Source organism: Hirundo rustica, chromosome W (genome assembly GCF_015227805.2).
Source record: "Hirundo rustica isolate bHirRus1 chromosome W, bHirRus1.pri.v3, whole genome shotgun sequence".
Classification (NCBI taxonomy): domain Eukaryota; kingdom Metazoa; phylum Chordata; class Aves; order Passeriformes; family Hirundinidae; genus Hirundo; species Hirundo rustica.
Window position 1 is genome coordinate 21,669,214 of NC_053487.1, and position 72,089 is coordinate 21,741,302.

General features: G+C 46.8%; 1 long non-coding RNA gene across 1 annotated transcript; it reads left to right on the forward strand.

The window, feature by feature from the left end:
• The first annotated feature begins 25,103 nt into the window (after positions 1-25,103).
• LOC131378749 (uncharacterized) lies at positions 25,104-40,602 on the forward strand. The gene is made up of 2 exons (XR_009208595.1): positions 25,104-25,421; positions 40,374-40,602. It is a non-coding gene; the product is annotated as an uncharacterized LOC131378749 (long non-coding RNA).
• Positions 40,603-72,089: the final 31,487 nt, after the last annotated feature.

Here is a 72,089-nt window from a genome sequence, read left to right on the forward strand (position 1 = left end):
GACGAAGACGCAGGACGCGTAAGTATTGTGTGGAATTACATGTGGGGAGCCGTTCGGTCGGGGTCAGGTAGCCTGGAGTGTGCTGTGTGAGAGGGGAGCCGGCACCCGGACACCCCAAGTGAGTGTGGACCCTCAGTAGTGCGGTTCCCATTGCCCGCGAGGGCGTGGGCCACGAACAAGGGGAAGCAATTGGTTGCGCAAGTGTGATAGAAGGCACTCCAGAAGATGGGACAGGGGAAGAGCAAGCCCCCTCCACCCATGAAACTCCCACCTGTGCCTAAAGACAGTCCATTAGGATTCATGCTAGCTGAATGGAAGCAGTATCCTGGGACTAGAGATAAGGATAAGGCCAAAATGATACACTATTGTATAGAAGTATGGGGTGGGAAAGAAATATCTAGAAATGTTTTTTGGCCTGTATTTGGATCATCGGAAGATTGGGTTAGGCAGAAACTCAACTTATGGGTAAACACTAAGACCCCCTTTAGTCAGGAGGAGAGTGACTATGCAAGTATATGGGTTGAGACCCTGGGAGTGTTCTTATTCAACCTAAAAGAAAAACCTGACCCTTGTGAAGATAAGAAAATAGGGAAATGAGAGGAAGAAGTTCCCTTAGTTCCACCACCGTATGTACCACCACAAGCCCCTCCACTCCCAGATAATGAAAATGCACAGGAACAAGCTGAGACCCCACCTAGAGGTCCGATGACTAGACAAAGGGCGAGACAACAGAATTTATACCCTTTAAGGGAAATGCCCATGGGGGGACCTCAGGCTGGGATAGGGTTTATCTCTGTCCCACTAAGCTCAGGGGATGTACGGGACTTCAAAAAGGAAATGGGGAACTTGTTAGAAGATCCACTAGGAGTATCAGAAAGAGTGGACCAATTCCTAGGTCCCAACATTTATACTTGGGACGAATTGCAATCCATATTGGGCATCCTTTTCACATCTGAAGAGAAAAACATGATTAGACGTGCAGGAATGCGCATTTGGGATGCCCAGCATGCACAAGGGCCACAAGCAGACCTTAAATGGCCATTACAAAATCCCAACTGGAATCATCAGAACCCAGAACACCGGGGACACATGCAGGATTTAAGAACAATAATCATCCAGGGCATCCGTGAGGCAGTTCCAAGAGGGCAGAATATTAACAAAGCATTTAATGAAAGGCAAAAAAAGGAGGAAACCCCAACTGAGTGGCTAGAAAGATTAAGGAAGAATTTGCAATTATATTTGGGGATAGACCCTGAAGCCCCAGTGGGGCAAGCCCTGCTCAAAACACAGTTTGTTGCAAAATCATGGGAGGATATTAGGAAGAAATTAGAAAAGTTGGACAATTGGCAGGAGAGGGGATTGGACGAGTTATTGAGGGAAGCTCAGAAGGTATATGTGCGGAGAGAGGAAGAAAGCCACAAAAGACAAGTAAGAATGATGGTCGCTGCAGTACGGGAAAGCAGAAGACAAGAAACACCCCGAAGGGACAGGTTAGACAGGCCTTCTCATCAGAAGTGGGAAGAAGTGTCGCCGAAGAATAGAGAGACACGAGCTTGTTTTTATTGTGGAGGAAAAGGACATCTGAGAAAAGATTGCAGAAAGAGAATGAAGGATGAGAGAATGTTTAAGGAAGACTAGGGAGGTCAGGGGCTCTATTTGCTGGGGACCAGGACACACCAGGAGCCCTTGATAAAAATAAAAATAGGTCCCCAGCGCCAGGAATTTGAGTTCCTGGTAGACACAAGGGCTGAAAGATCAACCATTCAAAAACTGCCCCTTGGGTGCACCTTTGCCCGAGAAACTGCCCTGGTAGTTGGGGCAAAGGGGGAGCCTTTTGAAGTAAAATCAGTAAAGGATGTAGTAATTGAAACAGACAAAAAGATTAAATTGGGTAACTTCTTAATAGTGCCAGAGGCAGAATATAATCTATTAGGAAGAGACTTAATAATAGAATTGGGGATTAATTTAGAAATAGTAGATAAGGAGTTAAAGATTAAGCTATGCCCCCTTAGAGTGGAGGATGAGCAGAGAATAAACCCTGAAGTATGGTATACACCTGAAAGTGTGGGACAAATGGATATACCACCTTTTACAGTTACCCTTAAAAATCCAGATATCCCCGTTAGGATAAGGCAATATCCCATATCCTTAGAGGGACAAATGGGACTTAAACCTGAAATTGATAGACTGGTTAGCAAAGGACTACTGGAATCTTGCATGTCACCATTCAACACACCAATACTCCCCGTCAAGAAGCCAGATGGCACTTATAGGCTAGTCCATGACTTAAGGGAAATTAACAAAAGGACTGTAGCTCGCTTCCCAGTAGTAGCTAATCCATATACCTTATTAAGTAACTTGGGGCCTAATAATTGTTGGTATAGTGTAATAGACTTAAAAGATGCCTTTTGGGCCTGCCCCCTTGCAGAAAGTAGCCGGGATTATTTTGCCTTTGAATGGGAAGATCCAGAGACCCATAGGAGACAGCAATTGAGGTGGACTGTGTTACCTCAAGGGTTTATGGAATCCCCTAACTTATTTGGACAAGCACTAGAACAAATCCTCCAAGATTACAAGACCAGGCCAGGAGTGACTTTAGTACAGTATGTAGATGATTTACTACTAGCAGGGGAAAGAAAAGACGACGTTCGAAAAGAGAGCATAAAGCTACTAAACTTTTTGGGACTTAAAGGCTTAAAGGTATCAAAAGCCAAGTTGCAATTTGTGGAAGAAGAAGTTAAATATTTAGGCCACTACCTTAGTAAGGGTGAAAAAAGAATTGACCCCAAGAGAGTGAAAGGTATATTAGCCTTGCCACCCCCAAAGAACAAGAGGCAAATTAGGCAGCTTTTGGGACTAGTAGGATATTGCAGACAATGGATTGAAAACTATAGTAGCAAGGTTAAATTCTTATATCAAAAACTTAGTCAAGAAGGTTTAATGAAATGGACCCGGGAAGATGAGGAAAGTTTAAAAGGAATACAACAGGACTTAATCCAAGCCCCCGTACTCAGTCTACCTGACTTAAAAAGACCCTTTTATTTATTCATAAACACAGATAATGGAACAGCCTACGGGGTATTGACTCAGGATTGGGCAGGGAAGAAGAAACCTGTGGGGTACCTATCCAAACTGTTAGATCCAGTTAGTAAAGGATGGCCTACTTGCTTACAAGCAGTTGTAGCCTGTGCGCTCCTGATGGAAGAAGCACACAAAATAACATTTAACAGCGAATTAAAGGTGTTATCTCCTCATAATATTAGGGGAATTTTACAACAAAAAAGCAGATAAGTGGATTACAGACTCCAGACTTTTAAAATATGAAGGCATCCTCCTAGACTCCCCTAAACTGACCCTAGAAGTGATGGGCTTGCAAAATCCGGCCCAGTTTTTATATGGGGAGCCGGATGAAAAGGAATTAGCTCATAACTGCATGACAACTATTGAGGAGCAAACTAAAATAAGACCAGACTTAGAGGAGGAAGAATTAGAAACAGGGGAAAGTCTATTTGTAAATGGATCATCACGGGTTATAGAAGGAAAAAGAGTGTCAGGCTATGCAATTATAGGGGGACTGGAACTAGAGGTTATAGAATCAGGCCCCCTGAATAAAACTTGGTCTGCACAAGCCTGTGAATTGTATGCTGTATTAAGAGCGTTAGAAAGATTAAAAGATACAGAAGGGACAATTTATACAGACTCTAAATATGCATTTGGGGTAGTGCACACCTTTGGGAAAATATGGGAAAAAAGGGGATTAATGAACTCCCAGGGAAAGGATTTAATACATCAGGAATTAATCAAAAGGGTATTAATAGCATTGAGAAAACCTAAGAAAATTGCGGTGGTACATTTGAGAGGACATCAGAGAGGAATAGATTTTAGAAGTAGAGGAAACAATGCAGCAGATCAGGAGGCCAAGAAAGTTGCTCTAATGATAATACGACAAAAAGAAAAAGGGGGGCCCGGGACAGAGTCATTGGATGAGGAGAAAGCAGAATACAGATTTACTAAAACAGAAGAGCAGAGGTTATCTCAAATGGGAATATGTAAAGACCAGGATGGAAAATGGAAACTCTCTGATGGATGAGAAGTATTGCCAAAAGCAATAGCGCTGGAAATTTTGCATAGAATACACGAGAAAACTCACTGGGGAACCCAAGCTATAGTAGATCAGTTTGGAATTAAATATATGTGTATTGGAATTCATAACCTGGCCAAACAAGTAGTAGCGGGATGCACAACGTGTTTGCAAGTGAACAAGGCCAACTTTAGAAAACAACCTCTGGGAGGACGACCATTAGCCCAAAGGCCATTTGCAAACATACAAGTAGATTTTACAGAATTACCCAAGGTCGGGAGAGTGAAGTATTTATTAGTTATAATAGATCACTTAACTCATTATGTGGAGGCATTTCCCACCACCAGAGCTACCACGCAAGCTGTGGTAAAAGTGCTGCTAGAAAATATAATCCCCAGGTATGGGGCACCTGAAACAATAGACTCCGACAGAGGCCCCCATTTTGTGTCCAAAATCCTTAATGAAACAATGGAGTCCCTGGGAATTAAGTGGGAACACCATACTCCATGGCACCCTCAGAGTTCAGGACGGGTGGAAAGGATGAATGGGGAAATTAAAAAACAGTTAACTAAATTAGTGATTGAAACCAATCATGGACAAAATGCTTACCGCTTGCGTTGCTGAATATAAGAAATCAGCCAAGAACAGACATAGGTCTATTATGTCCGGTTGCGTCCCCGCTCCGGGTGGGAGCTGACCCCCAGCTAGCTCGGGTCAACACGGACACAAAGTTTCCAGTTCGTTTTGGCTTCTCGGCTCAGCAGCTGGACCCAAAGGTGACAGTCAACAGCAGCAGAAGAGAAAAGGCTGGCTCTCAGCTTAGCAGGTTAAAGGATGTTTATTAGCAGAGATCTCCAAGCTCCGAGGCGAGCGGCTCGGAGCTTCCAGGCTGAGAACCCCGTGGCTGAGAGAGTTTGCTCCTCCCTCCCACCCCCTATAAGCGGGGGAGGGTCCCAGGGAGGATACAAAAAAGACCACAAATCAGGGGTTTCAGGGGGTAACAAGGTGTGCCCACCCCCAAACTTCAGACCACTAAAATCCAGAGCCAAAGGAATTTCCCCCAGGCTACCTATCACATGAAGCCCTCTCACGGAGATTTCACAATCCGGGAGGGACCCCGGGAGTGATTGACAAGCTGCCCCAGAGAGGGGGGTTGGGGCAGAAGGGATGTTACATGTCATGTGAGGTATGGGATGATTGACACAAAATACCTTATTATACAGACAACACAAAAGGGATACAGAATTGGGGATACAGTGAAACGAACCATAACATAAACTTCTTACAAAAATCTAATAAAACAGTTCTGCACCACCACATCTCCCCCTTTTTTGTTTTAATGATAGGACGAGGGCTGGAACGGAGGAGGATGATATTCGAAGTCCGGGTAACTCTCGGTGAGCCACTCTGGCTGAGTGGGCCACTCCATCTGAGGTTCATCCTCTGGGTGTCTTCTGCCTTCTGGGTCTTCCTCCAGTTCCACGTCTTCCTCCCATCCAGGCACGGATGATACAGCAACATGGTTCACAGAGGGGGCATGTGTGGTGCTAGAAATTAATCTACTTAACATTTTTTGATGATACCAAATCCAATTAAAATTAACAGAATAACAAACAAAAATAACAAAACTGATTTCAAAATTGAACCCACCCAGCCCAAAATTCCCCAGTCCCCAAACAAGGAGCAGGTGAAACTTCCTCAGCACAGGGGATTGGCGCTGGACAGGTTCCATCGGGACTAGAAGAACTAAAACAAACAATCAGCATTCGAGCAGGGGTCATTCAGGAAAGTGAAACCATCCGGGGAAAAATCTTCCCTCCTTTTCCTCCTAAAAGCTGCTTGAGTAACTTGTGGCAGTTTCTTTTTCTCCCCCGAGACCTTTGGGACATAGGGCCTCACCCATTTTGATGGTAACCATCTCGGCCCCGTGGGGGTGGACACGCAAGCGTACCCACGGCCCCACGTGACTAAATCATGAGGTCCCTCTGTCCTTCCAGTCTCAGGGTCCCGGACCATGACTGGCGGCCTCTCTTTGATGTTTAGTTGAGGGTTTGCCCCGAAATGACGAACAATGGGAGGGTTTAAAAACTCAAATGTGCTGTTTAAAAAATTCAAAGTGAATAGAGCCCTGGCCAATCGGGTCTGTGGTGTTTCTGTTTTCAACACCGGTTGTTGTTGGTTAAGGACCCTTTTGATTTCTCTGTGGGTCCTCTCCACTACAGCTTGGCCTGTTGGGGAATGAGGGATGCCGGTTTTATGACCCACTCCCCATTGTTGCAGGAAGCTGCAGAATTCCTTGGAACGGTACGCTGGGCCATTATCAGTTTTTAATTCTTTTGGGATGCCCATGAAGGAGAAAGCCTGGATGAGGTGTTTAATCGCATCCAAGGTCTTCTCCCCTGCATGGGCAGAAGCAAAAACTGCACCGGAAAAAGTGTCCACAGACACGTGCACATATTTAGATCGGCCGAATTGGGGGATATGTGTCACGTCAGTCTGCCACAGCTCACAGCTGTTCAGACCTCTGGGGTTTACCCCTGCACTCAAGGTGGGGAGTGCATGCTGATTACATGAGGGACACGTAGCCACAATGGCCTTGGCCTGTTCCCGGGTGATGTGAAACCGGCGAACAAGGCCAGGCGCGTTCTGATGGTGAAGCTGATGGCTGAGCTTTGCCTGCTCAAAAATGCTTGGCAATGGGGCCATCGCTGCAGGAGCAGCAAGAGCATCAGCCCTTCTGTTTCCCTCAGCTATGAACCCCGGCAAATCGGTGTGTGATCTAGTATGCATCACAAAAAATGGCTGCTCCCTGTGGGAGACAAGCTTGACAAGCTTAGAAAGCAGCTCAAACAGTGCGGTGTTAGACACTTCCTGCAGTATGGCCTGATCTGCCCTCGATACCACCCCCGCTACATAAGCGGAGTCCGTTACTAAATTGAAGGGTTCGGGGAACCTTTCGAAAGCCCTGACAACAGCGGCCAACTCAGCAACCTGAGGTGATCCCTCCACCTCGGCAACATCTGCCTCCCACTGCTGAGTCTGAGGGTCCTTCCAAGTCATAACTGACTTGTGGGACTTTCCGGACGCGTCCGTGAAAACTGTCAGGGCCTCTAAAGGCTTCCTGCTCCGAACATCTTTCAAATTCAGTGTGAATTTGGCATCCTGATTAAAAATTTTGTGGGCTGGCCGATGAATTGAGATTTGCCCAGTGAAGGAATCTAGAGCAAACTGCAGTGCTTCATTTTCCTGAAGCAGGTGTTCTAACATTGCCTTTGTAATCTGGCCCGATCTTAATCCAATTGGAATGTGAATGCATTCAAAATCACACCCTGCCAATTCCCTGATCCGAACTCTGGCTTTTCGGATCAGTTCAGCCACCAGTTCTTGTGGACGTGTCATTCTCTTGGACCTTTGATGGCTGAGAAAGACCCATTCTATGATTAGAAGTGGGTCCTCTCTGCCCTGGTCCTTTTTGATGTTATTTCTCCATTGGAAAATGACTCCATGGAGGTGTGGCAATTTCCCCATTATTATAAATTTGAAAGGCAGGTCTGGATCACACCTGTGAGCCTGCCGAGTGGACATGAGATGCTGTACCCTTTCCAGCGCCTCATTTGCTTCCGGGGTTAGTTCCCTGGGAGAACTCAGCTCCTCTCCCCCTTTCAATAAATTGAAAAGAGGGGCTAGGTCCTCAGTTGTGAGGCCCAGCCAGGGTCTCACCCAATTCAATGCCCCACACAGCTGATGGACATCTGCAAGGGTCTGAATTTTGGCCTTGATTTCCAATTTTTGCGGCACAATGGTCCGCTTGCCAATTTCCAGGCCCAGGTACCTCCAAGGTGGCATCCTTTGAACCTTGTCTTCTTGCAGCTCGAACCCTGCAACAACCAATGCATTAATTGTCAGGTCAAGTGCGTGGGACAAGACATCATCGGTGGGAGCACACACAAGCACATCATCCATATAATGATGGATGATTGCTTTCTCTGCGGCTACGCGGACCGCGGACAGCAAGGAAGCCACATACCACTGGCAGATGATAGGTGACACCTTCATCCCTTGGGGAAGAACCCTCCAATGGTAGCGTTTCCTCGGGGCCTCTCGGTTAACAGTGGGAACCGAGAATGCAAAACGTGGTGCATCGTCAGGGTGTAGGAGAATATGGAAGAAACAATCTTTTATATCTATAACAGCCAATTTCCAATTTTGTGGGAGCATGGTCGGGGTAGGCATCCCAGGTTGAAGAGAGCCCATGTCTTCTATCACATTATTAATTTGTCTGAGATCTTGGAGGAGTCTCCACTTGTCCTTCCCCGGCTTCCGGATAACAAAAACCGGCGAATTCCAAGGGCTGGTGGTCTCTACAATGTGACCCTTAGCTAACTGCTCCTCCACGAGCTCTTCGAGCGCCTTCAATTTCTGTTTTGAAAGCGGCCACTGTTCAACCCACACTGGTGCATCTGTTTTCCAATTCAGCTTGTGGGTAGGGCGCTCCTCAGCGACCGCCACCCAAAAATCCTGTGGGGGGTCTGGGATGTCAATCGTGACTCCCCACTGGGCCATCAGGTCTCTCCCCAACAAGGGTTCCCTATAATCCAAAACAAAAGGGCGTAAACTGGCCAACTGCCCTTTTGGCCCCTTAATTTGCACCACACTCTTTGATTGTCTGGCCAATTGCATTCCCCCTATTCCTTGCACGTGTCCTGCCATGTTTTCCAAGGCCCAACGTGACGGCCAGTGCTTAGCTGGGATTACAGTCACGTCCATGTCCGTGTGGAGCAGGCCTGTGATGTTAATGGCCTCATCACCCACCTGTAACTCACATCCCACCTGGGGTTTCACTTCTGTGATGTTGTGCACGGGACAAGCTGTTGGTATGTTGTCTTCTTCCAGGTGTTCCCAGGTGGGTATGATCTGGGCAACTGTCTGCCCTTTAGGTAGGAATGTTGGTGGGTGAGTGCAGCGTAGCCAGAGAACGAACTTTCCAGGATTGTTATCAAATGTTCCTGGAAGAATTTCGATCTCTTTTGGGGTGTGTTTGCAGTCTCCCACAACGATGAGCTTACCTTTGACCCTTGGCCAGGTACCCTGCTCACTGTTGTCAACTGACACAAAATTCCAGTTGTCGTCTTTCAGGTGCAAACCCTCCGTGAGCTGCAACCTGTAGGGGGTATATTTAGAATTGGTTGTCAAAATTGGTTGTGCCATGTCATGGTCTGTGTAAGTCATTTCCAGTGTGTTATGTTTGCTGCCACCCTGAATGGGGCATTGCAGCTTCTCCTTCTTTTTCCCTTGGCTCCCTTTCCCCTCCCCTCCTGCCCGGTCCACCCCATTTTTTTCCTCACGCAGGGCGGACCTGCGCTCTTTCACCAGTTTTTTTGTGAGGGTTTAAACCCTCTCCCTTTTTCCCCTTCCCCTCCCCCTTTTTTGTTTTTGAGGTCCTCTACTTCTTTCTTGAGGGGGCATTTGGAAACCCAATGCCCCAAATTCCCGCACAAAAAACACTTCTGGGAGCTTTGCGCAGAATGCTTCTTCCCGGTGTTCGGTGTTTTTCGGGAATCTTCAGTTTCCATGGCTGCAACTTGATGAGGTTTGGGCCGTGGACCTGTAGAGAAGCTCATAAAAGCCAGCTTTACCTGACATACCTGAAGCATGTCTGGTAAGGTTGGTTTGGGGTGTAGGGGTAAACTTAAAATTGCAGCACGACATAAATCATTTGCATTTGAAAACGCAATCTCCGATAAAATGTGTTCCCGAGCCATTTCATTTTTGACCTGAGCTTCAATAGCTCGGGACAGCATTTCCACAAAATCTGTGAAAGACTCACTTTGGTCCTGCCTGATTTTCGAATAAGAAATCGCAGGACCTTGTGTTTGCATGCTGAAGAATGCAGTCAGGGCTGTCTCTCTCACTACGTGGAGGCACTGGACAGGAATGACCACTTGGTCAGTGGCTTCTGCCCACTGCCCCTCCCCAGCCAGGTGGTCGAGAGTGAGAGGGATTCCCTGAGCATCAACTCTGGTGTTAACATGGTTGAGGAGCCCTGGTAAGGCCTCCTGGAGCAGCCTTTTCCAAGCTGTGACCCATAGGATGTACTCTGTTGGGTTTAGCAAGCAAGAAAACAGGTACTTTAAATCAGCAGGCACCACTTCCTCTGCAGAGAGATCTGCTTTGAGAAGCCCTCTGAAATATGGTCCATCACGGCCATATATCCTGTGAGCTTTGCAGATCTCTTTGATGGTGGCTCGGGGAAATGGGTGATACTCTGCCCTGTTGTTACCACCGCGTGCATTGCGGAAGGTAACAGGGGCAAGGGTGGGAATGGAGCAGGAGCTGGCAGCTGTCTCTGCTCCCTGCTCGGGCACTTCCGGGTTTGAGGGCGCTGGGACGCCTGTGCCCTGAGGCACTTGGTTGCCTGGCAACCGAGTCCCTGCAAGGGCCGCGGCTTGCCCGGGGGGTGACATCATCGAGGAGTGGGGGGGCGGGGGGGGATGCCGGGGGAGCGGGATCGAGCCCCGGCGGCCCGGGACCGGGACCGGGCTGCTCCGGGGCGGGCGGCGGCGCGGCGGCTGCGGGGGGGAAGGGGTGCCGCAGCGCGCACGCGCAGCCACAGGGGGTTGGGGGGTGCAGCGCGGCCGTGGCACGCGGGGCGGGGGCGGGGCCCCGCGGGTCGGGGCCGGCACCACGTGGGGTGGGGGTGGGGCCGCGCGGCGCGGGGCTGGGGTGGGCGGGGTCACGTGGCAGGCACCCGACGTCACAGGGGTAAGGCGGGGCGGGGAAGGGGGCGGGGCTGCGCGCTGCGGGCACCACGTCACCGGGGTAGGGAGGGGTGGGCGGCGCTGAGGGGGCGGGGGAGTCCCCCGCCATGCGGTCTCCGCCATCTTGGGAACCCCGAGAGGACCACGCGGACCTGGACCCGATTAAAAGTGGGGAAGGAGGGTTATCCCGTGCAGCATGGCCAGTGCTGCCCGAGACCTCCCTCCTGGCTCCACCGGGCCAGCACCGGCGTGGAGGCTGGGGTGCCCCGGAGGCAGAGCGGGCGGGCGGGACCCCTGCCGCTCCATCGAGAACGCTTTCCCGGGGACATGGGGACTGGGGAAAAGAGGTGGGGGGAGGAGGGGGAGAACACGTTTCTCCGTTGGGCTCTTTCGGCATTCCCTTTTGAAATTGAATTGCCGAATTTAACTTCATTGCTACAGTAAAATACTTTGTAGCCTTTTTGTCCCCAGTTTGAATCAACCTAATTAATTCCTTTTCTACAGTGCCACAGAAATGTGGGCTGCAGACTTTGTCCGGAGAGACTTGGGGAAAATGCACATGAACCCAGCGAACAAAACTTCTTAACTCGCCTTTTGAGATTTTCAATTTGGCCTCGTTAACTACTGACGCATAATTATAATACAACCTTTTCTGAGCAGTCGTGAGCTTTCCACCCATGTTTTCGATACTAAGTTGCTTTTGAACCCAAACCCAGATGAAAAGCACTCCCCCCCCCCCGCGGACCCCGTTCGCTCAAAATCACAGGAGGTTTAACCCTTTAGCTGCGCAGCTATTTTTGGAGGATTTTTTCCTCCCCAATAGATCCCCCTCCCTCGGGGGAACCCTAAAACCAGTAAGTATGTCCCTTTGTGGGTATACTTACCTGTTCCTGTGCCTGGGGGGTGCGTGGGTCTGGTTGTTCTGCTGCAAGAAGGACTCCGGTCGGGGCTCGAAGCTCCCCTTCTTTCCCCTGGAACTTGCCTTGTTTAAAAGTCAATTTCACAGGGGTGCGTGACGCCCAGAGACTGTTCTTCGGGCTAAATCAGCCCCAGTCCGTTCGCAGGGTCCGCCTCGTCTCCGGGGGGGTCCTGCGTGGGCGCTGGACGCTCTGTCACCGTGGAGCCGTGCTCCACGTGGTCCAAGCTGCTTCTGCCGGCGTGGTGTGCTCCACGTTGGCGTGCCAATTATGTCCGGTTGCGTCCCCGCTCCGGGTGGGAGCTGACCCCCAGCTAGCTCGGGTCAACACGGACACAAAGTTTCCAGTTCGTTTTGGCTTCTCGGCTCAGCAGCTGGACCCAAAGGTGACAGTCAACAGCAGCAGAAGAGAAAAGGCTGGCTCTCAGCTTAGCAGGTTAAAGGATGTTTATTAGCAGAGATCTCCAAGCTCCGAGGCGAGCGGCTCGGAGCTTCCAGGCTGAGAACCCCGTGGCTGAGAGAGTTTGCTCCTCCCTCCCACCCCCTATAAGCGGGGGAGGGTCCCAGGGAGGATACAAAAAAGACCACAAATCAGGGGTTTCAGGGGGTAACAAGGTGTGCCCACCCCCAAGCTTCAGACCACTAAAATCCAGAGCCAAAGGAATTTCCCCCAGGCTACCTATCACATGAAGCCCTCTCACGGAGATTTCACAATCCGGGAGGGACCCCGGGAGTGATTGACAAGCTGCCCCAGAGAGGGGGGTTGGGGCAGAAGGGATGTTACATGTCATGTGAGGTATGGGATGATTGACACAAAATACCTTATTATACAGACAACACAAAAGGGATACAGAATTGGGGATACAGTGAAACGAACCATAACATAAACTTCTTACAAAAATCTAATAAAACAGTTCTGCACCACCACAGTCTATCTCCTTTCGAAATGTTGTACGGGATGCCTTATCGTGTAGAGAAGCCTTTAACCCATCCCAGTGTAAGAGACCAGGACATCAATCAATACATCACTGCCTTAATGGCATATCGAGAAGAAATGTGGAAGAAGGGTCTTATAGTACAACGACCCCCATTAGACATTGCACTGCATCAAATAAAACCAGGAGACTGGGTATTAATCAAAACATGGAAAGACACTACCCTAGCGCCCCGATGGGAAGGACCTTACCTTGTATTACTCACAACAGAAACAGCAATAAGAACAGCTGAGAAGGGATGGACTCACGCTAGCAGGATCAAGGGCCCTGTAAGAGAACCAACTACCAAGTGGAAAGTTGTAAGCTCACCAGAAAGCCTGAAATTAAGACTGAAGAGATAAGTAAAAGACTGAATGAACGGATTTACAATTGAATATTTACCCAATCCATATTTAGTAATGATGATGTTAGAATAAGATGCAAGAAAGCAAACTGTAACTGTTACCCATTTGTATGTTATAACTGTAAAGTGTGTGGAGAAGGGTGGTGGACTCACTGCTATAGGGGAAGACCCCTAAAGGGGTTTGCACCCCTTGCTGGAAATTACAAAGAAATATTACTGATTGGCTACTAAACCTAAAAGTATCTCTTGGAGAATTAACTGTAGAATCCAGCGAATGGTGGGAGATATTTGCCAAAGGAGCAAATCCAGACTTGTATTGTCTAAACGTGCCCAGCCGATTCGTAGCAGAAATAGTTGAAGGGCGTTGCCAAAAGGAGCTACAGGAGCTCAGGTGCAACTCTCCACAAGTTAAAAGAGCGAACTGGTATTCTTATGTTGTCCGAAGTCGTAGAGCAGGGCAATCACTACCTCCTGAAGAATTCCCCTGCTGCCGAGAAGATGGTACCCCTCGTGGCTCGACGCACCCGAGTCGACGAGCAAGGCAGAGGGAGAAAAAGTGGTGGAGGAAAGAGCCTCGCTTATGGGACAACAAGGCGATGTTCGCTGAACTGCCAAAAGAATGGGACTGATAGTATTACTGAGTTATGGCATTGTCACCACCAGAGGAAGCTTTCAGAAAAGAAAGAATACAAAATAGCCAGTGAAACCAAGCACCCGAATCTGCACACCATAATATGGATGCTATCATTATTAGTATGTTGTACTACCGCAGAGCACGATAACCCCCATCAACCCTTTAAGTGGTCCTTGATCCGATGGGAAGACCATAAAGTATTGTCCTCCATGATTACCCCAGGGAATCCCTCTTTTCAGTGTGAATTGAAAGATCTTTTTCCAGTTTGGCCACCTGTATTCCTTGGGGCCTTTTATTTTTGTCCTGCCACAAATCCAGGAAAACCATATTGTAACTATCCTGGGCATTATTATTGTGCATACTGGGGATGCGAAACAGTATCCTTTGGATTCCCCCCCGGAGGAGGAAAAGATCAATTCATATCCGTAAAATGGTATCCCTATGGATGTAAAGAACCCCAAATATGGCAAGATGGAGGGCTAGGACGGCGGGGGAATTGTAAAGGAATTTGGATAAATGTTACTAAAGGAGACGATCAAGCGTGGGTAACAGGAAAACTGTGGGGGGCACGATTATGGGAACCTGGTACAGACATAGGGGGACACTTTTTAATCAAAAAGGAACCAGCACCACAAGACTCAGAACTTATTGGGCCAAATTCTGTGCTGCAGGAAGAACAGGAATTAGAACAACAATATAAAGGTCAAAGAGACGAGATAAAGAATAGTAACGTAGCCCCTACTGTTAAAGGAGTTGTAAAAACAGGACTAGAGTATAGTGCATTGTGGAAAATAATGCAAGCTAGTTACCAATTATTAAATATAACACATCCGAATTTGACCCGAGAATGCTGGCTATGTTATAGCATTAGGCCTCCCTTTTATGAAGGTATAGGTAGTACACAAAAAGTACGACGTATCAATGGAACCAATCCAGCACAATGCCTTTGGAAACAGAATAAAACTGAAACACAAGGGGTAACCTTATCCCAAGTAACGGGTAAAGGGAGGTGTATAGGAAAAATACCACCAGAAAAAGAATACTTATGTGGAGTAATTATGACACAAAGAGAAGAGGATAAACCTGCAGGATGGCTCCTCCCTGCAGCAAATACAAAGTGGATATGCAACAATATAGGCGTCACCCCCTGTTTATCATTAAAGGTTTTTAATTATGCTTGAGATTACTGTATCCAAGTAACCATTGTCCCCAGAATAATTTACCACTCAACTGATTATATTTACCAGCAACATACTACTGCAGAGCATCATCTAATAAAAAGGGAACCCTTTACGGCCCTGACCATTGCAACCCTGCTGACTATAGGAGGAGTAGGAGCAGGGACAGGGCTAGCCTCCTTGATAAATCAGCAAAAAGAAATGAAGACATTGCGAATGTCAGTAGATGAGGATTTAGGAAGAATCGAGCAAGCCATTGATGGGTTAGTAAAGTCAGTAAGATCTTTATCTGAAGTAGTGTTACAAAATCGCAGGGGTCTAGATCTTTTGTTCTTGCAACAAGGTGGCCTGTGTGTAGCCCTAAAAGAAGAATGTTGCGCATATGCTGACCACACGGGAGTAGTAATAGATACCATGACAGAATTAAGAAACCGACTAGAGCAAAGGAAGCGAGAAAGAGAGGCAAACCAAAACTGGTATGAATCTTGGTTTGATTATTCCCCTTGGCTGACTACCCTGCTATCCACAATTGTGGGACCACTGATTTTATTGATACTTGGATTAACCTTTGGACCATGTATTTTTAATAAATTGATAACAATTGTGAAGGGACGCTTAGAAGCAGCACATTTAATGCTTATTAGAGCAAAATATGAATCACTACCTAAAGACTCAGAAGATGAGAAATTAGAATGGGCCAGACAGGAATTAAAAAAATTCAATGAACAAATTTAGGCTGAAAGAAAAAGGGGGGATTGTAACGGGTTAATGCTTTGTTCATTGAACTTGCAAACACAGGATGACTCATGACTTTTAAGAGAACCTTTGAACTTGCAAACACAGGATGACTCATGAATTTTTAGACACATGTGCTATTGCTTAACAAGGCTTTTGAGCTCCAGGAGAAGGAACTGTAACTGTTTTCGGAAGATAGAAGACGGCCTCCTAGCAACAAGATAACACATATTGCGAAACCGACACGATAACAGGAGAAAGAACTGTATAAAACAGGACTGGAAGACCGTAACCACGCGGCAGTGGGCGGAGTGCAGACTCCCCTGTCGCCCAGCGCTGCATTTGCTTATGCCCCGCTTGCTGTAATTAATAAAATTCTAATTGGGACTAAATCTTGAGTCATGCAATTTATAACAATTCTCAGCTCCCGGGAGCCTTTTCCTCCCCCTAAATTAAGTGATCCACACCTTTTGTCCGGGTTAAGCTATTTAGTCTCCTAGCAACTTATGGCGGGGGGGGGGGGTGGGTAAATTCCACAGGAAAACTTAACCCCTAACACACCTCTATTCATGTTTCAGCTTGGGAAAACAACTGTGCTTCTCATTAGGAACCAATGTGCCATTGCTCCTGCTTTTATTCAGTGTAATCAGGTCTGATGGGGTGGCAGGGCTGAGAGATTGAGAATGGACTGGTGGACAGGGATTTTGGCTCAGACTTCAAAACAGTAGTAGAATGTCTCTTCAAGTACCATGAAGCTTCAGACCCTGCTCTGCCTGCCTCCTGCATGCTAGGCTGATTTCTCAGGACTTCACAAAACAAACCAGTACACTTACATTCTGGCTCTTTGTTCCAAAACTCAATCTCAAGACTCAATTTAACAAGTGCTATCTTAATCTCTCCTCTTTCCCTGTAATCTGGAGGGATTTTTTAATTTTTTGTTTTAGCAAATACAAGAGATTCATTACTGCAAGGATTTAATTTGCCTTGTTCATTGTGTGTAGGTGGCAAGGGGGTGGGTCAACTCTCCACATCTTGTTTTTGTTGCTTTGCTTTTTTCCTTGAGAAAGAAGTGTCAGTTTAAAAGTCTCCACTTGAGTGGTCAGAGCTGTGGCTGTTCCCAGTTTGTTTCATAGCTGATAGCTGGGTGCTACATTCCTAGCAATAACATTTTTCCTAATCAATTTGCCCTTATTTACATTTGTAAGCACTGCTGGCTGTGTACCCAGACCTGCTTTTCCACACAAAGGGGTTTTTTTTCCTAGCTTCAACAACTGAAAAGGATCCCACAGAATTTGCATGTCAGACTTGCTCTGTGGGTAAAAGCCTCTGAAGGTGTCTCCTAGGGTAGAGTGCAGTATGAAATCCTCTATACCTGATCCTTCCAATGGTTGGACAGCCAGAACTGACAAACAAAAATCTCATGGATTTGGTCTGTCGTGGTTTGAGTGCTTGTTGAAATCATCTACTCTTTTTCCTACTATTGTGAGATAGGATTAGGAGAAAAGCAAAGCAGGCTCAAACTTAAAGGGTATAAAGACTAAAAGAAAATGAGACTCAAAATGAAATCTTCAAAACACTTCTCCCTCCCCACAAACTGTTCACTTTGTCACTAACAACATAAAGAGACAAAACCTGTGACTTTCAGTCAGTTTACTACCCATAAAATAGTCTTTCATCGGTTCATTTGGAGACAGAAGTCTCTTTTAGTCTGTCATGAAATTTCCCTACTGACAACATAGAATAGTTTTCTTGTGGGTTTTAATTCTCACAAAAAACAGCTGCCCGGGAACTTGCTTTTGTGAAGTCCCTTCCATTGGCAGCTTCCCATCAGCTGCATATGGGTCATGGATGTAACTGGGATGTTATTTTAAAGATAAACAGCTCCAATAGCAAAGGATTTTCTTCATCTCATGGAACAGAGATGAGTTTCTCTTTTCTATTCTTCCCTGGGGCAGAGGGCTTCTTATCTCATCTCTCTCTCTCTGTTCAAACTTCTCATGGGATCACAGCTTTTCATAAGATCAATATTCACTTAGTCCATCAAAAATACCTTTGCTTCAGTCCATCTCCCCAATCCCTTTTTTCCATTATTTAAAGGGATATTCTAATGTATTACAGTTCATTACCATGGCTCATAAAAGACTTTCAACCCAAAAAACTAAGGCATCTTCTCCATCTTCTCTTAATTAGGATTTTTACTCTCTCTCTCTTCACTGACTTTAGTCCCATGCTGTGTTTCTCCACGTTTTACTCTGTCCCTTTCCTCTCACTCAGAGGATTAGTGCTCTGCAAGTTCCATCTGTGCCAAGAAAGAATTAACATCTCACCCGGGCCTGCAGATGGTCATGTGATCTCTGCCGGGTGGAGGCCTCTAGGATTTCAAAGCCACACCAGGAATGGGGGGGCTCAGGAACAGCAGCCAGGATCTCTTGCATGGCTGGGCTTTCCCCCCTGCCTTTCTCTGTCCAGCTGCTGCTGCTGGAAGGGGGGGGGGGTCTCAGCCTGGGGAAATGGCAGTCAGGAATCTCAGTGGCCAGGACAAGCTGATGGACACTTCCCCCACCCCTTGCTGGCACTGGAGTGGGCCCAGCCCAGCTCGGGCCTGGAGCTGTTATCAGCTGTTAGTAGCTGGGTCCTCATCTTCCCCCCCGCAGCTGCTGGGACCCCGGGGCCCAGCTTGGCCCTGCCAGGGCTGCAGCAGTGGCAGAGCCCAGCTAGGTAGGGCCAGGCCTGAGGGGGGTGTGGGGGTGCCATGGCGGAGCGGGGCCAGCCTGCTGTTCCTGTTACCTCTCTCCAATCCCAGAAGGAAGAGAAATTTTCCCAGGATTCTTCTGATTTTTAACTTGTGTAGCCCAGAGGTATATCCCTATATTTAATTGGTTAATCCTGTTGTCAATTTCAAAGCCAGTCACTAATTGGTTTTTGCTATCCGTGCTAAACCAGCATATGGTCATATACAAATAGCTTCATTTTGTAAGGTTCTGTCTTCATTAGGTCACCTTTGTTCTCAAAAGTACTGCATTATAACTGCTAATACTGCAAAGCTTCATACTTTCTCCAATTAGATAAGGGATCAAATTCAACAGAGCTTAATAATGGATAACACTGATTTTATTTTAATACATTTTTCCAGCTTGCCCATGGCCTGTGGCCATGCCACCAAGAAGATTGCACTGCATAAGCATCTGATTACCTTAATAAAGAACCAACACTGAAAAGAAGTGCATACCCTTCTGCTGAGTGTAGCAGAACAGGGAATAAAAACAACTTGCAGGAAAATAAGCCGGTTTTGTGTATCCTTTCAATTTTTTGCATCTCACACATTTTCATCATTCAAGGGCACAGATCTTCTTCAGCCACATACCTGCCTTACATTGGCTTTGACATGAAATAATGTCACAAAGTAGCACCTGCCCTGCATTTTGCAGAGCAGAGCACCTACTTGAATCTGCCACCTAAACCTCTCTATTTCTCTGAATAAATGCCCCATTGTCCTGGGGTGACTGTATGGCCCAGTATCCTCATTGTCTGTCTTTTTGGTCCAGTTTTGTGCCTTTAGGAGCGAAGGAGGGGAGAGGCAGTGGAATGCTTTTTTGTAGCGCAGTTTGTGTGTGCAGAAGCTTCACTTCCTCCCCAGGATTCCTTTCTCTGTGTGCTGTCTGCAGCACAGATAGGAGGACAACAGCTTTCCTTTGCTTTTTTAATCTAGTTTCTCATTTGTGAGATGAGTCAAGAAAGTTTTTCCTGAGACAGTGGCTTTTTTCTGGAACTGTTCAGCTTTTCTCTGGTCCAGAACACCAAGACTGTGACAGCCATAGCTGGACTATAGCTGCACAAATAATTTGGCCATGACAGACACTTACTCGACCAGCCTAGCTTGTTAGGGAATTGAAGTAAACAAGTACCCAGGTATGAAGGTAATAGGCTGAATTCAAGCACATGGGGACTCCAGCCAATCCCATTGAACCAAGGATGCACCCACATCATTGGCCAGTGAGCTGGGCAGAGTTGAGAGCCTTAGCCAATCAGGTGTTTAAGAGTGGGTAATTCAAAGCCCCTTGTCCTAGGGTAACTTTATGATGCTTGTATCCCCAATCGTCTGTTCTGTTTGTGCTGTATATTGAGTCCTGTGCCTTTAAGACTAGTTCTAAGACCAAGGAGAAGCGCAGAGTTTGTTCTGAGAAAACTGCCTGACTCCTCCACATTCTTCGGCAGACGGGGTGTTCGGCGGAGGCTTGGAGAGACTGCAGGACAGAGATTTCTTTTGCTTTTAGTTAGTTTCAGCTAGCTAGGGCAGAGAAGTTCCCTGGACTGTTTTTTTCCCTTTTTCTTGGAACTGTTTAAACCTGCTCTGGACTGAAAACCCAGGGGAGCACTGGGGGCTGCACCTGCGGCCCACCGGGGCCTGGACCTCAGCATTTTCCAGCAGCGCTGGAGGGACTGGGACTGAGGAGAGACTGAGAGAGAGCCGAGCTACACCCATGGCAAGAACTTTCTCAATTTGCCATCTTACTTCAGAAGGAGAGGCTTTATTGTTTCATATTATTCATTCTTTATACTTGTATGCACTTCATTTGTTTAGTAAAATAGTTTTTTCCACTTTTCTCCAAGGAGGTTTTTTTTTTTTACCGGACTGGTTGGAGGGAGGGGCCACTGGGGTTTGCTTCCCAGAGGGATCCTATACAGGGGTTTTCTCCCAAATTTTTCCCCAAACAAGGACATACTTCTAACTGGCACCCACTGTGGGGCTCAAGAGAGTGGAAAAAACTTGTATTGATTATTATTAACTGCATTTTTTGGTTGTCCTTTGGGTGGAGATTAAACAGTCAGTGGCCATGTTGCTTCTTGAATTCCTAATGTCTCTTAGAATGGAGTCTTTTCTGCATTTCTGTTCCCTAGGCTTTTTTGAGGTCTTAATACCTTTCTGGTCCCTAGGTTTGTTTTCTTACCCAGAAATAGCTCCAATATTGTCCCTAACATACAGTGTAATCCCAAAACCCTAGCAGATCTCCACTCCTTGTGTAGGTCTTTAAATTGGGTAAGACCTTAGCTAGGCCTCACAAATGAAAATTTAGACTGTCTCTTCAATTTATTGAAGGGGGAGAGGGAGCTGGTTTCTCCCAGGGAACTGACCCCAGAAGCAAAGACAGCAATCAAAAAGGTACAGAAGGCCTTATCAGCGAGGCAGGCTCATCGATGTGAGCCAAACATACCTTTCCAATTCATTGTTCTAGGAAAACTGCCACATTTGCATGGTTTGATTTTTCAATGGATCGAAGGGCAGAGAGATTCACTCTTGATCATAGAGTGTGTCTTCCTCTCACACCAAAGATCCAAGACCATCACTGAGCCACAAGAGTTGATAGCTCAACTGATTCGGAAGGCAAGAGTGAGATTGTGTGAACTGGCTGGTTGTGACTTTACATGTATTCACCTTCCAGTCAAACTTTCTAAGGAGGGAAGGAACTCTCCCAAGAGATTGACCAAAGAGATGTTTGAGCATTTGCTCCAGAGCAATGCCAGTCTCCAATTATCTCTGGACAGCTACAGAGGACAAATATCAGTCCATGCCCTGTCTCACAAGTTGCTCAATGAGGAATTCCACCTCATTCCTCGAGAGAAGAGGAGTCAGAGACCACTCAAGGCTCTCACAGTGTTCACGGACGCATCCGGGGCTTCCCACAAGTCAGTGATGACTTAGAGAAATCCTCAGACTCAGCGTTAGGAAGCTGATGTAGAGTTTGTGGAGGGATCCCCCCAAGTAGCTGAACTAGCTGCAGTAGTAAGAGCCTTTAAGAAGTTCTCAGAACCAATTAATTTGGTAACAGACTCTGCTTACGTGGCGAGGGTAGTGTCCAGAGCGGAGCAGGCTGTGCTCAAAGAAATTGACAATGAGCATCTCTTCAGATTGCTTTCAAAGCTAATTTATTTAATTTCTCATCGAGAACATCCGTTCTATGTGATGCATGTAAGATCACACACTGATTTGCCAGGTGAAATTGCAGAGGGGAATCGTCAGGCAGATTCCCTTGCTGCACCTGTTAAAAATGCACGTCTCCCTAATATCTTCCAATAGGCAAAGCTGAGTCACCAACAATACCATCAAAATGTGCCAAGCCTGATCCATCAGTTCCAGCTAACACGGAGCCAGGCTGGAGCCATTGTGGCCACCTGTCCCAGCTGCCAGGTCCAGGCGATGCCATCGATAGGTATGGGAGTTAACCCCCGGGGCCTTGGCAGTTGTAAAGTATGGCAGACAGACATCACGCACATTCCTAGTTTTAGACACCTCAAATATGTTCATGTAAGCATTGACACATATTCAGGGGCAGTGTATGCCTCTGCCCATGCAGGGGAAAAGACTGAACATGCCAAGAAACACCTAGTGCAAGCTTTTTCAGTGTTAGGGATTCCAAAAGAAATCAAAACTGATAACAGCCCAGCGTACACGTCCAAGGGGTTCCTAGAGTTTGTCCAGCAGTGGGGAGTGGAACATAAAACTGGCATCCCTCACTCCCCCACAGGTCAAGCTGTGGTTGAGCGAGCACATCAGATGCTCAAACAGGTCCTGGCTAGACAGAGTAGTACGACTGTGTAGATGTCTCCACATGAGAAACTCCGCAAAGCCATGTTTACCATCAATTTTCTGAACTGTTCATTTGAAAACATGAGTCCACCAGTGGTACGCCATTTTAACAGTGGCAATCAGTTCAAATTGTCTCAGTGTCCACTGGTCATGATTAGGGATCCAGAAACTTGAGAAACCAAAGATCCCTATGAGCTCGTGACCTAGGGTCGTGGCTATGCCTGCGTGGCCACTCCCTCAGGCCCTTGGTGGATTCCCCAGAAGTGAGTGAAACCTTTTGTCCCTAAAAATCCAGCTCCAGCAGAAGGGGGCAAGAGGCAAGTAGCTGTTGCATCCAAAAGAAGACGCCGCCGGATAGAAGAAAAAGACTCTTCCTAGATGTGGACTCCTTTCGGCAGAAACAGAAACTTTTAACATGTTTTAAAAATGTTTGTTTTTCTTTTTAGAGAAAGCCTACCTCACACTCAACCCTGTGATGAACCCCATACAAGTTGTCATCTTATTGTTGCTGAACAGTCTGACAGCTGCATAGATCATCCCTCAGCTGCATCAAAATGTCTGGGTGACCCTAGCACAAACACTTCCGCAAGAAAACATATGTTTGTCCACTGCATCAACAGAAAATCCTATGTCCACCTGTCTGGTAGGAATTCCATTATGGGCAAGAATTCTGTCTCACCTTTTAGGAGGGCCATGTACCATAGGGCGGTTGTCTGTATTGACACCCAACCAAACTTTGATTGGTGAATAGACTCACAAAAAACAAATCAGCAAACAAAATTCAAAAGAAAAGTGCTGACCAATTAGATCCAAATTGTAATTCAGAAATTTTTCATTGGGCCAAGTCAAAAAGAGTCGCTGTGTCCCTGTTCCTTCTGTGGGTTGCAGCAGCCAAAGCTCTAGGTGAATTGGGCCATCTAGAGTGCTGGGTAGTCAAACAGGCAAATTTAACGTCCACCGCCATCAGCTCTCTCCTAGAAGATGAGGAAATTACCAGACAGACCACTCTCCAGAACCATGCTGCTATAGATTATCTCTTGTTACTTCATGGACATGAATGCCAGGAATTTCAAAGACTGTGTTGCCTAAACGTGACCTCGAAGGCTCCAAACATCCATGCTGCCCTTCGAAGCATGAACAGCGTGATCGGACAAGTGAAGCAAAAATCTGAAGACTAGATCAAAAAAGTAGCGACTTACAGGGTGGTGGACTTCTATAGTTAAAACAATTTTGTTATATCTTGTTATTCTTTTCCTTGTAACAATAGCGTTCGGGATCCTACGCTGTTTAATTTTCAAAGTTATCAATAGTCTCATATCTTCTACCTCAGAAGATGAGAAATTAGAATAGGCCAGACAGGAATTAAAAAGATTCAATGAACAAATTTAAGCTAAAAGAAAAAAGGGGGATTGTAACGAGTTAATGCTTTGTTCATTGAACTTGCAAACACAGGATGACTCATGACTTTTAAGAGAAACTTTAAACTTGCAAACACAGGATGACTCATGACTTTTAAAACTTGCAAACACAGGATGACTCAGGACTTTTTAGACACATGTGCTATTGCTTAACAAGGCTTTTGAGTTCCAAGAGAAGGAACTGTAACTGTTTTCAGAAGACAGAAGACAGTCTCCTAACAACAAGATAAACCGACCGATAACAGAAGAAAAGACCTGTATAAAACAGAACTGAAAAACCGTAACCGCGCGGCAGTTGGCGGGGTGCAGACCCCCTGTCGCCCAGCACTGTATTTGCTTATGTCCCGCTTGCTGTAATAAATAAAATTCTAATTGGGACTAAATCTTGAGTCGTGCAATTTATAACACCGTGGTCCAGCTACAGCTGCTGAGTTTCTGCTGCCTCTTGTGATGTGCGGAGAGAAGACTCTATAACTCACAGAGTGGTTATGAGAGTAGGTATGAATTTATTCAGCGCTGAGGTGCATGGGGATAACTCCTCAAAGACATGCACACCTGGGAGCTTTGTTTCTCCCTTTTTATCTCTACAAACTAGGGTTATATGATACGCCTAATACATATTTATTTCCTAACCCCGCCTGTCCCCGCTTCGTATTGAAATTAGTTCCACACCTATTTGAGGCTGCGCACTGCTCCTTATTGATCACTCCGGTGGTCGTCGGGTGTTGGAGTCCAGGGCATTCCTTTGGTTGCCCTGGAGGGTCAGGGACCTGGTCAGGGGGGTCTGGGACCCCAGCCCAGAGCTCAGAGAGACACTGGCTTTGATTTCAGTCCATGGGAAAAACTTCCTACACTGAGAGAAGGTTTACAGGCCACAAGAATGTGAGAAATAGTAGTTTAGCTTATCACAGAATGAGAAAATAGTAGTTTTAGGTTCCTAGCATTGAAGTGAATGGGGACAAGATGGAGAATCTGGGGCGTTGTCTCCTTCTTCTTCTCCTTCTCCTTCCCTCACTCCATTGCTGCATTGACGTGGCACAAAGTAGTTAGTGAGGATTGGGTCAAAGTAAAGATGACCTTTTTAGTAATAGTGATAGACATTGGTAAGAAATAGTAAACAAGAAATACGTAGTAATTAGTATAAAAGATAAGGACAGCCCAGCTCGGGGGGAGACGTGAGGAATCCATGCAGCTGCGAACATCTTGTCGGACTCCGAGAAAATTGTAAGATAAGAAACAATAAACGAAGTATGCAACCTTGAAAAATCTAAACCTGAGAACTCCGTCTCTTCCTTCGGCTCGGCTCGGAGCTGTGCAGGGGAGCAAGGACCCTGAAACCACCTGAATGTTGGGGTAAGCCCCCGACAACTGGCGTCCCTGAGTGTGCAGAAACATCTGCCGTCCCCGAGTGTGCAGAAACATCTGGCATCCCTGACTGGGCAGAGACATCAGTCGTCCCTGACTGAGTGAGAAGAAACACCTGCTGACCCAGGTCGGACGACATCTGACTTTCCTGACTGGCACTCCTGAAAAGGAACACTGAAAAGGGTCGCAGCAACCTCTGCAGAAACATCAAAAAGCTCCCAGAACATCAAACAGCCAAGCCAACAACTCCGGAGAAGAAACACCTGTCTGGCCAGAACACCAGCTCACTCCAGTTCGTTCCAGACGACGGCTTTCCACTGGGCCCAGGAACCCGTCACCCTGATATCTGCTGGACGGAGATCGGGACACCTCTGAAACGAATCGGACCACAGCTGGGGAAAGTTTCACTTTGGTAAGACCTGTGAAATTCAGAACACACCGCGCGATGGGGGGAACTAGTTCCCAAGAGAGAACAATAATATTAGAAAATCTAAAAGAATTGATATCAAAATATAATGCAGCGCTGAAAGATAACGAGCTCAAAGCCCTGATGTTATGGGTCAAATGTAATTATTCACAATGTGAGACCCAGTCTCTTTTTGAGCCAGGTTTTTGGCAAGAAGTAAACAGAAATCTTTATGATAAGGCCACACGAAAGCAGAAAATACCTGCAAAGCTTGTATCAGCGGGAAGAATTATGTTAGAAGTTATAACAGAATATAGTAGACAGAGCTGCAGGGTTGGACAGCAGCCAGGCAAACAGAGGGAGTTCAGTGCACAGCCAGGACAGAGAGCTATGCTAACTCCGAGGTCGGTACCTCCCCCAAGGGAATGGGAAGGGGGAGGGGAAAGAACACAGGTATTTCAAGGTCCAACAAAAACCTCGTCAGAAACCCCAAAATTAGTGCCAGGAAAGCCCAAACTTTTAATACATCCAAGGGAACAGGAGGAATTTGACATGCTTTTCTTTGAAGCAGTCCCAGAACAAACCCCTCATTTGTATAGAGAGGGGGAGGGGAGAAGAAGTCCACCAAGGAGCCCATTTACTCCTCCGGGGTCACCGCGGCCATGCTCTCCTCATTCGCCGTTGCTCCTTTCCCTTCCCGTGGAAAAACCGGGTGCGGGTGAAGAGGACAGGGGGGGTAAAGAGGCGGGTCAGGTGCCGTTGGAGCAGCGGGGGGGGGTGAGGCTGCGCGGGGGACGGAGGCTGCGCGAGGGACCGAATCTGACCTATCACGTCGAAATGCGGCGGGACGCGACGGGGCGCGATCGCAGGGTGCGTCGGGAGATATAGACGCGAGTCGCGAGGAAAAGGAGTCCGCGGGCAGAGATTCTGGAGCTGGGGGGATGAGAACAGAGCAGGCAGCTCGGCGCGTGCTGATGACGCAAGCTACGGGAAGCGAAACAGCTCAAAATATCGCGTCGCGGAGAGCCGAGAGGGACGCGCCGAGAGCGGAAGTGTCGAGCCGAGAACTACAAACCCCAGAAGGCTCAGCGGCCGGTCCAGGCGCATGCGCGGCAGGGGCAGGTAGAAGCCCAGGGCGCGTTTCTATTCGGGGGCAGGCTGATTCTGATGACGAAGATGACGGGGCGGACCTTGAGCGCCAGACAGGACGGGGCATCCCGTCGGATTCCGCGGGACCAGGACTGGCAGGGGCGGAATGGGCGGTGATGGGGCGTGGCCGAGGCGGGGAGAGTCTCGAAGGTACCACCCCCAGGCAGCAGGGGCTGCGGAGCCCGACTCCGCCCATGAGCAGCTATGACCTTGAGACGCCGGGGTACGGTGATTCAGGGACAGCTGCCGAGGTGTTACGGACGGGCGCGCGTCCGAACATTTCTCAGATTTTACAGGCTTTTCCAGAACTTAAAAGATACTTGAGAACTCCGAGCCCACAGAGGACAGCTTCCAGCGTGCCGTCATCACCGAGAGGCGGGGCAGAGAGGCAGCGAGCACGGAGATCATCAGTTGCATCCACCAAAGGATCGGTATGGGAGGATACGCCCACATTGCATTGTTTTTTTCCAATTTCATACAAAAAATCAACTTCTTCAGAACAGCAATTCAGGCGGAAGCCGAGAGAACCTTTGCCAATGGTGAGGGATGATGATGTTATTGATGAGGACCACGAGATGTCAATCACAGATGAAGATATAATCAGAATCACGGCATCAGAAGGGATTCCTGCCAGGAGAGTAAAGGCACTTGAGTTTACACGACAAGCTTCGTAATTTTTGTTATCTGAGGACTTTATGAACAAATTTTTTCGAAGGTTCACTGAAACAGCATTTCACCATGACCCCACGTCTTCTTTCTCTCAGATTTTTCTTCCAGGGAAGGAAGTTTCAGAAAAATTTGAGGATGCTCAGCAAGCTCTGATTCCTGTTCAGCGAGTGAAAGAGAAAAAGAAAGAAAAAGAAAAAGAAAAAGAAAAAGAGAAAGAAAAAGAAAAAGAAACAGAAAAAGAGAAAGAAAAAGAAACAGAAAAAGAAACAAAACCCGAGGAAGTGAAGCCTCCAAAACAAGTGGGTCCTGAGAAAGATGAAGCAGCAGAGAAAGCAAAAACAAAGGAAACAATTTCAGAGGCAGGCACCGCACAGGCTTCTGCCAAGCCAGAATTTTGTCCAACAGACTGGACAGACATAAAGAAATTTGCATTGAAAGGGGATACACTTTCAATGGATCCAAAAGGCATAGCTATGCCAGTGACATATGATGCACATGATGCAAACCCAAAATGGGAGAGATTGGATCGTGAAGTCATCAGGGATCTGATGAAAGCCGTTCGTGATAATGGATTGGGGTCTCCATACTTCAAACAACTTTTGAAAGGGACATTTAATATTTATGATTTAACACCATTTGACCTCCGATCTCTTGCAACCATGATCCTAAGCGACTCACAATTCATTCTCTGGGAAGCAAAATGGAGAAAAATTTTAAATGATTACAGAATCAAATACCAAGGTGGGGCAAATGCAGGCTTCACAGTGGCACAATTGGCCGGTGATCCACCACTTGACAGTGCAGCTCGTCAAGCCAGCTTTCTTCCTCGAGATGTTCTGACACACATCAAAGATGCAGCCAGAAAGGCAATGGTGCAGATTCCACCAGCAGGAGTCACAGAAAGTCTTTTTACAGATGTAAAGCAAGGTCCTTCAGAACCCTTCGCTTCATTCATCGATCGTCTCACACAAGCAGTGGACAGGCAAGTCATTGATGAGGGAGTGAAGTCACATTTGATCCGGTGTCTTCCATTTGCAAATGCCAATCCAGAATGCAAGCGAGTCATCAGTGCAATGCCAGGCCAACCCACCATGGCAGAAATTCTAGAGGCATGCACCAAGGTGGGGACACCACAGCACGTTGCAACAATTTTAGGAGATCATGTGGAAAAAGCTGTCAAAGAAGCATTTGCAAATTTTCAACAGACAGTGTTACAAGTGTGGCAAACCAGGGCATTTCAAGAAGGACTGCCCACAAATTACAAACAATGCAGACTCATCAGATCATTGTTCGGCATGCGGGAGAAGGAAGCGTCGTCCTGCAAGAAACAATGCAAGTGGAGGAATTCAGTCGGGAAACTCCAGAAGGAGCGCGGATTGTCAACGCGCGACGACACAAGTGATGGCGATGACTCAAGAGCAAGCTCCGCAAGGGGGACAGTCATCGGGGAACAGCATTCTGACGCCCTCAGCAGGACAATTTGTAGGATCCCCAGTGATCCAGAGTTATTACCACCCGGGGCGCAATGCGATTTGGCAACTTCCAAAGTGATATGTTTTTTGGATGACAATTATGCAGTGATACCCACTGGTGTCACTGGATCCTCGTGGAAGAGGCAGGACTTTCTAATTACAGGTAAGGACAGAAGCAGTGTTTTGGGACTTGTTATTTACCCTTCTGTCATTTCAGCAGATCGCAATGATGAGTTGACAGTTTTAGCGAAGCCTCATCATCCACCATTGATCATTCCCCCGAACACCTCAATTGCCAGGGCAATTGCATTGCCACCCCATGCTGCAGAACAAGTCTTGCCAGTGCTCCGGGAACAAGATCCTCCTTCAGGTGAGCACATGGAGGTTCATGCCTCCTGGGTGAAACACATAGGCCGAGACAGACCAATTCTCGTCTGTGAATTGACCCAGGGTGACAAAACAATCGCAGTCAAAGGGATGCTCGACACGGGGGACGTCACGGTAATTTCGTATCTTTTTTAGCCCAAGAGTTGGAATTTAATTGCTCCCTTGAGTCCTCTTTCAGGCATAGGGGGGAACACCTTGTGTCTGCAGAGTGAAGATGCGATTGTTGTCTCGGGGCCAGGAGCATCAACAGGGAGGAGCCTCTGCAGAGATACCATTGAGTTGTTCTTCCTCAAGGTCTCAAGAGCTCTCCGACCATCTGCCAATGGTTTGTTGCACGGGCACTGTGTCCAGATCGAGAGAAACATCCAGGAGCAAAAATCATTCATTACATGGATGATCTGCTCATTGCTGCACCGACACAACAGGAATTGCAGAGGGCTCGTGACTGTGTGATCACAGAGGTGCAAAATGCAGGTTTGGAAATTTCCACTTCAAAAATCCAGGAAATTGCACCTTGGAAATACCTAGGATGGAAAATCACTGAACAAACAGTGAAACCACAGAAAATTGAAATTAGAACAGAAGTTAACAACTTACAGGATTTGCAACAACTTTTGGGAGAGATCAACTGGATGAGATCCATCTTGGGGATCACAAATGATGAACTTGCACCGTTGTTCAATCTTTTGAAAGGGGACAGTAACATCAAATCCCACAGGAGCCTCACTCCTGAGGCTCGGGAAGCCCTTGAGAAAATTGCTGGAGCCCTCCAGCAGAGACAGGCACATCGTTTTGTAACATCTTTACCTTTCTTTCTTGCAGTGTTGGGGGAAAAAATACAGTTATATGGGTTGATTTTTCAGTGGGATTCATCACAAAAAGACCCATTGTTGGTTTTGGAGTGGATTTTTTTATCTTACAGGTCTCCGAGGACGATCCTCTCAAGTCTGGAAATGATAGCTCAGATCATCATCAAAGCTAGGACCAGGCTGCAAACAATGGCAGGCAAAGACTTTACAACAATTCACCTGCCTTTGAAAAAAGATTATTTTGATTGGGCATTGCAGAAATCAGAGGACTTGCAGATTGCATTGTTAGATTACTCAGGTGTTTGTACTATTCATTTCCCAAGCCACAGGCTGTTGAAAGCAAAATTAAGTTTCAGAGAAAAGCCAAAAATAAGTGAGGTGCCATTGGATGCAATAACAGTATTTACCGATGGCTCTGGAAAAACTCACAAATCAGTAAGTACATGGCAGGATGACACCACAGGGGAGTGGAAATCAGATATAAGAATAGTACAAGGGTCACCACAAATAGTGGAATTAGCAGCAGTGGTCAGAGCTTTTGAGCTGTTCAAGCAACCTTTTAATTTGATCACAGATTCAGCTTATGTAGCTAATGTGGTCAAAAGACTTGAGGGTTCACTCTTGAGAGAAGTTGACAATGAAAATTTATATTCATATCTATTGTGCATGAGGACATTGTTGCAAAACAGAAAACATAAATATTTTGTCTCGCACATCAGAGCACATTCTTCTCTTCCAGGTTTTTTAGCAGAAGGCAATGCACATGCAGACAAATTGACCATGCCAATTTCAAGGACTTTACCGAACATTTTTGAACAGGCAAAATTGAGTCATGCATTCTTTCATCAGAATGCTCAAGCACTAATGGACACTTTTCACATTTCCAAAAGTCCGGCAAAAGAAATCATTAGTGCTTGCCCTGATTGTCAGCTTGTTCAGCCTCCTGCTTCTATAGGAGCAGTCAATCCAAGAGGATTGCACAGTTTGCAGTTATGGCAAACTGATGCCACAAAATATCCATCTTTTGGGAAACTCAAAAATGTTCATGTTTCAGTTGACACATTTTCAGGTGCAGTCTTCGCATCACTGCACACAGGTGAAACAGCGCAACACGCTTGTCGACATTTCTTGCAGGCATTTGCATCTTTGGGCGTGCCACAAGAAATCAAAACATTCAATGGACCAACATATATAGGGAAAGTGCTTGACAAATTCCTGAAGAGGTGGGGTGTCCATCATACCTTTGGTATCCCACACTCTCCAACAGGTCAAGCAATCATTGAAAGGACACATCAAACATTAAAATCCCTTTTGGACAGACAAAAAAGAGGAGAAGCAGACGCAACACCATACGTGCGCTTGAATAAAGCCTTGTATGTGTTGAATTTTCTAAATTGCTCTTTTGCAGAGCCAACTCCACCAATCATCAGGCATTTTTCAAACAGCACGAGAGCAAAACTGAAGGAAAATCCTTTGGTTTTGGTCAGAAACCCAGAAACAGGACAAATTGAAGGGCCATTCAAATTAATAACTTGGGGCAAGGGATATGCTTGTGTCTCCACAGCAGTTGGACCAAAGTGGCTGGCAGCGAGGCACGTGAAACCGTACCGAGTCCAGACGCAAGCAGAGACAGACCCCAAGACCAGAGGAAGAGAAGTGGGCACGCAGACGTGAGCCGGTGTCAAGACAGCAGACATCCTTTCGTTCTACGTGCAAAAGAGACTTTGGGACTTGTTTTCTTGGGGGCTTGGGTGGTGTTGCATTTCTAGGGATTCCCAGGGAAAAGAGGGCATTGAAAATGAAAGAACTATCCTTGTGCCTCATTCTCTCCTTGGTTGCCTTGAGCAATGCGGCAGTTTTGCCTGTGGCTCAACCAAAAGAGAATGTTTGGGAGACTCTAGCCAATGCATCAGGTTTGGACACCATCTGCCTGACTCACTCAAGACCAGGGAAACCTTTTTCAACTTGTTTAGTGCGGTTGCCAGTGAGCAAATGGCCGATTCCAGAAAACATCCCTCCAAAGATTTCAAAATCCATTGTAGATCCAGTGGGCCAATGGGATGTTTGGACGAAATTCCTTCCTGCGGCTCCTTTTGAACCTCAGGAACTGGAAATTTTTGGATCGGTCCAAATGCAATTCTGTGTGAAATTTGGCCTTTCTGGAGTGACAAAAAATAGAACTGTAGACATCACCCCAAACCTCAGTTTTTACAGAAATTCATCATCTTGGTGTAATTACACTAAGATGCTGAAGAAACCATCCAATCGTGTTCCAGCTCAGTTGCCAAGGGGAAATTTTTTCATTTGTGGGGACAAAATTTGGCCCGCAATTCCTGCAAATGCCACAGGTGGTCCTTGCAGCATTGGAATGCTTTCATTGCTAACACCCGACATGACATTGATGAGAAAACTAAAACAGAGAGGGAAAAGATCGGTTCAAATGTATGATCCAAATTGTGATGATGATGTTCACACATGGAGCAAGGCTCAGAGAATTGCAGTTGCAATTTTTTCACCACAGGCAGCGTCAGGAGCAGCCTTGACACAATTGGATCACGTGGGTTGTTGGTTGAGCAAACATGCCCGAGCTGTCTCTCTTGCACTGAGTGACATGTTGTTAGACATTGATAGTGTAAGACGAGCAAGTCTCCAAAACAGGGCAGCGATTGATTATCTTTTGCTGACCCACGGGCATGGGTGTGAGGAATTTGAGGGAATGTGCTGCATGAATTTGTCGGATCATTCCAAATCCATTCATGAAAACATCAGACAATTGAAGGAGAGTGTCAACAAACTGGGAGAGGTAACTGGGTCATGGATGGATGGTTTGTTCAATTTGTTTGACCTTTCACCATTGTGGAAGGAAATTTTGAAGATAGTTATATATATTTTAGTAGGGCTTGTAATCCTTCTCATGATTTTGCCGTGTTTGTTTCTATGTATACGGCAAGCCATGGACAAAGTGGCCAAGGAGCTGTTTTTGGTTCAAAGAGGAGGGGGAGATGTTGGAGTCCAGGGCATTCCTTTGGTTGCCCTGGAGGGTCAGGGACCTGGGCAGGGGGGTCTGGGACCCCAGCCCAGAGCTCAGAGAGACACTGGCTTTGATTTCAGTCCATGGGAAAAACTTCCTACACTGAGAGAAGGTTTACAGGCCACAAGAATGTGAGAAATAGTAGTTTAGCTTATCACAGAATGAGAAAATAGTAGTTTTAGGTTCCTAGCATTGAAGTGAATGGGGACAAGATGGAGAATCTGGGGCGTTGTCTCCTTCTTCTTCTCCTTCTCCTTCCCTCACTCCATTGCTGCATTGACGTGGCACAAAGTAGTTAGTGAGGATTGGGTCAAAGTAAAGATGACCTTTTTAGTAATAGTGATAGACATTGGTAAGAAATAGTAAACAAGAAATACGTAGTAATTAGTATAAAAGATAAGGACAGCCCAGCTCGGGGGGAGACGTGAGGAATCCATGCAGCTGCGAACATCTTGTCGGACTCCGAGAAAATTGTAAGATAAGAAACAATAAACGAAGTATGCAACCTTGAAAAATCTAAACCTGAGAACTCCGTCTCTTCCTTCGGCTTGGCTGTGAGCTGTGCAGGGGAGCCAAGGACCCTGAAACCACCTGAATGTTGGGGTAAGCCCCCGACAGTCGGGGGTCTTTGGGGATGAAGCACATAGTCATCCTCTGTGTTGAACTTTTCAACTTGTCTCCTTGCGCATGCTCTTTTTGTCCTTTTGGCCATCTCCTATATCATGTTTCCGTTTTGGAAAGAATGCGTAGATAATCAATACCAGGTGGGCATAACGGTGACCCGAGCCCTAAAGGAGGAATTTAGAGGTCCACTGGGGCCAGAGAGAAGATTGATCTGCTGGGGGACTTGAAACTAATATGTGACAGACTGGTGCTTTTAAAGAAGAGTTCTCTGTTAATATAGTGTGCTCTTGCCAGGCACCCTTGCTTTATTTTCTCTGTCTCACTTGCTACCTCGGGGGAGCCCACCCTGCCGTTCCAGCTTCCTACTTCTGAGGTTTCTTGCTACAGCCCCTTTCATTATCCAGAGGGGGCATCAGGATCGGCTGCCCCTGTGAGTTGTAAAGGAAGCCCCTTCTCCACCCCTCTCCACCGGCTGCATCCGCCGTTGCCCTCGTTGTCCTATGGTAACTTTATGATGCCTGTATCCCCAATCGTTTGTTCTGTTTGTGCTGTATATTGAGTCCTGTGCCTTTAAGACTGGTTCTAAGAGCAAGGAGAAGCGCGGAGTTTGTTTTGAGAAAACTGCCTGACTCCTCCACATTCTTCTGTGGACAGCGTGTTCGGCGGAGGCTTGGAGAGACTGCAGGACAGAGATCTTGTTTTGCTTTTAGTTAGTTTCAGCTAGCTAGGGCAGAGAAGTTCCCTGGACTGTTTTTTTTCCTTTTTCTTGGAACTGTTTAAACCTGCTCTGGACTGAAAACCCAGGGGAGCACTGGGGGCTGCACCTGCGGCCCACCGGGGCCTGGACCTCGGCATTTTCCAGCAGCGCCGGAGGGACTGGGACTGAGGAGAGGCACTGAGAGAGAGAGCCAAGCTACACCCATGGCAAGGACTTTCTCAATTTGCCATCTCACTTCAGAAGGAGAGGTTTTATTGTTTCATATTATTCATTCCTTATACTTGTATGCACTTCATTTGTTTAGTAAAATAGTTTTTTCCACTTTTCTCCAAAGGGTTTTTTTTTTTACCAGACCGGTTGGAGGGAGGGGCCACTTGGGTTTGCTTCCTTAGAGGGATCCTCTACAGGGGTTTTCTCCCAAATTTGTCCCAAACCAGGACACTCGTGTAGAAAGATGGCCTGATCGCACCACAGCGCCCCCTGCAGCTACAGGATAATCGTCGCACCCACCCTGCCTAGTTGGGGAGCCAGCAGCGCCCCTGCTGGCAGCAACTGTTACTACACTGTTTCAGTCTGTTTAAGTTGTAGTGTTACAGGGACTGTTCTGTACCCCCTTTGTTTTGTCTTAAGTCCCCGGAGCTGTCAGTTATGCAAACCCCAACCCTTCTTCCTGAATGTTCTAAGTCAATCTTTTTACTGTACCAATCTCTGTCACAACCTGGTTCAGGGTTTCCCCTAATCCCCAGTGTTCCATTTGTCCATATAATTTGTTTTTCTTCCACTGGTTTCCTATTAGTTCCTAAAGTCCATGTTTACCCCCCCTTACCCTCCCTCTATTGGTCAGAAGCTGTTACTTGCCCCTTGAATCCTCCTGGTTTATAATCTGCTGTGCCTGATGCTTGGGGTTGGTCTGTCACTGGCTGTTCAGAAGAATAAACCCTTCTGGATGTAATAAATACAATTCACTAAATTCGATAAATCAAAATTTTGGAATTTTATTGAGAGACAGAATGACAGTCTCGGACAGCCACAATTAAAAGGACAGCATTGAGCCCGGGATCGGCGCTGGGTGAACACAGTAACACACTTAGCCAGTATGTTACCCCCCAAGTTCACATTTCTGGCTTGGAGCAGTCTCTTTTAATACACTGGATCGCTGAGAGAAATTCGGGACTTTGAGGTTCCTCCTTCTGAGGCAGCCTCATTAGACATTCATGTTCCAGTTCTGGGATTCTGAATAGGGCAGCTGGAGAGGACAATGCCGTTAATGGTTGGATCCAGGTGTGGCGTGAAGATGTTAATTTCAGGAGGAGGCGGATGAGATATCGATCTGATGTAATCATCTGGTTCTCTGGGCTCTCATCTCCTTTTTCCGTTGTCTTTGTTCTCCCCTTAATGATTCCCGGCAGAGGCATTCTTGTGTCCCTTTTTCTGGTAATTCCAATCATGGTTTCTTCGTGTCCCTCCCATGTCTTTTCAGGCAAAAGAAATTCCTGTACCCTTCTCCGGGCCGCTTTCGTCTGAGTTAACTCTTAGCATACTGGATTAGAAACAAAACTTATAGGGGTTGAATTACATTTTATGTCTTTTAACACAAATTAACTTTAAGACATATATCACATGGATCACACACAGACTGCCTCTCTCTCACTCCTTGTTTCTAACCTGTGCCTAGCAAAGATATTCAAGCTGTAGAACAGAGCAGAGTGCTCTAAGACATGCTTCCCGTCATCTCTTCAGGAGATGTGTCCCACTCAAAACTGTCTGTTGCGGAAAACTGAGCTAGCACAAAGGTTCAGGCCTCAGAGATACTACACCAAAGGGGAAAGTACATACAGCCAAGAGAAGGCTGTTATTGGGGTTGTGGAGCGGGTAAGGTTCCACAATTTCAATATCTAGGATTTATTCTTTTTTATTTTAATAGACAGGTTTGTTTTTTTTCTTTCACCCCCTGGTATCCATTTCTCTCATTGGCAGAAATAAAGGAAGTGTTTGAACCCATTTCTCCTTAGCAGAAATGCTCATTCCAGAGCATTTTCTCCTGAAATTTTTCAGAAACTGAGACACTGGATTAGGAGGTCTGTTGACCCTGCTGCCCTAAGGCAGGACAGCCATCCTTTGCTGACATCATCAAGTAGTTTAGAAAAGTACGTCACAGGTCTCTCCCAGGGTCCCAGCCATTGAGTCAATACCCTCAATGCCAAATGAAACCTTTCATGCACAAACAGTTCAAAAGGTTTTTTTAAGTCTGGTCATCCCAGTGCAGGAGCAGTCATTAAAGCATGTTTCAATTCCTTAAAGGCTTTCCTGCATTCAGGAGTCCAGATGAGGACTTTGTCCTTTCCATTAACGGCTCTCTTAGAAAGGGGCTCAGGAGTTGCAGATAGCCTCTTTTCTTTACTAGCCCAGACTCCTTTATCCTTGTGAAACAGTACATCTCCTAAAGTGCAAGTCCCGTTCCAGTTCCAGGTAAAGTCTTTCCACATGACAGTTCACCTGAGTAGCCTCAGTGCTGAACGGCACCAGTCCCTTGGCCACAGGACAAACTCACCCAGCTCATTGTACCAGAGGAGCCCACAGCCACTTACTTGGGACTGGGGATTCAGCCACCAGCATGACCTTGCCTTTATCTAAAAGTGCAGCAAGAAGTTAGAAGTTCTTATGAGCCCCATTTCTGCTACATACTTTTGCATTGTCCACAGAGCTCTTACAATCTGTGTTCAAGAAAAGTTACCTAGCAGAAGTGGTGGTGCCATGAGGAGTATCTCCCCCTTTCTTGGTCCCAGGGGCTCTGGAAGTGACGGCAGCAGCAGTGGTGGCAGCAGCAGGAGGAGGGTCCCTCCCCCCTGCCAGCACCACTGGCCCCCTGATGTTTGGAGTGACCAAGTCTAAGTCTGCTGTATCTGGATCTTTAACACAGATTGGGCTAACAGAAGGTTCCCTGTGCTGATGCAAGAATTGTTTTATTAAGTTATTAATTTATTTTTGTAAGATTTATAAGAAGTTACTTTTGTAATGGTTCATTCCACTGTGCCCCCCCCCCCCCCCCCATTTTCTGTAATGGTTTCCCCCCTATGAGTTAGTTATATAACCAGAGGTTTTATATCAATCATTCCTCCCCTGCACCTGTCCCTGTCAATCCCCCTCTCTCTCCTCTTGGTCACCCTGTCTGTCACTTCGGGACCCTTCCCTGGTTTCTGGAAAGATCCAGGAGAGGCGTCGAGTGATAGGCTGGTGCCCGGGGAATCCCCTTCTCCCCTCTTGTGATTCGTTCTTTGTTCAGAAGTTGACACCCCCTGTTACACGCCCATGTTCCCTTATTGGCTGACCCATTGTCGCCACCCCTGGATCCTCCCCCGTTTATAAGTTGCCGCAGGGCTTTGATCTGGGCTCTCTCTCTGGGCAGCAAGGGTCTAAGGCGGAGCTCCTTGCCGGACTCCCCTTTAATAAAACACCTTTTACCCTGCTCAAAGAGAGTCGACCCTTATTCTGCCGCCTTAGTCGTGACGTCATCAGGTCCATCCGCCAGTGTGGGGAACCAAAAACCCACCGGGAGGAGGTTATTTGCCCTGCCTGTAACCCCGACCGATCCACGTTGCTGCAGTGCAAAGACTGAGCTAGCCTGTGGTCAACGCCTGCCAGGCGTGAGGGACACTGCGACAGTTCCCTTTTTCTCTTTCTTCTCCTTTAAGACCATAACAGGCTGCTTGCTCTTTAGGAGGTCTGTCAGGCTTGCAATCTTTTCACAAATCCATGCAGTTTACAAGGAGCAGAAACAGTTGCCCATAAAAAACCTCTTCCCATCTCTGTTCTCTGTGGAGCGGAGATAATAATTCCAATATTAATTTACTTTCTAGGCTTCCAAACTGAGGCCAGGTTCTTCCTTCCCCTAAATGGTGCAATGGTCGCAAATGTGTGGACAGGTGTACTAATTCTTAGCTAATTCTTGGCTTAAGAGATGTCTGTGCGTTAAAGCACACCAGTGTTGTAATACTAATTTTAAAGGGGAGGTTTTGGGAATTTTTTTCTCTTTCAAGAAGTCACATCCAATATTTTCTATTTTCAAACAGAGAAAAGCTGCAGAGAAAAGAGAAAACAGTCTCCCAGACCTGGGCTCGAACCAGGATTCCCACAGTTTAGGAAACCCTAGGAACTAGAGAGAGAGCGTGAGAAAAAAGTCACCTCACTCAAGACTCGAACCTGCTTATCTGAGGCTCAGAGGCTGGTGTCTAGCACTCGGCACTTAATGCTTAGCACCACCAATGGCCACAGGTGGAGGAAACCTACTGAAGTCTTAAGGGAAGGTGTCCCCTCCCTCCTCCCAGAACCAGAATGGCTGAGACTATGTGCTCTGTCACAGCTGGACAAAACCACTGTGGGGAAATACGCACTACCCCAGGGCAAAGTCCACAGTGGGGCTCCCCCCGCCAAAAAAAACCCCAGGAGATCTCCCAGTATTCTAGAATGACAAACCATGAAATACTAGCAACAAAATATCACTTTTATCACTTGTGAGTACCTTCTGTTTCTGTGCAGAATTCTGGGACCTCTGGAGTCCCTGGATCACCATGGAAAGCCTCCTAAGAGATGTGGGCAAGAGAGGAGTTTCCAGTAGTATGTCACTCTATCCAGAGAAGTCCCATGAGGTCCCTCGTCCCATCTGGGGTGCCAGAAAGCTGTTGCCTAAAATCACAAGCCAAACAATATTAAGTTGATGAAAAGCAGTTACCTTTAATGAAGGTGCTTCAGGTACAAATATGGCAAAATGCACATGATACAGGACTCCAACAATTTTATGTTAAAAAAAATTAGCATACTTAACAGAAATCATCCAATTCGAGGATCAGTTAGTTAAGTAATCCCTCCCTTTTAGTTCTGCCGCCCACTGAAGCCCCCCCCAGCTTTTAGCTCCACATTTATTATGTCTACCATATACGGAAAAAAATAAAACATCCTTGGTTCACTATAGAGGCAAGACTAAATAAGATCCCAGGGAGTGACAGTGGACAAAAGACTGATGCTGAAGATGGTGGCAAGCATCAGTAGTTTATTATCCCACAGTACAACTTTTTATACTTTTTCTCTATGTCACCCGCATAACAAGCTCCTTTTTGCATTATAATTGGCTAACAAACTATGTGCACGCGCCTTCTACCCTTTTGTAATTGTTCATAAATTTCTCTGTTTCTTCTTGTAAGTGTCAACACACATCTGCATTCCATGCTGCTTCTCCCTCAAAGTTGTTTACCTGGTTTGTTCAAGGACACACCTGTAACTCATCAAGGCTGAGGCTGCCTGCAGCCCCATTCCTGTTCTCCTAAAAGGGAGGTTAGCTTGCTGTTCTAAAATCTAAGGGAAAGGGGTAGGAAAAGTACTAAAGATAGTTAAGGAGCTATATAAATATATAGCAGAAGTCTACAGAGCTAGGAATATATGAAAAATGTATAAAAAGTAAAAATATTTTTGGCACTACAATAACCCAAACAAACATACAGGTACTATATAAGTCTGGTTGTCTCAGGGGAATCAAAGATGTAATGAAACTCAAATTGTTCCTACCTACTTAGCATATCACTCCAGTTGGGAATTTTATACCTTACCCTGAGGAGGTAGGAAGAAGAATACAGAACTGATTCCATAATGATATGAAAATTCAAGTTGCATTCAGGGAAAAATCTTTTCCACCCACTGTGAAAATGTACTAGTTTGAAAGCAAACCAGTGGGAGAGCTCAAGTCAGAATTACAATTTATTAGGAAAAATAAGATAAAGGCAATAATACAGTGTCCTGGGGTGACTGTGTATCCCCAATCGTCTGTTGGGTGCAGGGGGGGAGGGCAAGCGTAGTTTGTTTTTCCCCAGAAAAACTCTGCTCATCGAAGTGACCTTGAAGCGGGGGAGTTGGAACACGGCAAGACGAAAGAAGCTCTGTTGTTTTTTCCCCAGCAGTTAGTTAGTTTAGTGCTAGCGTAGTTAGACGCTGTAGAATAGCTGAAGCTTTTTGCCTTTTTTGCCTTTTTCTTATTTTGTCCTTTTTTTTTCCTTCCTTTTTGCTTTTTTTGCCCTCTCCTCGGAACTGTTCCAACCTCTCCGGACTAAGGACCTGGGGAAGCACCGGGGGCCTCCACAGGGGACCCACCCCACCAAGACCAGCCCTGCACATCTCCTTTTCTCCCAATGTCAGCGGAGACGGAGCGGTGGAGCACAGTGACGACCCTCAAGAGGAGACTTTCTTTAAGTTTGTTATCCCTCCGTAAGTGGCACGAAGCTCTTGTCATCGGGTATTGTGCTGGGAGTGCTTTGCCTGTTTAATAAACAGGTTTTTTCCACTTCTCTCTGAGGAAGTCTTTTTCCTGAACCGGTTGGAGGAGGGGAGGGGGGCCCCGTGGGAGGGTTTCTCCCAAAATCTGCCTGAAACCACCACAAACTTATTGGTGCCCATACGTGGGGCTTGAGAGAGTGGAAAAACCCTGTGCTGATTAGTATTTAGCAGTCAGTAACTATGCTGTTTGACCTCATGTCTCTTGGGGTGGGGGCCTTGATGTCTTTTGGATTCTTAGGCTTCTTTGAGGTCTTAATACCTTTGTGGTTCTTAGGTTTATTTGCATATCCAGAGATAGCCCCAATATTGTCATTAATACGCAGTTTTTACAGTAGAGGGACACGGATTAGAGTAGCTACTGGCCTTGGTTTAATCATAATAATTTGTAGGAAGTTTATAAAGGTGCTGAGATCTTTTCCTACTATGTATGAGTCATGGTTATGGTTATTCACCCTGTTTGTGGGAGGAGGAGCAGAGGATGAAGCGTTGCAGTCTTTCATTTCCTTCTTCTCCTCTGAATCGGTTAAATCATTGTTGGAGAATGTTGAGTTTCCCCTGAGTGTTAAAGAGACCATCTTTCTGGTATGTCATCTGGTAAGCCTCCTCTATACAGTCTGCAGCTTCTCTAGAACATGGGCTGAGATTTCTAGAGGGGCTGATGAAACTCCTGACCCAGGCAGAGGAAATCCTGAGTGGTGTGGAGAATGGGAGGTTATGGGCCAACTCCTCAAGGAATTCTCTGACCCTGTAGTCTGGGATTTTCCACGGGAACAAATTCAGAATCCAGTGGAGCTGGGGAAATACCTGAAAGAGAGGTACCATGATGGCTCTAAGGGGGAAAAGGTGGCTGCAGTAAGCTGGGCCCTGGCATATGCTTATCGCACATTGCTAGAGACTGTAGGGCAGCAGACAGAGGCAGGGGGGAAGGGATACAAATCAACAGCTACCCCAGTCACTCAGGCTGCAGCCAACACCCCAGTTATGAAGCCAGCAGCTAAACTAGAACCTGAGCCTGAGTCGGCAGCTAAACCAGACAGTAAGCCTAAGCCCCTGGCAGTTGCTCCGGCAAAGAAGCACACAGTCAAAACCGATCGACCAGTGGACAATGATGACCCAAGAGAAGGACCTTCGCCAAAATCAGAAGCCAAAGCTTCTAGCACAGGATCAGAAGCAAATATTGATTCCTTTTCCCTGAAGGACCTTCGGGGCCTAAGAAAAGATTACCGGCGACAACCTGATGAATCTATAATTAGTTGGTTAGTCCGTCTTTGGGATGCTGCAGGCGAGGCTACAATTCTGGACGGCACTGAAGTGAGGCATCTGGGATCCCTGTCACATGATCCAGTCATCGACCAGGAGATGATGAGAGAGGCTAGTCCTTGCAGTCTCTGGGTACGGGTCCTAGGAAGTGTGGCAGAAAGATACTTGTGTGCAGATGATCTCTATATGCAGCAAACCCCATGGAAGACCATAGAACAAGGGATTCAACGCTTGAGAGAAATGGAAGTGGCAGAGATGGTTTTCTCAGATGACATAAACACTAGGAACCCAGACTTGGTATCATGTACATCTGTGATGTGGCGAAAACTTATACGACTCGGGCCATTAGAATACGCTTCTGCTTTAGCAGTAATGAAGCGGGAGGACATGGAGGAGACGGTGCTTGATATGGCAAAGAAGCTCCGAGCATATGCAGATGCTGTGCATGGCCCAACACACGCCAGAATCGCAGCTGTAGAAACATGTCTACAGAAACTAGAGGATAAGATAGATGAGAATCATAAGAAACTCAGGGAGGAGATTAGAGAGGACCTTCTCCAAATATCAGCAGTACAGATCAGAGGTTCTGGTACCCAACGTAGACGCTCCCCGGCTAGGGAGAGAGGATACACTCCACGTGCTGAGCTGTGGTTCTTCCTGCGGGATTGCAGAGAAAATATGAACAGATGGGATGGAAAATCTACGGCTGCCCTGGCACAACGGGTGCGTGAATTGAAGGAAGTCAAGACTCAAAGAGGGAGTTCCACCAAAAGGGAAGCGGCTCCAGTTGCCCGTAGCCAAACTGCCAGGTATGACGATGATGACATGTCCGACCCCCTTGAAGGAACCTCTAAGACATATGCTCAAGGAAAGAAGGATAACCAGGCTTAGAGGGGCCCTGCCTCTAGCCAGGTAGAGGCTAGGGAAAACCGTGTGTTTTGGACTGTGTGGATTCGTTGGCCTGGCACATCAGAACCACAAAAATATGAGGCCTTGGTTGATACTGGTGCGCAGTGCACATTAATGCCATCAAGACATGTAGGGGCAGAATCTGTCTCTATTGCTGGCGTGACAGGGGGATCACAAGATTTTACTTTGGTGGAAGCAGATGTGAGCCTAACTGGAAAGGAGTGGGAGAAACACCCTATTGTGACTGGCCCAGAGGCCCCATGCATTTTGGGTATAGATTACCTCCGAAGTGGGTATTTCAAAGACCCGAAAGGACTCAGGTGGGCATTCGGGATAGCGGCTGTAGTGACAGAGGGCATCCGGCAATTGAACACCTTGCCTGGACTGTCTGAGAATCCATCTGCAGTAGGACTCCTGAAAGTACAAGAGCAACGGGTACCAATTGCCACTTCTATAGTGCACCGCCGACAGTATAGGACAACTCGAGATGCTGTGATTCCTATCCATAAGATGATTCAAGAGCTGGAGAGCCAAGGGGTGGTTAGTAAAACCCACTCACCCTTCAACAGCCCCATTTGGCCTGTGTGCAAATCTGAAGGAGAATGGAGATTGACAGTGGACTACCGTGCATTGAATGAGATGACACCGCCATTAAGCGCTGCCGTGCCAGACATGTTGGAGCTCCAGTACGAGCTGGAGTCCAAGGCAGCAAAAAGGTATGCCACGATTGATATTGCCAATGCATTTTTCTCCATTCCTTTGGCAGCAGAATGCAGGCCTCAGTTTGCCTTCACATGGAGGGGAGTGCAGTACACCTGGAACCGACTGCCCCAGGGGTGGAAACACAGCCCCACCATCTGCCATGGACTGATCCAGACTGCACTAGAAAAGGGTGAGGCTCCAGAACATCTACAGTATATTGATGACATCATTGTGTGGGGGAACACAGCAGCAGAAGTGTTTGAGAAGGGAAAGAAAATCATCCAGATCCTCCTGGAAGCCAGTTTTGCTATCAAGAAGGGTAAAGTTAAGGGACCAGCTCATGAGATCCAGTTCCTGGGAGTAAAGTGGCAAGATGGACGGTGGCAGATTCCCACTGAGGTCATCAACAAGATTACAGCGATGTCTCCACCAACCAATAAGAAGGAGACACAAGCTTTCCTTGGTGCTATAGGTTTCTGGAGGATGCATATTCCCGAGTATAGTCAGATTATGAGCCCTCTTTACCTGGTCACCCGCAAAAAGAATGATTTCCACTGGGGCCCTAAACAGCAACAAGCTTTTGCCCAGATCAAGCAGGAGATCGCTCATGCAATAGCCCTTGGCCCAATCAGGACGGGACCAGATGTGAAGAACGTGCTCTACTCAACAGCCGGGAACAATGGCCTGTCCTGGAGCCTTTGGCAGAAGGTGCCTGGTGAGACTCGAGGCCGGCCGCTGGGATTTTAGAGTCAAAGCTACAGAGGGTCTGAAGCCAATTACACCCCAACTGAGAAGGAAATCTTAGCAGCCTATGAAGGAGTTCAAGCCGCCTCAGAGGTGATTGGTACAGAGACGCAACTCCTCCTGGCACCCCGACTGCCTGTGCTAGGGTGGGTGTTCAAAGGGGAGGTTCCCTCCACCCATCATGCCACTGATGCCACATGGAGCAAGTGGATTGCTCTTATTACGCAGCGCGCCCGTATGGGTAAACTGAATCGCCCTGGGATTTTGGAAATAATTACCAATTGGCCTGAGGGTGAAAAATTTGGCCTCACAGATGAAGAACAAGAGCAAGTGACACGGGCTAAAGAGGCTCCACCATACAACCAATTGCCAGCAGAGGAGACGCATTATACCCTTTTCACTGACGGTTCCTGTCGTATTGTAGGGATGAACCGGAAGTGGAAAGCAGCCGTGTGGAGCCCCACACGACAGGTTGCTGAGGCCACTGAAGGAGAGGGTGGATCAAGTCAACTTGCGGAACTCAAGGCTGTTCAATTGGCTTTGGATATTGCTGAAAGAGAGGGGTGGCCGAGGCTCTACCTCTATACCGATTCATGGATGGTAGCCAATGCTCTGTGGGGATGGCTGAAGAGGCTAATTGGCAGCGTGGAGGGAAACCAATTTGGGCTGCTAAGGAGTGGAAAGGCATTGCTACCAGGGTAGAGAGACTACCTGTGAAAGTCCGCCACGTAGATGCCCACATCCCCAAGAGTAGAGCTAATGAGGAGCATCGAAACAATGAGCAGGTAGATCGGGCAGCAAAAATAGAAGTCTCAAAGATTGATTTAGATTGGGAACACAAGGGAGAGTTGTTTTTAGCTCGATGGGCCCATGATGCCTCAGGCCATCAGGGCAGAGATGCCACCTATAAGTGGGCCCGAGACCGAGGGGTGGATCTAACCTTGGACAGTATTTCTCAGGTTATCCATGACTGTGAGATATGTGCTGCCATCAAGCAGGCCAAGTGGGTGAAGCCCCTATGGTATGGCGTGCGATGGTCCAAGTATAAGTATGGGGAAGCCTGGCAGATTGACTACATCACCCTTCCCCAAACCTGCCAAGGCAAGCGCTATGTGCTCACAATGGTGGAAGCCACCACGGGGTGGCTGGAGACCTACCCTGTGCCCTATGCTACTGCCCGGAACACCATCCTGGGCCTTGAAAAGCAAGTCCTGTGGAGGCATGGTACCCCCGAGAGAATTGAGTCAGACAACGGGACTCATTTCTAGAACAGCCTTATTAACACCTGGGCTAAGGAACATGGCATTGAGTGGGTGTACCATATTCCCTACCATGCACCCGCTGCAGGCAAAGTGGAGAGGCACAATGCATTGTTAAAAACCCAGTTGAAAGCATTGGGTGGGGGATCTTTCAAGAATTGGGAGCAGCATTTGGCAAAGGCCACCTGGTTGGTCAACACCCGAGGCTCCACCAACCGAGCAGGCCCTGCCCAGGCTGAGCCTCTGCATAAGATAGATGGAGATAAAGTCCCAGTGGTGCATGCCAGAGGTCTGTTAGGGAAGACAGTGTGGATCAAGTCTGCCTCAAGTACAGACAAACCCATTTGTGGGGTTGTCTTTGCTCAGGGACTAGGTTGCACATGGTGGATAATGCAGAAAGATGGAACAACACTATGTGTACCTCAGGGAGATCTGATTGTTGGGTGAGAATCATTTATAAACATCACTGTCTGGTGAATGCTATTGCCATTGTCTGTACATTAAACCACGCAGAATGAAATAGAAGGAAATGTGTAAGTGAGAGGGAATGTGTTAAGTGTTGAAAATATGAGCAAGTGTTGAAGGTATGAGTAAGTGAGAGAGGAATCCTGCTGCCCTGCAGCCTGGGGCCTGGATTCAGTGGCTCAGTGTGGAACGTGACAGGAGCATGATGGGTATTGCTTGTATTCTTTTTTTTTTTGTGGGGAGAATGGATGGAAGTTTTATGTGGAATATACATTGGTTCTGTCTGTAAGTCGACGATATGGGGATAAGGGGTGGAAGATGTCCTGGGGTGACTTTGTATCCCCAATCGTCTGTTGGGTGCAGGGGGGGAGGGCAAGCGCGGTTTGTTTTTCCCCAGGAAAACGCTGCTCATCGGAGTGACCTTGAAGCAGGGGAGTTGGAACACGGCAAGACGAAAGAAGCTCTGTTGTTTTTCCCCCAGCAGTTAGTTAGTTTAGTGCTAGCGTAGTTAGATGCTGTAGAATAGCTGAAGCTTTTTGCCTTTTTTTTCTTTTTCTTATTTTGTCCTTTTTTTTTCCTTCCTTTTTGCTTTTTTTGCCCTCTCCTCGGAACTGTTCCAACCTCTCCGGACTAAGGACCTGGGGAAGCACCGGGGGCCTCCACAGGGGACCCACCCACCAAGACCAGCCCTGCACATCTCCTTTTCTCCCAACGTCAGCGGAGACGGAGCGGTGGAGCACAGTGACGACCCTCAAGAGGAGACTTTCTTTAAGTTTGTTATCCCTCCGTAAGCGGCACGAAGCTCTTGTCATTGGGTATTGTGCTGGGAGTGCTTTGCCTGTTTAATAAACAGGTTTTTTCCACTTCTCTCTGAGGAAGTCTTTTTCCCGAGCCGGTTGGAGGAGGGGAGGGGGGCCCCGTGGGAGGGTTTCTCCCAAAATCTCCCTGAAACCACAACACTGGCATAAACTGACAATCAGTGTTATGTGGACGGTCATGAGTTGGAAAGAGACACAACACAGTACACCTAGAGAGTCCTCAGCAAAGAACATGATGTATTCTCCCAAGCTTCCTTTTATAGTGAGTTTGAATTTCCCGGGCTTGGAAAGCCAATTGGTTGGGAATCTCTGCACCGCCCAGATCTCTGGCCAGTGATGTGTCTGCATCCAGGGCTTGGATGGGATTGGCTGAGGTTTTGTTCCCCTAAGGACTTCTAGAACAAGCCAGGTGTCTTGGTTTGAAAGACAGGTATTTTCTAGGAGGGGCAGGGCCTCTCTAGGAATGGGGAATTCCAATCCCTTCCCTCCAAGTTATTATAATTTAGAAGATTAAAGAGGCTTTTCAGTCAGAGCTATGGGGAAAGGAATAACAGTTCTTTACTAGTAAGCATAACAAGACAAACAAACAGCAACAACTACAGCATTAACAATAAACAGAACCAGGAACCTCGAGGGTGTTATATGTGTATATGATAATTCGTGCAAATAAAATTTTCATATATATATTTTTATGTACTGTTAAAATATACTCTTATAAGCTTTAAAACTCACAAGCCAGAGACTGCAACATAATGTCAAAACCACCTGGACAAAGGAGGGAGGACTTCATTTACAATAAAATAAGTGTGTCCAGCTCAGAGATGGATCATCCATCAAGGTGATCCGAGGAACGCCGGGCGATGAATATGTGATAAATATCCGGAGATTGAGTTAACCAGGGCCATCAGAGAGATACATCTCAATGCCGGATTCCGGGAACACGATTACAGGTGTTCATCACTTTCCGGACATGTTTTGTTCAACTTGCCACGGAGAAAGAACTCCTCTTGAATACGTGTAGTCCAAAACAGAAGAAAGGGGACTCAGCCTCGGGCGAAAAAAACGTATAAAAATTGCTCAGACAGGACAGTCGGTGTGGAGCACAGGGGACCCTCTGCTGCAGCAGGCAAACCTGTGTCTCACCCAGCACCGACACCCGGGCTCGGCACTGACCTTTTTCTTTTTTTTTTGATAGTGGTTTTTTGTTGTTCCTCTCTAAAATTCTATTTGGACCTTTTTTTTAATAAATTTTCCTCAATTAATAAATTGGAGCGTTTTTCATTTATAACAAGGGGCTTTGTCTCACAAAATCCGGGGCAGTCTGATCTCTTGGGACTCCGAGAGCACCAAGCTGGAATGGTGGAAACTCCCGGGCTGGTGAATGGAATGGCAAGGGTCCCCAGCAGGCAGGGGGAGGTGTCCTGGCAGGCAGGGAGGTGTCCCAGCAAAGTGAGCAGTGCTGAAGAAGCCGCGACGGCTGGGCAGGGCTGGCCCAGCTCCAGCAGGGCAGGTGAAGGGGCTCTGAATTCCTGGAAGTTCTAAATGAAGTAGCCAAATTAATCATTAAAACAGATTTTATTGCGTGACCAAAATCGGTCTCGGAAAGCCACAATCAAAAGAAACAGTGTCGAGCCCGGAGTTGGCACTGGGTGAACACAGTTCAGACTCTATTGCTCCGAAATCCCCCCTGTTCACCCAGTCTGTCTCTGCTGGGCCAGTTTTTATACAGTTTTTTGACTAGGGCAGTTTTTTCTATTCTTTTCTGTCGCTTTTCTGTCACTTTTCTGTCACTCTTGCTCCCTTCGCATATTCATGCAGTCTCTTTTCTTTTCTGTTGGCTTGACAAAACAGTTTCAACGCTTATCTCTGTTTACTGGAACTTCTCGTTGAGATGTACACCCTTGAGGATGCAGACTGTCCCTGGTAAAGGCCCATCTCCATTGGAAGCCACTCTTTTCTATTGCAAATCAGGTCCTTCCCTTTTTGCCACTGCCCACTTCACAATTGCAAATCAGTCTCTTTCCCTGCTGTTGCTTTTCCAATTTCTTTACTTTTTAGAATCTTTATTTTACAAGCACAAATTATTTTATATCATATATTACACTGGGCACTCCAGCAGATGATGGATGGCGGTAGAATTCCCAGGACCGGACCCTCTGTTAACAGTGGACTCTTCACGAAGAAACAGCCGCCTGACTGTGCCTCTCCGATGCGAGAGCAGGGAAAAAAAAAAAGAAAACCCCCACTCTCCCCAGCCCTGTCCTTTTTCCCTCCCCCAAACTTCATGTGATCGTCCAGGCCAGGTCTTTTTGTGTTAGTCAAGTACCCTCTAAGTATCAGCACTTTGTTTCCTAGTAACTTATGGGGAAAAACTCTTTAAGACAAAAAGGAACAAATGTAATCCCCAACATTATCCACCCCAAAATTTTTCCCATACCAATACCTTATATTGAATTTAAACCTTTAAATTATATACATATATATATGTGGATATGGATACAGACACAGTCACAGTGTTCACCGTAAAACAAGGTCCCCTTGATGTATGCATCGGGTCTCTCCATCCTTTTGCATCACCCACCATGTGCAACCAGGTCCCTGAGCGAAAACAACCCCACGGGTGGGACTGTGCTGGAGGCAGAATTAATCTAAACAGTTTTTCCCAGCATACCTCTCATGTATACCACTGGAACCTTATCTCCATCTCTTGTTCTCAGGGGCTCAGATTGGGCGGGACCTGCTTGGTTGGTGGAACCTCGAGTGTTCACTAACCAGGTGGCCTTTGCTAAATTAATCTCCCAGTTCTTGAAAGTCCCCCCACCCAGTGCCTTCAAAGTGGTTTTAAGCAGGCCATTGCACTGTTCAACTTTCCCAGCTGCTGGCACATGATAAGGGGATATGGTACACCCACTCAATGCCATGTTCTCTAGCCCAGATGTTTATAAGGCTATTCGTGAAATGGGTCCCATTGTCAGACTCAATCCTCTCAGGGGTACCATGCCTCCACAGTATTTGCTTTTTAAGGCCCAGGATGGTGTTCCAGGCAGTAGCATGAGGCACAGGGTAGGTCTCCAGCCATCCAGTGGTGGCTTCCACCATGGTCAGCACATAGCGCTTGCCTTGGTGGGTTTGAGTAAGGGTGATAGGGTCAATTTGCCAGGCTTCCCCATACTTATACTTGGACCATCACCCGCCATGCCATAGGGGCTTCACCCGCTTGGCCTGCTTGATTGCAGCGCATGTCTCACAGTCATGGATAACCTGAGAAATACTGTCCAAGGTTGGATCCACCCCTCGGTCTCGTGCCCACTTATAGGTGGCATCTCTGCCCTGATAACCTGAAGCATCATGGGCCCATGGAGCTAGGAACAACTCTCCCTTGTGTTGCCAATCTAAGTCTATCTTTGACACCTCTATATTTGCAGCTTGATCTACCTGCTCGTTGTTTCGGTGCTCCTCTGTTGCCATATTATGTGAGCTTCTGTGAGATGTTTACAGCTCTGACTGAATTATCTCACAGCTTTCTGATGTAAACATCTTGTTTTTCCTCATTATTCTCTGATGATAGTCAACTGATGGACTTCTCGTCTGGCCAGTGGGATGGAGAGGTGGTAGCCTTGTTCTCCAATCCCTGGTTATTCTTCAAAACCTATAAAGCGAGGTCTTTGTAAACAATAAAGTGTCTTTCCTTCTTCAGCCTTCATTTTGTGTGGAGTCAAATCTGTGAGTATTTACTTGTGTCCACTAGCGACACACTCCTCATTAGCCCGACTCTTGGAGACATGAGCATCTACATGACGGACCTTCACAGGTAGCTTCTTTACCTGAGTGGCAATGTCTTTCCACTCATCTGCAGCCCAGATTGGCTTTGCCCTACGCTGCCAGTTGGCCTTTTTCCACTTCTCCAGACATCCCCATAGAGCATTGGCTACCATCCACGAATTAGTGTAGAGGTAGAGCTTTGGCCACTTCTCTCTTTCAGCAATGTCCAGGACCAGTTGAAGAGCTTTGAGTTCAGCAAGTTGGCTTGACCCACCTTCTCCTTCAGTGGCTTGTGCAACCTGTCGTGTGGGGCTCCATACAGCTGCTTTCCACTTCCGGTTCATCCCTACGATGCGGCAGGAACCGTCAGTGAAAAGACCACAGCATGTTTCTTCTGCTGGCAGTTGGTTGTATGGTGGAGCTTCTTCAGCACGTGTCACTTGCTCTTGTTTCTCTTCATTCGTGAGACCAAAGTTTTCACCTTCTGGCAAGCTGGCAATTATCTCCAAAATCCCAGGGCGATTTGGGTTTCCAATGCGGGCGCGCTGAGTGATGAGGGCAATTCATTTGCTCCATGTGGCATCAGTGGCATGATGGCTGGAGGGAACCTTTCCTTTAAACATCCACCCCAGCACCAGTAGTTGGGGTGCCAGGAGGAGCTGTGCTTCTCTGCCAATCACCTCTGATGCGGCTTGAACTCCTTCATAGGTGGCCAAGATTTCCTTCACTGTGGGAGTGTAGTTGGCTTCAGACCTTCAGTAGCTTCGGCTCCAGAATCCCAGTGGTTGGTCCCGAGTCTCCCCAGGCACCTTCTGCCAAAGGCTCCAGGACAGGCCATTGTTCCCGGCTGCTGAGTAGAGCACGTTCTTCACATCTGGTCCCATCCTCACTGGGCCAAGGGCTACTGCATGAGCGATCTCCTGCTTGATCTGGGCAAAGGCTTGTTGCTGTTCAGGGCCCCAGTGGAAATCGTTCTTCTTGCGGGTAACCAGGTAGAGAGGGCTCACAATCTGACTGTACTCAGGAATGTGCATCCTCCACAAACCTATGGTGCCTAGGAAAGCTTGTGTTTCCTTCCTGCTGGTTGGTGGGGACATTGCGGTGATCTTATTGATGACCTCAGTGGGAATCTGCCACCGTCCATCTTGCCACTTTACTCCCAGGAACTGGATCTCTCGAGCAGGTCCCTTAACTTTGCTCTTCTTGATAGCGAAGCCAGCCTCTCCTTTCTCAAACACTTCCATTGCCGTGTTCCCCCCCACAATGATGTCATCGACATACTGTAGATGTTCCAGAGCCTCACCCTTTTCCAGTGCAGCCTGGATCAGTCCATGGCAGATGGTGGGGCTGTGTTTCCACCCCTGGGGCAATTGGTTCCAGGTGTACTGCACACCCCTCCAGGTGAAAGCAAACCGACGCCTGCATTCTGCTGACAGAGGAATGGAGAAAAATGCATTAGCAATGTCAATTGTGGCGTACCATTTTGCTGCCTTGGACTCCAGCTTGTACTGGAGTTCCAGCATGTCTGGCACAGCAGCGCTCAATGGTGGGGTCACTTTGTTCAAGGCACGGTAGTCCACAGTCAATCTCCATTCTCCATCAGACTTGCACACGGGCCAAATGGGGCTGTTGAAAGGTGAGTGGGTTTTGCTGACCACCCCTTGGCTCTCCAGCTCTTGAATCATCTTGTGGATGGGGATCACGGCATCTCGATTTGTCCGATACAGCCAGTGGTGCACCGTCGAGGTGTCAACTGGGACTCATTGCTCTTCTACCTTTAGGAGTCTTACTGCAGATGGGTTCTCTGACAGTCCAGACAAGCTATTCAATTTCTTAATGCACTCTGCCTCCACAGCTGCTATTCCAAAGGCCTACCTGAATCCCTTAGAGTCTTTGTAATAGCCATTCCGGAGGAAGTCTACGCCTAAAATATGCGGGGCCCCTGGACCAGCCACAATTGGATGTTTCTGCCACTCCTTCCCAGTCAGGCTCACCTCGGCTTCCAACAGAGTCAATTCCTGTGATCCCCCCCATCACTCCAGCAATGGAAATAGGTTCTGTCCCCACATGTTCCGATGGCATTAGGGTACACTGCAAACCAGTATCAACCAAAGTTTAGTATTCCTGTGGTTCTGATGTGCCAGGCCATCGGATCCACACTGTCCAAAAGACTCCGTTTTCCCGCGCCTCTCCCTGGCTAGAGGCAGGGCCCCTCTAGCACTGGTCATTATTCCCTTCCTGGCCATACATGGTAGAGGTTCCTTCACAGGGATCTGACATATCATCCTCACTTCTATAATACCTGGCACCTTGGTCATGGGATGCTGAGGCTACCTTCATCTTAGTGGGACCCCCTCGGTTAGTGTTTCTCTCCTTGAGCTCACACACCCGTGCTGCCAGGGCAGAAGTGGGTTTCCCATCCCACCTTCCCATGTCTTCCCCATGGTCATGCAGTAAGAACCACAAGTCAGCTCGTGGGGTGTACCCTCTCTCTAGCTGGGGGACATTGGGCTCTGACTCTGGGGCCTGTAACTCGCACCGGGATTTGCTGTCTCTAAAGGAAAAGGTTCACAGCCACTCCTGGGTTTTTGGGACCCTGAGGAAAAATCCTTCCAACTGTGGTTTGTCTCTCAAGCTAGCCAGAATGAAAACGGAGCCGGGGCTTTGAGAGAGAGAGACAAGCCACACATGACTTCCAAACTTGCATGAAATCTTTCATACTTTATCACATGACTTCTGGCAAAGCTGCTATGTTTGTCCGGTATCACATGAAATCCACACTTGGCCACAATCTCTTTGCTTGTACCACATGACTTCCAGTTAGGGTAAGGGTTAGGTTTGGGGGGGGGTTGATTTTGGGGTGCCAAAACCGATTTTGGAGTGATTTCCGGTGATTTTAAGGTGATTTTTGGGATGATTTTTGGGGTGACTTTGAAGGTTTTCTGAGTGGTTTTGGGATGACTTTTTGGGGTTTTAGGGGGTGCCAAAGCCGATTTTCAGGGTGACTTTGGGGGTGATTTTAGGTGGTTTTGGGCATGCCGAAGGAGATTTTGGGATGATTTCAGGTGATTTTTGGGGTGGTGTTTGGGAGTGATTTTGGGGTGAATTTTGAGTCAATTTGGGGGGGTTTGAGGGTGATTTTTGGGGTGGTTTTGTGTGAAAAATTAGGTTCACTTTCTTGGTAAAATTTAAAAAGTTTAATAAAATTTTTAAAAAAGAGACATTTAGGAGACAGAATAAAGCAAATAATTAAGCAGGTGTCTGGCATTTAGTCAAGAACATGCCTTGCCCTCTTAGAAACACTTCTTTAAATGTACCAGCATACTGCATATTCATAGACGCTAATGCATTAGTCAAACATTCCTTTGAGTTTAGATGTTCTCTTGGTTTCAACCCCCAACCTGCCCACATTCCATTTCTCCTTGTGACTCCATGCTGTCCTCTCACTCCCTGATAACAGAAGCAATAAATTCTTCCTTTGAAGTTCTGGTGTCTGTGCTATTATCTTCATCCAGATATGATAATCCAAGAATTTAAAGAATTTCCTGATTATCCCCACCATTTTCTGAGTTAGCTACAAAAAGCATCTTACATCACATAGTTTCTATTTTAATATTATGCTATAACCTAAGAAACATATATGTATTGTTCACACCACCATTTCTAAGCCCTGTTAATAGCAGAAATAAAATAAACTATATTAATACAGAAAAGCCTTTCAATATTATACATGTAATATTCTTTTTAATATTTGCAAAAAGCCAACTTTATAATATGTATCTATAACATTTTGAGAGTTTTTTGGCGATTTTTGAGGCAACTTTTAATGTTTTTGTGGTGATTTTGGGGGGTATCCTAGGGTGACTTTATAATGCTTGTATCCTCAATCCTCTGTTCTGTTTGTGCTATATATTGAGTTTTGTGCCTTTAAGACTAGTTCTGAGACCAAAGAGGGAGCAAGAAGAAGTGCAGAGTTTGTTTTAAGAAAACTGCCTGACTCCTTCCTCCACATTCTTCTCTAGACCGAGTGTTCAGCTAAAGCTCAGAAAGACTGCAGGACAGAGATCTTTTTGCTTTTAGTTAGTTTTAGCTAGCTAGGGCAAAGAAGTTCCCTAGACTGTTTTTTGTTTTTTTTTTTCTTAGAACTGTTTAAACCTGCCCTAGACTGAAAAAAACCCAGAAGAGCACTGAGGGCTTGCACCTGCGGCCCACCAGGGCCTGAACTTCAGCATTTTCCAGCAGCTCCAAGAGGACTAGAACTAATAAGAGACTGAGAGCCAAACTACGCCTACAGCAAGAACTTTTTCAATTTACCATCTCACTCCAGAACGAGAGGTTTTATTGTTTCATATTATTCATTCTTTGTACTTGTAGGCACTTTGTTTGTTAAGTAAAATTGTTTTTTCCACTCTTCTCTGAAAAAGTTCTTTCCTGGACCAGTTAGAGAGAAGGACCATTTAAGTTTGCTGCCAAGAAGGACCACATTCAGGGGTTTTCTCCCAAATTTACCCTAAACCAGAACAGGGGGTTTTGGGGTGGTTTTTTGGGGGTGCCAAAGCTGGTTTTGGAGTGATTTTGGGGGGTTTTGCTGCTGTTTTGCGATGATTTTTGGGCAATTTTAGGACAATTTTGGGGTGTTAGAAAGGACCCTATAATACTGGCTTTCGCATTTGTGTATTAGCTTTTACATGTTATTGATTGTAAGTATTCAAATATAGCGCAATTTATAACTCCTTTTAGCTGCTTGCTAATATAACATTTTCTCATTTTAAGTATGTACTGTATAGCTCATAGAAATAGTAGTGTGATAAATATATCTATATATACACTGTATAGCTTATAGAAATCATGGTGTGATGAATGTATTGTACTGTAGGCCTTATCAAAATATAAAATGTTAAAATACTTCTATGTAACCAAGAGAACTGTATAAAGCAATTAGGTTGTTTTCCCACATCTGCTGACTGATCTCTCCAAGTGATAACAGTGACACAAACCAAAGCACTGGAGGAGAATTAGAGAAGAACTTGTTAACTCCTCGTTATCAGGGAAGTGTGAAACAAGCTAAAGCCACAAGAAAGAATAAAATATATTGACCTGATATGCAGGATGTCATGTAGATAAGTCAGAGTGAAAAACCAAAACAAAAGAAAGTTCCTACATCATCAGAGGCTCCTGAGAATGTTTGAATAATGCATTAAACTTATGAATATGTACGTACTTCAGTAAATTAACAGTATAAAGATAACATTGCCTTAATGTACTGCCTTGTTCCTTGGCCGATAGCCAGGAACACCCCAGTGCTGGACATTGTCCTTTTTTATTCCCTTATTAAACTTTTGAAAAATATTCTAAGACTGACCTTTCATTTTTCACAGGTGTTTTTTGAGGGTGCTGAAGCTGATTTTGGGGTGGATTTTGAGGTAATTTTGGGGTGGTTTTTCGGGGTGCTGAAGCCGATTTTGGGGTGGATTTTGAGGTAATTTTGGGGTGTTTTTTCGGGGTGCTGAAGCCGATTTTGGTGTAGTTTCGGGTGATTTTTGGGGGTGATTTTGGGAGTTTTGGGGGCGATTTTGGTCATTTTGGGGGTCCTGAAGACGATTTTTGCATGATTTTGGCATGCTTTTTGGGGCAACTGGGGTGGTTTCTAGTACGATTTTGTGGCAATTTCTGGGGTGATTTGGGGGGGGGAAATATATGGTGATTTGAGGGGGTTTTTTGGTTGGCATTTTGGGGTTCCGAAGCTGATTTTGTGATGATTTTTGGGGGTGCCAATGCCAATTTTGGGGTGATTTTGGCATAATTTTTTGTGGTTTTGGGGATGATTTTAAGGTGATTTTTAGGGTCCTTTTTGGGGATTTTGGAGCAAATGTAGGGTGTTTTTTGTAGCGGTTTTGGGCCTTTAGAAGGTGCAGAAATCGATTTTTGGGTGATTTGGTGTGAATTTGGTGTGATTTTTGTGCTGTTTTTGGGGTGGGTTTTGGGGCAATTTTGAAGGTTTCTGGGGTGGTTTGGGGGGTTTTGGGGGTACAGGAGATGATTTTTTTTTGTGATTTTGGGTTGATTTTGACAGCTTTTGGGGTGAATTTGATGTGACTTATCAGGCGATTTTTGGGGTCTTTCAGAGTGCCAAAGTCGATTTTGGGGTGATTTTTGGGGTAATTTTGGGGTGGTTGTGGGCAGTTTTTTTGGAGGCAATTTTTGGGTTCGGAGGCTGATTTTGGTGTGATTTCAGTTGGGTTTGGGGTGATTTTGGGAGATTTGAGGGTGCTGAAGCCAATTTTGTGGTGAATTTTGGGGTGATTTTGGGTGATGTTGGGGTGATTTTGCAGTGATTTTTGAGGGGTTCTGAAGCCAATTTTTGGGTGAGGAGAAGGGTGAGGGTCCAGAACATCTGTAGTACATCGATGACATCATTGTGTGGGGGAACATGGCAAAGGAAGTGTTTGAGAAACGAGAGATCATCCAGATTCTCCTGGAAGCCGGTTTCGCCATCAAGAAGAGCAAAGTCAAAGGAACTGCCTGAGAGATCCAGTTCCCAGGAGTAAAGTGGCAAGATGGACAGCATCAGATTCCCACTGAGGTCATCAATAAGATCACTGCAATGTCCCCACCAACCAGCAAGAAGGAAACACAAGCTTTCTTAGGTGCCATAGGTTTTTGGTGAATGCACATTCCCGAGTACAGCCAGATTGTGAGCCCTCTCTACCTGGTTACCCGCAAGAAGAACAATTTCCACTGGGGCCCTGAACAGCAACAAGCCTTTGCCCAGATCAAGCAGGAGATCGCTCATGTGGTAGCCCTTGGCCCAGTCAGGACGGGACCAGATGTGAAGAACATGCTCTACTCAGCAGCTGGGAACCATGGCCTGTCCTGGAGCCTTTGGCAGAAAGTGCCTGGGGAGACTCGGGGATGACCACTGGGATTATGGAGTTGAAGCTACTGAGGGTCTGAAGCCAACTACACTCCAACAGAGAAGGAAATCTTGGCCGCCTATGAAGGAGTTCAAGCCACCTCAGAAGTGATTGGCAAAGAAGCACAACTCCCCCTGGCACCCTGACTACAGGTGCTAGGGTGGATGGATTTTGTGAGTCATTGAGGAGCAAGGGGTGGAGCTTCCTGCGCTGATACCGAGTGGCTGATTATAAGAGGTCTCTGGGGAGCACGGCGAACAGGAGCAGGCAAACAGGGGCGTGGCAAGTCACTGGGGCGTGGACAAGGCAGTTTGCACGGCAGTTTGCGCAGGCAGGGTTGCAAGTAAGGTGTCCTCTGTGTTGTTCGAAGTATTTCTGTTGCCTGGTTGCTTTTGGGGTGTCTGCTAGTAATGGTTTCTACACGGTCAAAAACTGTGGTTGGTATAAGTGTGTGTGACCAAATGGAGCCCTCCAAAAGGATGTGTCTGTACAGACCCATTCCTGCCCGGAGTGTTTGAGCTTATTGGTGGCTTCAGGGGGTGCTGTGGAGGAGGCCTGCCTACATTGTGAACAGGTGAGTGATCTCCTTTCACTGGTGGCTGAGCTTAGGGAGGAAGTTGAAAGATTAAGACGCATCAGGGAAAGTGAAATGGAAATAGACTGGTGGAGTTCAGCCCTTCCATATTTAAGGGAGGCCTCTGACTGTGAGTCTGAGGACTTACATGCCTCCCACTCTCAGGTAATAGAAGGGCACCTGATAAATGAAGAGGAGTGGAAATGGGTCCCTGCTCAGGGAGATAAAAACTTCTCCCCATCCCTCAGCCAGGTGCCACTTCAGAACAGATATGAGGTCCTGGATCTAGAGGGCCAAGTAGATGATTTAGAAGAAAATTGTCTGCCCAGTGAGTCCCCCAATTATGATTCATCTGAAAGATGCATCACCACCTCTAACATCAAGAAGAAAAGAAGGGTAATCATAGTAGGTGACTCCCTTCTGAGAGGAACTTGGGAACTGTTCCTCCTCATTTCCTCCCTCACCTCCCTTATCTCCTCTCTGAGTTCCTTAACCACGGCAGAGACCTGAGCCTGCATTGGGCCACTGATCATACTCTCATAATTTCTGAGCTTGTTGGCGACAGAACCCACTGTCTCTCGGTTGTTATCGGCATTAAAGGTTGAAATGAATGTGGCGTATTGAGATGGTCCTAGAGTTGCAAGATTCCACAGCATTTGCCCTGTGCACCTAACTTTGTCAGGGTCATTATCATGCTGTCCACTCCTCCCAAAGAGTACCTCCAATACTGCCACTTCTCTCAGCTTTTGGATCCCCTCCTCAAGGGTCTTCCAGCGCATTCTATGATGGTGCTCCTGCATTCTGTCTCTGTGGACAAACCTCTCCCGTACACTCATTAAAAGCCGCTCCCAGAGGGAAAGGGGCCCTGGCTCCCTTACTAATACCTGATTCACACCTGAGTCCTGGGTCAGGGGTCCCAAATTCCTTGCCTCACCACTATCTAGTTGCACGCCTATACCTATAAGGTCCCAGACCCGAAGTAACCAGGTTGTATAAGCCTCACGTCCCCGTCGTGCAAGATCTTTTTGCAGATTACGGAGATTTTCATACGACAGGGACTCAGTGATGATCTCAACCTCTGGCTCCCCTGTGGGTTGTGAGGGCCCTCCTTTCTTATCCTTGTTGCCTGGGTGCTCTGATTTCACCTTATACTTCTTTGTTTCCACAGGGGCCACTGCTGCTGGCTGTGGCTGCCCCTGTGGTTCAGCTGGAACCTGGACGGTTGTAACGTCTGTGGGTTCCCCTGCTGCACCATCAGACTCTCCTTTGTCGGGGCAGGGGAAGGGTTTCCCAGCAGCTGGGGCTAATGAGGCTACTACAGGGGAAAGGTACTCCCTCAGCATCTGGCCCATCTCATGGATCTCCTTCACCCAGTCTGGGTGGTTTATTCCTGAGGCAGGCTGTGGGTCAGGGTCAGGCTGTGGGGCAGTATCCTTATTCTCTGGGGTAGGTATCAGGGTGGTTATCCAGGTCAATCTCCCCTTATCTCTAAATGCTAAACAGAACAGGCATACCAGCAACACCAGCCACTGTATGATATCATTAACATTCAGAGATTTGAACCCTTCAAAACCTGGTGGGGTAGACCCAAAGAGCTGGGTGAAGGGTTGGGAAAAAATTTCCCCCAATGTCATTTCTTCACAGTAGGTACTGTTGTTAAAGTAACCCAAAAAATACACAGTTAGTGTATGATAGCCCTGAGTCCAGGTGCCTGCCTTCCAGAGGAAATTAAAAATCCACGAATTCCTCACCTTGTTAATCCATATAGCAAACTGGATGACAGCCACAGTAGCCTTAGTTACAGGGCCCATGTTTAGATAAGGGCCCACAAATGGGAGAAATACGGCCACCACCACATGCCACCCGAACCAGGGTAAGCCAGACCACATGATATCCAGTACACAAGAACGTAGGCACTTAAGAACTGTTATTCTTTTTTCTCGCAATGCCCTTGTGCCTCACGTTGGGCACCAAATTCTGTCTTGGTTTGAAAAGACAGTTGTCTGCCAAGGAAAGCTAGACACTCCCTTGGAATGGAGAATGTAAACCCCCTTCCCTCCAAATTATTATAATTTTACAATTAGAGGCTTTCACGCAGAGATATGGGAATAGGAGTAACAGTTCTTTACTAGAAATATTTAAAAAAAAAGGAAAATACAAATGTAGTAGTACAAAAAAAACAAGCAAGGAAGCAAACAAAATCCTGGAAAAAACCCTGACAGAGTCAGGGATACGATCTGGCACCTTGATGGTCAGGGTGTTGGAAGCAGTCCAAATAAGTCCTCCTGGAGTAACAGATGTGGTTCTGTGGAGTAGAGATGGTCCTGTAGAAAGTCCAGTGGTGACGAGATGGGTCCGGTCTTCTCTGGGAATCCAGTGGAAAAACTGGATACCTTGTGTCCTTCATTCCAGTTTTTATCTATCTAGGAACAGCTGGCTCCTCCTCCACTGGGTGGAGCATCTCACAATGGGATGATGGAATGTGTCATGTCATCGGTGGGCCCTAGCAGCCCATTATCAGAAGATGTCCCCCTGGAGGATGGAGGGGTGGTGAAAGAGATAAGAAACACTGCCCCACCTGGATTTAGTAGCTGGGCCTTTATCAGAAGGCGTCCGTCCCCCTTCCCCCCTGGAGTTACAAGAGAAGGATAAAACATCTCCCAAAAAACAGCTTTCAACAGATGAAATAGAATACACATTTTTAGGTTACATAATCCAAGACAACTGAAAACCCTGAAAAAGCCTGGAGCTCATGTCTGTGACCCACCGGGGCTGAGGAAAGCATTTTCCAGCACCGAAGGGACTGATAAGAGACTGGGCGAGCTGAGCTACAACCCACAGCAAGGACTTTCTCAGTTTTGCCATCTCTCTTAAGAATGGTGAGAGGTTTTGTTGTTTGGTATTGTTCATTCTTTTTGTGCTTCTGGGCACTTTGCTTGTTGAATAAAGAGTTTTTTTACACTTTTCTCTAAGGAATTTTTTTCCCAGACCGGTTGGGGGAGGGGCTGCTTAGGTTTTCTTTCTAGAGGGATCCCATTCGGAGGTTTCCTCACAAATTTGTCCTAAACCCAGACAGGTACCTGTTTTTTTTAACACTTGCTGTGCCAGTGTCTTGGTTTTGAAAAGACAGGTGTCTGCTATGGAGAGGCAGGCCTCTCTAGGAAATGAGGAATTTGAATCCTTCCCTCCGTGTTATTATAATTTGGAAGATTAAGAATAAAACTTTTCAGTCAGAGCTATGGGGAAAAGGAATAACAGTCCTTTACTAGTAAATATAACAGGACAGACAAAAAAACAACAGCAATTATAACAATAGTAGAACAGAACCAAGAACCCCGAGGGCACACGGTGGAAGCTCCGGCGCTGATGGCTGGAAGCCGGGCGCGGTGGGCTGTCCTCCGCAGGCAGGGGGTGTCCTCGGCAGGCAGAGGTGGCAGTGCCGGAGAAGCCGCAGCGGCGGGACCCGGTCTCACCCAAAATCCAGCAGGACAGCGAAGAAACTCCGAATTCCTGGATACTCCAACAGATGGTAGAATTCCCAGGACCAGACTCCTTCGTTAACCGTGGACTCCAGCAGCCAGCCCCTGGCCCGATCGGTGCTCCCCCCCGGAAGAAGAAAGAAAAGCCGCGAGATCCCCCACCCTCCGCTCTCTCCGGGAGCTTTTTTTCCCTCCCCCAAAACTAAGTTATCAGTTCTTTTGTCCCGGTTAAGCACTCAGCACTTAGTCTCCTAGCAACTTGGGAGGGGGGAAAAAATTCTACAGGAGACTTAAACCCCAACAGCCAGTTAAATAAAGCACAAGTGGACAAAGCATCTTGCCACATGACTGTTCCAGTAACCTGGTCTGCCCTTCACAGTGGTATTCCAGGGGAATGTTCATCCCAAACCGATATGCTAAAGTCCAGAATACTATCCAGGGAATGTCCACTTGATGCAGCCGAGGTCCAAGAAGGCCAAAACATATACAATCATATTTATGCATTGCTGAGTCCAAGTTCTCTAAAGTTTTGCCAATAAACGTTTGTTCACCCACTTGTTAGAATTTGTTTATGCAGCTACAGCATGGTACCCGCCACAGCCATATGATTTTTTGTTGGCACAAAGTCCGGAGAAGCTCCCATCCACAGCAGGTTTCTCCCTCACAGTACATTTATCAGAACAGTTTGCACGTCTTAAAAAACGATTTCTAAGTTCATGTTGTTTTAACTTCACCTCATATTTCAGTGACCCAGCAGACATGCTCTACTAAGTTAGAGAGGTGAGCCTCATCTTCCCATCTTTTTCCTTCCACAAGGATTTTTCTCTCTGCAGCTTGACTGTGTTATTCACCTCTGGCCATCACATGAAGCTGCTCATTTTGTCAAGAGACAAGTCTCCAGGCAGATTGACAGAAGAGTGTGTCAGTCTCAATGGTCTCATCTAAGGAAAAAGTTGTACCTAAAGAGCCCTTTCTGCAGCAGGGTATGGATTTCTGCAGTGACTCGAGTGCTTAACTGGGATGCCCCTGCTTCTTTTGCCAAATCACAGCCTAGAACAGTATAGCTTCAGGCACTTGGAGATATTTGGGGGTTTTGCTTGTGGTTGATTTTTGCCTCATTTCTGACACAGGTTCATGCTCCCAGAAGCAAATAATTTCATAAGCCCTTCTACAAGATATTAAGTAAATACATTATGGTTCTGCATGAAAGAACTGCAGTATATACTGAAAATCAATGCCTGCATAATTCTGAGGGCAAGAACTTCAAGATGTAATTTTACTTCAATATCTTATGTATTTACATGCTCTCACTGGGTACCAATAAAAGCTTAACAGCATTCAGTTTGAATACAGCTCTGCTATGAGTATGTACATTTGACAAAAAGTGTACTATTAAAGCAGCTTTGATCTATTTGTTGTGTGACCTATTCTTGTTTTCTACTTAGAGAACAAAGTCAGAATCATAGAAAATTATAGTCAGCAGATGAAAAAATAAAAGCAACTCTGGGATAGCAGGCAAACAGCCTGTCGCTGGCACAGGAAATTAAGTGCCACTGGATTCTTATCCTTCTATTTTATCTTCACATGGTAGCCAGTCCCCATGATGGTTTTGACCCTTTGAAAGGGGCCCCCCAGTTGAAGAGCAATAGGGTTTCCGTGCAGCAGAGAGGAAAAAGAGCAAGTCAAGCAAGAGCAAAGAGCATCAGGATCCTGAACAGTGCTCAGGGTCTGAAGCTGGAGCACTGAAGCTTGCTGCCCAATAGCTCTGCAAGGCAAAACCCAGGGACAGCACTACAGACAAGCAGCAGCCAGCTTGAATGGCCCTCCATGCCCTTACAAACACCCCTCCGGATGTGAGGTGCATTACAATCCACTTTGCTATTGCAGTTTTACTGCCCATGTTTCAAAACAGGTACTGCAAGGCTGTTTCTCCCACTAGTGATGCCTTGGGGTGATTTTAGGTGACTTTTATGGCAACTTTTTTGGCGGTTTTTGAGGGTGTCGAAGATGATTTTGGGGCGATTTCAGATGATTTTGAAGGGTTTTTGAAATGATTTGGGGGTGATTTTTTGGACAATTTGGGGGCAATTCTGGGGGTTTTTAGAGCAATTTTGGGGTGAATTTAGGTGTGACAAAGCCAACTTTGGGGGGATTTAAGGTTACTTTGGGGTGATTTAAAGGTACCAAAGCCCACTTTGGGGTGAATTTGGGGGCCATTTAGGAGTTTTTCTGGGGTGCCAAAGCCAATTTTGGGGTTCTTTTCATGGTTTTGGGGCGATTTTGGAGGCTTTTGTGGGTGCCAAATCCGATTTTGGGGTGATTTTCAGGTGATTTTCGGGGCGATTTTGAAGTGATTTTCAGGACAATTTTAGAGGTATTTGGGTATGCCAAAGCTGATTTTGCGGTGATTTTGAGTGGCTTTGGAGGGTTTTGGGAATATTTTGACAGGTTTTGGATTAATTTAGGGATGATTTTTGGGTCCATTTTGGGAGTTTCTGACCATGCTGAAGCCGATTTTTGGGAGATTTCAGGTGATTTTGGGAGTGATTTTTGGGGCATTTTTTGGGTCATTTTATAGGCACATTTGGGGGTGTTTGGGGGTTGATTTTGAATTTTTTGGGTTTATTTCAGGAGTTGGAGTGATTTGGGGGTGATTTTTCGGGAAATTTTAGGGGTCTTTGAGAGTTCTGAAGCAGATTTTGGGGAGATTTTGGGGAGATTTTTGGGGGTGCTGAAACACAATTTGGGGTGATTTCAAAGATTTTTATGGCGATTTGGGGGTGATTTTTGGGGCCATTTTAGGGGGTTTTGAGAGTGCCAAAGCCGGTTTTGGGGTGATTTTTGGGGCAATTTTGGGGTGACTTTTGGAGATGCCAAAGCCATTTTTTTAGGTGATTTTTGGGGTGATATCAGGAGGTTTTGGGGTGGTTTTTAGAGTGATTTTGGGGTGATTTTTGGGGCAATTTTGAGGGGCTTTGGGCATGATTTTTGGGCGCTTTTTCAGGCAATTTTCAGTTGATGCTTGGGGTTATTTTGGGGTGGTTTTTTGGGTGATTTTTTCCGACATTTCAGAAGATGATTTTTGAGTGATTTCAGATGATTTTGAAGGTTTTTAAGTCGATTTTGGTGCGATTTTTGGGGGTGGCAAAGATGATTTTTAGGGTGATTTTTGAGGTGATTTTTGGGGGTTTTGAGAAGGCTGAAGCCAGTTTTGGGGTGATTTGGGGGTGGGTTTTGGGGCGATTTTTGGAGTGATTCTTCAGGTGATTTTTCAGTTGATGTTTGGGGTGATTTGGGGGGTTTTTTTTGGAATCCTGTGGCTGATTTTGGGGTGATTTTTGAAGTGATTTTTGGGTGAATTTGGAGCAATTTTCTGCTGATATTTGGGGGTGCCAAAGCTGCTTTTTGGGTTACTTTGGGTTGATTTGAGGGTGGGTTTTTTTGGTGCAATTTTTGGAAAAACTGCCCCCAACCACTCCGAAATAGCCCCAAAAATCACCCCGAAAACACCCAAAATTTGTCTTTGGCATTCTCAAGGACCCCCAAAATCGCTCACTAAATCACCCAAAATTCACCCCATAAACTCCCAATATCAACCCAAAATCACACAAAAATCAGCTTTTGCACCCCCAAATCACCCGAGAAACTTTCAAAACTTCCCCAAAAACCACCCCAAAATGCTGCAAAAATCACTCCAAATTCACCCCAAATCACCCCATAATTGGTTTCAGCACCCACTAAAAGGCCCAAAATCACCCAAAAATTGGCTTCAGGACCCCCAAAAAAACAATCCCTAAATCACCCCAAAATCTGCTTTGACATCCCCTAAAATCACCAAAATTGCCCCAAAAGACACCTGAAAACTGCCCCCAAAACCGCCCCAAAAATCACTTCAAAATAACCTTTAAAACATTTGAAATCACCTGAAAATACCGCAAAATCTGTTTCTGCACCGCCCAGAATCACAAAATAGCTGCAAAAGCTCCCAAAGTTGCCCCAAAAATAACCCCCCCAAAAAAACCCACAAATTGCCCAAAAAGTACCCTAAAAGTCACCCAAAAATCGCCCCAAAAATCACTGCAAAATCATACCAAAAACAGCCAAAAAAAATCGCCTCAAAAATCACCACAAAATCTGCCTCGGCCCCCTCCTACAGTGCCCCAAAAAACACTCCTAAAACCACCCCAAAAAGCACCCCAAGAACCCTCAAAGTCACCCCAAACACCACACAAAAGTCGCCCCAAAAATCACCCCAAAATCATCCCAAAATCTGCTTTGGCACACCCAAAAATCCCCAAAATAGCCCCAGAAAGCTCCAAAATAGCTTTAAAACCACCCCACAATCACCCCAAAAATCACTCGAAAATACCCCCAAAATTGGCTTTGGCACTCTCAAAGACCTCCAAAATCGCCTAATAAATCACCCCAAAATGACACCAAAACCCACAAAAATCTCACAAAATCACCACAAAATTGGCTTCGGAAACCCAAAACCACAACCAAGAAGCCCCCAAAAATCCCCACATATTTGCCCCAAGAATCCCAGAACTGCCCCAAAATATCACCAAAAAAATCATACTAAAAACCACGCCAGAGTCGCCCCAAAAATCACCCTAAAATCACGTAAAAATCAGCTTCAGCACCCCCCAAAATTAACAAAATTGCCCCAAAAACTCCCAAAATGTCCCCAAAAATAACTCCCAAATCACCCCAAAATTGCCCCCAAAACACCCCCAATATCGCCTTTAAAAAAAAAACCAAAATCACCAGTAATAACCCCAATTTCAGCTTCTGCACCCCCAAAAATCTCCCAAATAGCCCCAAAACCCAGGCAAAAATCATCCCAAAATTGCCCAAAAAATTGCTCCAAAAATCAATCCAAAAACCCCCAAAATTGCCCCAGAACCACCTGAAATCCCACCAAAACCCACTCCAGAACCCCAAAATCCCCCTAAAATCCTTCTAAAAATCACTGCAAAATTGTACCATAAACAGCCTAAAAATCGCCTCAAAATCACCACAAAAATCTGCCTCGGCACCCTCAAAAAACACCCAAAACCCCAACTGTTGGGGGTTGAGTTTTGGGGGTTTTTTTCCTTTTCTTTACTTGTTACCAGTGGATTTTTTTCCCGTTGTGTTGCTAAGAAGCACTGATGGCTGGCTGGGTGCTTGAGACGGCTGAGGAAGGGGAAACTCACTCACTGGATCGGAGCCTTCGAATGGTGACGGTGGAGCTGCTGCTTGGGAAAAGACCTCACTGCTGCTGCAGAAGTCTAGCTTGGTCCTGTTTCTTCTGGTGTGGGGTGAGCCTCTGCTCCTGGGAGCAGCCACTGAACTGGGATTTTGTTACCCCCAGCCTCACTAAAAGAGGGATCCGTTGCCGCGCTGGGAACAGGGTCGCTGTTGTCCCGCTCCCCTGCTGTTTCCTTGGCGCTGCTCTGAGTCTTTTCGCTACTCTGTAGCCCACACCTCCTGCCTGCCGAGACCTTCTGCGTCTTCAGCCACAGCTACGGAGTTTCTGATACATCTTTTCCAGCTCTTCCCGTCTTGGACAAAGCCGCCACTACCGCGTGCTCCCCAAGCCACAGCGCCCCCTGCAGCCGCGTAGGGATCATCGCACATGCCCTGCACACCGGGAGCCTGCCAGCACCCCTGTCGGCTGTAACCAGAATTGCACCAAAGGGGAAAGTGCCTGCTGTCAGGGAAGCTATTACTGGATTCCTGGTTCCATTTTGTTGTTAATGCTGTAGTTGTTTGTTTGCCTTGTTATGCATACTAGTAAAGAACTGTTATTCCTATCCCCATACCTTTGCCTAAGAACCCCTTAATTTCAAAATTATAATAATTTGGAGGGAGGGGGTTAAATTCTCCATTCCAAGAGATACTCCAGCTTTTCCCTGGCAGACCCTTGTCTTTCAAACTAAGACACCACCCCAAGAAACCTTAAAGTACAGTCTTTTGAATGGTGCCTGGATGGATCTCAAAGTGGCATACACATCACTCAGTGTCTAAACATATGGTCATCAATAGTGTTGCTTTCACAAATAAATCCTTGCTGCTCTTGGGTAACACAAGATTCTACCTTTACAGTCTACCATTTCTTGTCTACCATCCAGGCCTATACCCTATGTTCAGAGGGGTAAAGTACTGCCTCTTTGTGGTTTCACCCCAATGTTATAATAGGGTGAATAACATAAATTGTGGCATTACTTATGGTGAGTATAAAGGCAGTGGCCACATTAGTAATGGGATTATAAGTGAAGTTTACCCTAGTCTGCCAGGACTGCAGTCTCTTTTCTAAACTCGTGGCATTATCCCAAATAGCTTTTCGAATTTCAATTTGAAAAACACCTTTGCTTCCTTCTTTTATAACTAAAGCAATTGTTGACTGCATCCACGACTGTGCTTGTATACAACTAAGCGTTAAAGACATTATCTTGAGCTACACTAAGTGCTTTTATTATTGGTTTGTGGTCTTGATCCTCAGCTTCTCTGAAGTTTGGCAATACCTTTGAAACTTGCCATTGGGTGGTTCCTAATGCTAACAAAGATGATTGCAAGGTAGCCTTATTTGTGCCAAATCACTGGTTGCAATGGCAAATTTATTCATTAATATTTCTGAATCGATCCCATTTAAAACCCCTGTTGGGGTTTAAGTCTCTTGTGGAATTTTTTCCCCCCTCCCAAGTTGCTAGGAGACTAAGTGCTGAGTGCTTAACGTGGACAAAAGAACTGATAACTTAGTTTTGGGGGAGGGAAAAAAGCTCCCGGAGAGAGCGGAGGGTGGGGGGGATCTCGCGGTTTTTTTCTCTTCTTTCTTCCGGGGGGAGCACGGATCAGGCCACGGCTGGCTGGAGTCCACAGTTAACGAAGAAGTCTAGTCCTGGGAATTCTACCATCTGTTGGAGTATCCAGGAATTCGGAGTTTCTTCGCTGTCCTGCTGGATTTTGGGTGAGACCGGGTCCCGCCGCTGCAGCTTCTCCGGCACTGCCACCTCTGCCTGCCGAGGACACCCCCTGCCTGCGGAAGACAGTCCACCGCGCCCGGCTTCCAGCCATCAGCGCCGGAGCTTCCACCGTGTGCCCTCGGGGTTCTTAGTTCTGTTCTACTATTGTTATAATTGCTGTTGGTTTTTTTGTCTGTCCTGTTATATTTACTAGTAAAGGACTGTTATTCCTTTTCCCCATAGCTCTGAAAAGTTTTATTCTTAATCTTCCGAATTATAATAACACGGAAGGAAGGATTCAAATTCCTCATTTCCTAGAGAGGCCTGCCTCTCCATAGCAGATACCTGTCTTTTCAAAAACCAAGACAGAATTTGGCGCCCAGATCGTGGGGCATTGAGAGAAAAAGGAATAACAGTTCTTAAGTGCCTACATTGCTGTGCACTGGATATCATGTAGTCTGGCTTAACCTGGTTTGGGTGGCATGTGGGTGTGGCCGTATTTCTCCCATTTGCAGGCCCTTTTCTAAACATGGGCCCTGTAACTAAGGTTACTGTGGCTGTCATCAATTTTGCTATATGGGTTAACGAAGTGAGGAAATCGTGGATTTTTAATTTCCTCTGGAAGGCAGGCACATGGATTCAGGGCTATCATACACTAACTGTGTATTTTTTGGGTTACTTTAACAACGGTACCTACTGTGAAGAAATGACATTGGGGGAAATTTTTTCCCAACCCTTCACCCAGCTCTTTGGGCCTACCCCACCAGTCTTTGAAGGGTTCAAATCTCTGAATGTTAATGACATCATACAGTGGCTGGTGTTGCTGGTATGCCTGTTCTGTTTAGCATTTAGAGATAAGGGGAGACTGACCTAGATAACCACCCTGATACCTACCCTAGAGAATAAGGATGCTGCCCCACAGCCTGAGCCCGTCCCACAGCCTGACCCTGCCCCACAGCCTGACCCTGCCCCACAGCCTGAGCCCGTCCCACAGCCTGAGCCCGTCCCACAGCCTGACCCTGCCCCACAGCCTGACCCTGCCCCACAGCCTGAGCCCGTCCCACAACCTGACACTGTCCCACAGCCTGCCTCAGGAATAAACCACCCAGATTTGGTGAAGGAGATAGGTGAGATGCTGAGGGAGTACCTTTCCCCTGTAGTAGCCTCATTAGCCCCAGCTGCTGGGAAACCCTCCCCCTGCCCCGACAAAGGAGAGTCTGATGGTGCAGCAGCAGAACCCACAGACGTTACAACCGTCCAGGTTCCAGCTGAACCACAGGGGCAGCCACAGCCAGCAGCAGTGGCCCCTGTGGAAACAAAGAAGTATAAGGTGAAACCAGAGCACCCAGGCAACAAGGATAAGAAAGGAGGGCCCTCACAACCCGGGGAGGAGTCAGAGGTTGAGATCATCACTGAGTCCCTGACATATGAAAGTCTCCGTAATCTGCAGAAAGATCTTGCACGGCGGGGACGTGAGGCTTATACAGCCTGGTTACTTCAGGTCTGGGACCTTATAGGTACAGGCGTGCAGCTAGATAGTAGTGAGGCAAGGAATTTGGGACCCTTGACCCAGGACTCAGGTGTGAATCAGGTATTCGTAAGGGAGCCAGGGCCCCTTTCCCTTTGGGAGCGGCTTTTAATGAGTGTACGGGAGAGGTTTGTCCACAGAGACAGAATGCAGGAGCACCATCATAGAATGCGCTGGAAGACCCTTGAGGAAGGGATCCAACAGCTGAGAGAAGTGGCAGTATTGGAGGTACTCTTTGAGAGGGGTGGACAGCATGATAATGACCCCGACAAAGTCAGGTGCACAGGGCAAATGCTGTAGAATCTGGCAACTCTAGGACCATCTCAATACGCCACATACATTGCAACAATTCATCCTGATAACAACCGAGAGACAGTGGGTTCTGTAGCCAACAAGCTTAGAAATTACGAGAGTATCATCTGTGGCCCAATGCAGGCTCAGGTCTCTGCCGTGGCTAAGGAACTCAGAGAGGAGATAAGGGAGAAGATGGAGGAGGTGACAGAGAAGATGGAGGAGGTGACAGGGAAGATGGAGGAGATGATGAGGAGGAACAGTTCCCATGTAGCACCGGTGCGAGTTACAGGCCCCAGAGTCAGAGGTCAACAGCCCCCAGCTAGAGAGAGAGGGTACACCCCACGAGCTGACCTGTGGTACTTTCTGCGTGACCATGGGGAAGACATGGGAAGGTGGGATGGAAAACCCACTTCTGCCCTGGCAGCACGGGTGTGTGAGCTCAAGGAGAGAAACACTAACCGAGGGGGTTCCACTAAGATGAAGGTAGCCTCGACATCGCACGACCAGGCTGCCAAGTATTATAGAAGTGAGGATGATATGTCAGATCCCCGTGAAGGAACCTCTACCATGTATGCTCAGGAGGGGAATAATGACCGGTGCTAGAGGGGCCCTGCCTCTAGCCAGGGAGAGGCACGGGAAAACCGGGTCTATTGGACGGTGTGGATCCGATGGCCTGGCACATCAGAGCCACAGAAATATGAAGCTTTAGTTGATACTGGTTCTCAGTGTACCCTGATACCATCAGAATATGTGGGGACAGAACCTATTTCCATTGCTGGAGTGACGGGGGGATCACAGGAACTGACTCTGTTGGAAGCCGAGGTGAGCCTGACCGGGAAGGAGTGGCAGAAACATCCAGTTGTGACTGGCTCAGGGGCCCCGTGTATTTTGGGCATAGACTTCCTCCGGAATGGTTATTACAAAGACTCTAAGGGATTCAGGTGGGCTTTTGGAATAGCAGCTGTGGAGGCAGAGGGCATTAAGAAATTAAATAGCTTGCCTGGACTGTCGGAGAACCCATCTGCAGTAGGACTTCTAAAGGTAGAAGAGCAACGAGTTCCGGTTGCCACCTCGACGGTGCACCGCCGACAGTATCGGACAAATCGAGATGCCGTGATCCCCATCCACAAGATGATTCGGGAGCTGGAGAGCCAAGGGGTGGTCAGCAAAACCCACTCACCCTTCAACAGCCCCATCTGGCCTGTGCGCAAGCCTGACGGAGAATGGAGATTGACTGTAGACTACCGTGCCTTGAACGAAGTGACTCCACCATTGAGCGCTGCTGTGCCGGACATGCTGGAACTCCAGTACGAGCTGGAGTCCAAGGCAGCAAAATGGTACGCCACAACTGACATTGCTAATGCCTTTTTCTCCATTCCTCTGACTGCAGAATGCAGGCCTCAGTTTGCTTTCACCTGGAGGGGCGTGCAGTACACCTGGAACCGACTGCCCCAGGGGTGGAAACACAGCCCCACCATCTGCCATGGACTGATCCAGGCTGCACTGGAAAAGGGTGAGGCTCCGGAGCACCTACAGTATATCGATGACATCATTGTGTGGGGGAACACGGCAATGGAAGTGTTTGAGAAAGGAGAGAAGATCATCCACATTCTCCTGAAAGCTGGTTTTGCCATCAAGCAGAGCAAGGTCAAGGGACCTGCCCGAGAGATCCAGTTCCTGGGAGTAAAGTGGCAAGATGGACGGCGGCAGATTCCCACTGAGGTCATCAATAAGATCACTGCAATGTCCCCACCGACCAGCAAGAAGGAGACACAAGCTTTCCTAGGCGCCATAGGTTTCTAGAGAATGCACATTCCTGAGTACAGCCAGATTGTGAGC